The 72089-nt window shown below is 39.0% G+C and overlaps 2 protein-coding genes and 1 pseudogene across 5 annotated transcripts; all 3 read right to left on the reverse strand.

The window, feature by feature from the left end:
• Window positions 1–16052: 16052 nt before the first annotated feature.
• Window positions 16053–17796, reverse strand: LOC145795553 (uncharacterized). Its single transcript, XM_082880330.1, has 2 exons — window positions 16623–17796; window positions 16053–16302 (listed from the first exon to the last, which is right to left on the reverse strand). Exons 1-2 carry the CDS (start codon window positions 17686–17688, stop codon window positions 16268–16270), a joined length of 1101 nt encoding a protein of 366 aa, XP_082736456.1. The 5' UTR covers window positions 17689–17796; the 3' UTR covers window positions 16053–16267.
• Window positions 17797–35798: 18002 nt separating this feature from the next.
• Window positions 35799–44530, reverse strand: LOC145795557 (uncharacterized). Of its 4 annotated transcripts, XM_082880353.1 has the most exons (8): window positions 43861–44524; window positions 41029–41468; window positions 40827–40916; window positions 40497–40736; window positions 37259–37420; window positions 36611–37159; window positions 36431–36529; window positions 35799–36221 (listed from the first exon to the last, which is right to left on the reverse strand). In XM_082880353.1, exons 1-6 carry the CDS (start codon window positions 44267–44269, stop codon window positions 37055–37057), a joined length of 1446 nt encoding a protein of 481 aa, XP_082736479.1. In that variant the 5' UTR covers window positions 44270–44524; the 3' UTR covers window positions 35799–36221; window positions 36431–36529; window positions 36611–37054. The 4 variants fall into 4 exon arrangements, with proteins under 4 accessions (XP_082736479.1, XP_082736469.1, XP_082736475.1 ...); XM_082880343.1 differs by lacking the exons at window positions 35799–36221; window positions 36431–36529; window positions 36611–37159 and adding exons at window positions 37736–38382; window positions 38546–38797 and having other exon boundaries at window positions 37286–37420; window positions 41029–41462; window positions 43861–44530; XM_082880349.1 differs by lacking the exons at window positions 35799–36221; window positions 36431–36529; window positions 36611–37159 and adding exons at window positions 37736–38363; window positions 38546–38797 and having other exon boundaries at window positions 37286–37420; window positions 43861–44525.
• A 2864-nt stretch (window positions 44531–47394) lies between these two features.
• LOC114276224 (uncharacterized) lies at window positions 47395–48318 on the reverse strand (annotated as a pseudogene).
• Window positions 48319–72089: the final 23771 nt, after the last annotated feature.

Genomic DNA, 72089 nt, shown 5'->3' on the forward strand with positions numbered 1-72089 from the left:
GTTGCCTAGTATGCCACAAAGAAGTCTTGTTTTACAAACAATTAATAGGAGAGGAAAATACTATTTATAGATGATTTTTATAAACAATTTGTTAGGTGGCATTTGAGGAAAAATTAACCATTAAGGCTTAGGGTGAGATACTTGGGGTGTGCCCTAAGGGGTACCCAAGTGTTTTAGAGGGAGAGGTTATGGGCAAAATGGGCTAGACCCATTGGACCCAAAAATCACCACATACGCGCGCGCGCCGCCGCCGCCGTCCGTCCGGTCGGGCGGGCTGGGCCTGGGCGCGGGTGTGTGGTGTGTGGTTGGGTTGGGCTTCTAATCTTTTTGGGCCAAAAACATTTGAATTTTATTTTATTTTTTATTAAAATAAAATTCAGAATTCAATAAACTGGTTTGGATTTATTGTTTATCCAAACAGGGTCTTTCCCGTTTTCAAACAGAATTAAACTGTTTTGGATTTAGTGCTCATCCAAACAGAGCCCTTCCCGTTTTCAAACAGAATTAAACAGTTTTTGGATTTATTGTTCATCCAAACAGGGCCCTTCCCGTTTCTATCTGTTTGAATAAACAGATTCAAATCTGTTTAAATTTGAATCTAACAGGTTTCATACCTGTTCAATTCAAAACGAAAAGCCACCTTAACATCTATAAATAGACTAGCCTCCCATTTGGATTTTTACTCAGATTTTTCGTACTCCATCCTCTGCTAATTATATTCTTCATCTTGCTGCATTTTGTTTCCAAAAGAAAGAGTGTAAACACTTAGTGTGTTCGTAAGGCAAACAATTTGTAGTGCTGCTATTGTTTGTGGTAAGATCATTTCATCCTGGGAGATAGACGTCCAAATTCTGAAAGCACCGTGGAGAGGACGAATCTGTCTTAAGGACACAGTGTTAAACACTGGACTTGATCAGAAAAGTTATTCAAAGAAATTAAATCAAGTAAGTTATTTAATTTATTTTCAGTGTTGTTTTTATTTATTTAAATCAGATTTTAATTTTGTTTTTGTTACAAAATAAAATCTGTTTTTATTTATTTATTTTTATTTCGAGTTTGATTTTTGTAATCAAACAAATTCTCTCCTTTTCTTTATTTCTTTAAATTCTATTTGTTGTTGTGTACACAATAGAATTAAATCTTTTAAATACAGTGAAGATTATCCAACAGCATTTCTGTTGGGATTTCTAAAATTAATTGGTTAGTTTTTTGTGTTTGGAATTCAAGATGAAAACAGGAATAAAAAAAATGAAAAATTAAACACATACGAAGAATAAAGATTTACGCTATTCATTTAAAAAAATAGGAGTACGTCTATTACACTGATGTCTACGATTATTATATATTTTTCACTATTATCAAATAATTATAGATACAAAGATATTTTTCTCCCCCTCAACTATAAATAAATGGAAATTAAGACAATAGGATACGAGTGCAAAAATACGAAAATATCTTTACTCAAAACCTTAACATTTGGGCACTTTCAAAACCTTTCTAGTTTGCCATGGAAAGCTTGAAACAAAGTTTTCGGAACATGTCTCACACTGAAAATAGAGGAGAAAGGAAAAAAACGAAAGTAAAACTCTTAATAAACAGCAATATGATATAATTGTGAAGAAGGAAGCTAGGTTGCATACACATGCATCATCAAGATTATACTACTCACCACACACCCATTGGTTGTATGGTGCTTTGATGTCCGCATTTTGCACTTAACATGGGTGCATCAACATTTTTGGTGACCCAATAAATATATATATATATATATTTTTTTTGATCAGCAAAGAAAAATTTCATTTAACAGCATGAAATTAAAGGTACAGGAAGAAGACATGCATCGAGAGAGATTCGGCAGTACAAAAATACCCCTACTACTGCTACTCGCATTCATACAACCAACCCCTAAGCCTCTCGAATTTTTTAAAAAAAAGTTAAAAAGAAGTTAACTAGAAAATTAAAATACATCAACATTTTTGTTGACCCAATAAATATAGCTACATCTTATCTGAGAATTCTCTATGATTTTATTAAATAGTCACTACCCTTGTAAATGACACTTTCCTAATAAAACTATAGGAGAGCGCCACTTCTCCTAAAGTTACAGTGTCATGCTTCCAATTCCTTCGACTTGGTTCATTCAAACAACCTAGTGTACTCTCACATCATTTGTGGGAATAAAAAGAGACTTTTGGAATTTCAGACACTATTTGGTGGGGGTAAAAGGGTAAATATCATACAATTTTTAGGAGAACAACGTCGTAGTGTAACTTGAAATATTTAATACAATTCTTTCAGTGGAAGTTTTGGATAACATCAAAGTTGAAGATCAGAGTTGAAATGTATATACTTATGGATGCATGCATTCAAGATTATGTAAAAATGTCTTTGTTCATGCATGTGTGCTAGTAAGAGTGACTTTGTGCATGAATCCCATTACACATTGAACCTATTACGTATGTTTAGACTTCAATTATCTAGGGAAATCCTACACCCTATCACAATTGACGTAATTTTATCATAAAAATTTGTAATATTAATTACAAAATGAGTAATTTTGCCACAATTGGCATAACAAAAAATATCGTAATTAAACCACAAACTTTTGTTACACGAATCACCAAATTTTGAACATTTTGTTACACTAATTTGTGATGGGATTACTGTTTTTGTAATTGATATTATAAAATTTTATGATAAAGTTATGTCAATTGTGATAGGGTGCATATGGTATACACCCTTAAAAGAGTATGTACAATAGCATTTCCTAATTTTCTATAATCAGGGTTCAATTCCCCTAATTGTGTGAGGTTGGACAAATCTTTTTTTAGTTTTTTCAAAAATCACAAAAAAAAAAAAAAAAAAGAAAGGAAAAATTAGGGATACTTACATCCCTCTCTACATGTTTGTATTAAAGTTTGATAATACTAACAATTTGTTTGCTAGTTAAAATTTGTAATTTTTCAAATTATAAAAGTAATAAATGAACCAAACTATCCCTATAGACATTAAAAAAAAAATTAAAAATTAAAAAATCATAAAGCACTTATTTTTTTTACAGATTTTTCTCTTTCTACTATTTTCTTCTTTGCTCTCTTCTCTTTGTAGCGTTTTCCACCGGTGGCGCCTCAAACGCTATCCACCAATGTTTGATTGTTTCTATCTTTGCTTTTCTCTATGTACCTTTTGTGCTACATCTATGACGTTTACCAACATCGCCTCAGCATCTACTACCACCACAATCAATCACATCCAGCGCCATTATCGTCTATTTCTTTTCACTCAAAATCACCACCGCTCCGCGACCAATCTTTTAGCATTCACCATCATACATCACCAGATATATTCTCTTGAAATAATCATTGTCGTCACTGAGCTATTATATACCAATTCTATTTCTTTCTGTGACACATGTTACAAATCCAAATTTGGACATTGTTTGCCTTCAACGTCATTTCTCACTTCTTTTTTTTCCTCTTTATTTCTCTATTTATTATTTTATATATTCCTTGTTGATAGAGATTTTTTTGTTATTTGTTTTGTCTCACTCTACTCTATATTCTCTCTCTACCCTATCTCATAGTCAATCAAATTTATCTAAGTTTAATCAATTAAGGCCATGTTTGTTTAGGCGAACTGGATTAACATTCTCATGACTAATAGTTCTAAGACTATGAATCCGTTGGATTATGTATCCTATCTTAACTAATAGTCAAGTTTAAAATAATTAATCCGTATTTCAATTGTTTAACCAAGCATCGGATTAATAATTTTATTGGACTATTAGTCCAATCCCAAGCTCATGTCCACCCAAACAAACATGGCCTAAATTTCTATAGTTAGTAATTTAAAATAAAGGTTAGTGAAATTTTACAGACCTTGTGCAATTTCACTAGTTTTGATTAGTAAAATTTTACAGACTTTGTATTGTTGACTGACTATATTTAATTTGACTGCATTTTGGTTAGTGAAATTTTACTAACTTTACTTTGTGAAATTTCATTTGGCTTTGGTTAGTGAAATTTCACTAACCACTTCCTAAGATAGTGAAAATTCAATTGACTTTCAATTTTGCAATTTTTAACCACTTAGTGAAATTTGATTATCTTCATCTAAAAGTAAAATTTCAATGTCCTAACATAGTAAAATTCAATTGAATTTCAATTTTTGAAAATTTAAGCAGTTAATTGAAAAATTTTCTGTTTTGGAAAATGAAATTTCTTTAGGTTAGCGTAATGAAATTTCACTTCTCTAGAGAGTTTCCAAAAACGATTTCCGAGAAATGTCATTGTGTTAAGTTAGTGAAAAATTTCTTTTTGCTAGAGAGTCGCTAGAAAATGGTTATCGCAACCAATAGTGGTCACTGAAAAGTTGTTGCCAACGACTAAAGGTGGCAGTGGTAGATAGGAGTACTGAAATAATGAAACTAAGGGTAGTTTTATCTAGAAAAAAAAAGTTATTAAGCCTTAAACTAATGTATTTTAGTTGTTTTTGAACTAACATACAATATTTTTGGACAAATTACACCGGTAGTCCTTACATTTTGCTCTGTGTCATTTTGGTCTCTCAACTTTCAATTGACTCAATTTTCACCATTAATTTTAAATTTTGTGTCATTTTGATCCAATTGATAATGCCTTTAGTGTTTTTGGCGAAAAATAAGCACTGCTTTAGTTGATTTTTACTCTTTGAATTTAATAAATTTATAATTCTACACTAAAAAATATATTTTTCACAAAAAATGTCAAGAATTGTAATAAATTGGATCAAATTGAAACAAAATCATAAACTCAAAGTCAAAATTGAACCAATTGAAATTATAGGGATCAAAATGACACAAAGACTAAAATATAGGGATTACTGTTGCAATTTACACTATTTTTTAGAGAGTTCAATAAAAAAAAATTAAATAAATAACCATTTGAAAAAATGCCATGTCAAGCTCTCAAGCTTTAATTGTTTAAAAAAAAAATATCGTCCAGAACTATCTGACATACCTCATGCCTCTGTTTTGCAAGGTAATGAATAAGATCAACGCAGGTTAGGACCTTCCAGAAAGTAGACTTGCATTGGACTTCTATTCCCATGACACTAATCTTTTCACAGGAAATTTTCTTGAAATTTACTTGCATGTCTTATTAGTTCTGGATTCTATAGTTTGCATATCAGTGAATAATATTTTATTTTTAATTATGTTATTATCACAGCTCAAAGACCAACTTGCTAGTGTAAACAAAAAGGGCAGGCAGAGAGAGAGAGAGAGAGAGCCATTCATAGGTTTGGTATATAAGTCCATGGAACCACAGATTGTCAAACACAAACAAAAGACGGGATTTAGAAAGTTGGTTTTGAAGGTAATAGCAACTATAAAGAGAGAGAGAAATTCTTGAAATATCATCTCTCTCTATCTTTTAGTAGTATGCCCGTTGGGCCGTTGAGGTAATTGTGCTCCACTGCAACCATCCTGCATGCATTAACAAGCAGATGATTAATGTTCAACACGTAAAGAGACAAGTGTTGGTCTCAAAAAAGTAGCCCTCTGGGGCATGTTCAGTGTGCGACATTCCAGATTTTCAAGGAAGACAGTCTATGAAGCACGGTACTTTAAAAATGGTGCCGTCCAAGTATCGAATATTTACCGAGTGTAGATACGCATACCAGGTACGCCAACTTCATGCCAAGTATAGCAAATACATTTGGGTACGTTGTGAGTACGACATGGGTATGGCAGGGTACGACAAGGTGATTTTTTTTTTTTTGGCAATTGCTAAAATTTATTATAGCCTTTATTATTATTCTTTCAATTTTGAAAATATTAAGTAATTTATTTCCAACACCCTTTACTCATGAGTTATGATTTTACTCTCTTTTGCATCCTGTTTTAGACAATCAAAAAAGAAAAAGAATGAATTATATAACTTTTTAAACAAGCTTTTCTCTTTTTAGTTTTGATATTAAAATTTTGATTTGTATGTTAGATGTTTAGCTATAAATTTAAAAAATAAAAAATAAAATTGACGTACCCCAGCCATACCTGTACCCTATTTTTTTAAGAATTTACTGTATCAGCGTACCCCTTGTTGTATCCATACCAGTATCCGTATCCGCATCCGCACCCGTGCTTTATGGAAGACATCAATGTTAGATCAAGTATCAACCAAGACGGGGATCCCGCATCTGCACCCGTACTTCATAGAAGACAACAATGTTAGATCAAGTATCAACCAAAGACGGGGATCAAAGATCTAATAATTTAACCGGTCCATCACCCTTGCTACACTAAACAATTGTTTCGTCAAACCACAACTTCCAACTCGTAAATACTTATCAAGATCGGCCCAAATCACAAAGAGCCCACAATCAAGGACGTGAGCTCTTTTGCCTCGACAGATTAGTCATACATGTCCGCAGATGTGGATGTGTGTGTGTGTGCGCGTGTGTGTGTGTGTGTGAGAGAGAGAGAGAGACCTCATATACAGTATAGCTTGTGTAATTCAAAACATAGGAAGGTGGATGGGAACAATGGCGACTCTAGGAATTTAAGTCGGTGGTGTCAATTGAAAGGCAAAAATATCTAACGAAAACAAAAAATATATATTGTATTTTATATTATAAAATATTTTAAAGAAAAAAATAAGCCAAGATTAATTTTTATGTAGGTTCAATGTCCCATTTGAAAAAAACATAAAAGTTAGCTTTTAAAATTATGGAGTTTTATATTAATGCTTAAAATGCTTTGAATAAGTTGTAATGCTTTATTTGATTTATTGGAATGAGATAAAATGGAATGTAATGATCATTCATTTAGCTTCCTTATGGAATGATCATCCCCTTACAATAGTGAATAATTATTCCATTTGTAATGTAATTTTCATTAATTATTTAGTCAACCAAACATAGTAATGAATATTTTGATAGAATAATCATTTCATTTCCTCTATTCTAATAGTGTTTGGTACAATGTGATAAGTTGAAATTGATTTGTAAATAATTAATAAGCCTAAAAATTTGTGGGTTCAAAGTCACTTTTTTAGTGGGGTCAGTTATGATAACACATTTCTAAAACAACAATTATATGCAAAGTAAAATAAATTTTTTCTTCTATTGAGGGGGTTCAAGTGACACCACAAGCTATGCTGTGGCGTCGCCCATGGGAAGATCCCACAGTAAAAAGATAAACTACCAGTAAAAATTAGAATTATCAGCATACAATACTAGCATTAGCATATATCCACTACTAAAAAAAATACTTTTTGCGACCGCCACAAGCCGTCGCAAATAATAAAAATACTGTCGCAAAAGACTTTTTGCGACGGCCTATGCGATCGCAAATGGGGGACGCAAATGTGGGGGTGGCAAATACTTTTTGCGACGGCAAAGCAACGGTCGCAAATTATTTGCGACCACCTAAACTACTTTTTGCGACAGCTATTTTGCCGTCGCAAAAAAAAATTAAAAAATAAAAAACACTTTTAGCGACCATTGTTTTACTGTCGCAAATAATTACTTCTTAAAAAAAAATCATATACGGATTTGCTACAACAAAAAAATCAATTACAAGCACCAAACAATTTTTTGTTAATGAAAAATAACAAAATTAACAAATTAATTAAATTTATAATAGACATTATCCATTAACCATCCTTAAATACACTGTACTAAAAAATTCAAGTCTTCAAAAAAAAAAAAAAGAGCAACTTAATCTTTGGCTCCCAACATCACCCGCTCGATCATATCAACTATTCCCTCAACAAAATTTGCAAAAACATATATCAAATTCAACCAGGTGCCTTCATAGTATAAAATGCTATGTAGTTAAACACAATATAAATTCAGAGAGACAGAGCCGTTCTTCAAAGTGTGAAATCCCAACTATTAAAATTCTAAAAATAAAATAAAGGGTGATCCACAATCTATAAGATGCTAGTCTGCAGGAGTAAATCTAGTAGAAAACCAGAACAGAGACAATATGATACCCAAATCAAAAATTCAAAATTTCCACAACCCGTCGTCAAAAACCTATAAATTACAGTAGATTCTTCAATCTCAGTTCCAATTGGACATCTAGGATTTTTTTATACAACAACAACACAGAAACTCACAGTATCCAAAACAACAGCACAAAAACTATCAAATACCCATTAAAGAGAAGTGAAGAAAGAAGAGAAAAGAGTGCACCTTTGAGATCATGGGAGTTCCAATAAAGAGAGACTCAGATTTGAAATGAATTATTTGAAAATCACTTTGCCCTGCAAATCTGAAAAAGTTCTGTAGACAGCTCCTGCAAAAGGCTTCACTAGTTGGCGATGCTCACAGAATCACTAATATGACTCAAAACAGGTACATGAGAATCTACTAAAAGCGAAACACATAGCTCAAAAACCATGTCAATATATTAGTATTAGATTTTGAAAAATGATTGGTCATAATATAAATAGTATAAGGTAACCCTGTGCAAAGATATGATCAACCAAATTCAAAACTATTCAAACTGAAAGAAAGAAAGAAAGAAAGAAAGAATAAAATAAGATTAAGAAGAAGAAGAAAAAAAAAGGTCAAAGTCGTGAATTGTATAAATGTTACCTAACGGACCAAATTTCAGGCTCCCAAAACTCACTGGAGTAGATGGCCTTATTGTTAGAAATTTATTACATGGATCAATTTTATTATCCTTTTCTAGGTTATCATTTTTTTCTTACTTGTCCATGATGGCTTCACAGTCCATATTTAAATCAGGAATAGTTGCCATTTTCAATGCATATTTTGTACTAATTGTTTTGACCTCTGTATCAGAGTAGATTCTGCAGAGTTATGCATATCAATTAACAAATTCATTCATTGTTCTTAGATGTAAGTAATATATACAAAATGTCTTTGATATAAGTTAGACATCAATTGAACAATAAAAATCAAAAGGATGAAAAGACAATTGGTGTTCTTTGTAAACATACCTCAACAGAATAAGCTTGAAATATGGATAGAAAACGTTTCCGGCAATAGTCATTGAATATAAGAGTGAGAACTGGTAGAGAAACACAAAAGCTGGACTATGTACTATTGGCCAAAATGTTCCACCAGTCTCAAACTTGGGTGCATAAACATTCAATAGCTGCACAAGAAATATGTCAAAAAAATTCAAATTGCCAACCACGCAAGCCAGCACATGGACAATACTTGAAAATTCAGAATGGCTATCCACTAGGTAGAGAAATTGAATATTCTTTTGTTTACTGAAGAATTCCTAATATTCTTTTGATTACAAGCGAGTTTTCTCAATTGAATAGAGAAATTGTAGCAAATACAAAGAGAAACTGATAAAACTTAAAAAATTGGTAACTGCTAGTTACTCACAGTTGGGCATGCTTGAGCTCAATCTTGAGTTTTTGTTGAACTCTCTCCATTAGACTCAATTTAAGATTCAACTGTATGAATCAAATCATTTTGCTTGAAGCTCGATTCGTAAGATTCTATCAACCATGTTAGAAACAACAGAAATTGCACAGCACAAAACTTCAAAGAAGCTCAGAGCCAGACAAGTAAATACCTTGAGAGAAAGGAAGAACTTGCAGACAGATCTTTTTGCTTGGTTGCCCCTGTTGCACAGCCCTTTGACAAAAAATTTACATAGAGAAGGTTCCCAAGGGGCAGGAGGACCATCACCATTAACGTATTTATATTCGTTGCCAGATATGTGTTCTGTACATTGAACTCTTACCTATCGAACATGATGAGCAAGTAGAAAGATCAATACCATATCTTTTTTGGGTGAATAATATCAATTCAATATCAAGAATGATTTTTACATGGCAAAAAAATTGCAATACCTCTTTGATTATAGTTGCCAAATTTTCAGCCACCTCATGTGACAGAAAGTAACTCGAAGGAACGAATGGCACAGAATTACATTTCCTTTTTTCATTCGGAAGCTCAGAGTGCTCATCATCTGCAGCCATAGTGTCCGTATTTCCATTTTTCTGACATGTGAGAAGACATGTATGTTGAAACTCGTAAGGCTCATAATACAATGGTAGACCATCAGCTGTAGCCAGAAATTTGGGTCGAAAGCGGTGAACTGAATTTAGTATATCTTCATCTGCAGAAAAACACACTCACCGTGAGATAAAACTCAAATCATGGTTGCATATACATGAGATTGTTAAACCCATACATATTTCTGCGACATGGTTTAGTGATGGCTGAACGAGATTGTGGAAAGAACACCATTCTTCTTCAGGGGCCAACAATAGTGCAGCTTTCATCTCATCAAAGTGTAAAAGTTGTTTCAGCTGATCAAGACGGAGCTTATCCTTTAAGAAGTAGACAAACGAATAAATTTTCGAATTCCATTGAGAAAGACAATCTTCCAGAAATTCAAGTGTAACAAACTACTTTACCTTGTAAACACGTTGCCAAAACTGAAATGCACAGAGGTTTGCCATAAATACCATTTCCTTTCTACCAGTTAGGGCAGTACTCTTATCATCTCCAGAATAATAGCAGTCAGTGTACTCTGCATACTGAAGAATATATGCAATTAATCAGAAAGAGGAATTGTTTGAGTAATCAAATGAAATAATGAAATTCTGAAGCTTAACAATTTAATAAATATACCAAAATTTCCTGCGCAAAAGGACGTAGAATAGTTAAAGGCTGTGTATCCATCAATACACCAAGTAGAATGCGATTCTATGCTAGAAATTGAAACTAAATGACATGAAATCGTGAAAAACAGAAATTGCAAGGAACAGAATTCCAAATAATATTGAAGGCGTCGATCATAAGAAGAAATCGCAAAGAACATAAATTGAAGAACAGAAATCGCGAAGGGCAGATGAATGCATCGATCCAAACCCTAGCAAATGTATATACAGAAAGTATGCGAGAGAGATCAAGAGATATTGACAGATCGAGAGAGAGAGAGAGAGAGAGAGAGAGAGAGAGAGAGATTCATACCGTTGTTCTTCAGATGACGATGGGCGAGCGAGAGAAAGAGAACGATGTCAAGAGAAGAGTTTGAGCGAGCCAGTGCCAGACTAGGGCAAATATAAATAAAAGAAAATAGGGAAAATAAAAACCTTGAAAAATGTTATCATATTTTTTGCTACGGTTAAATAGACGGTCGCAAAAAAGTAGACGCAAAAAGTCAATTTTCTAGTAGTGATCATATGCCACTCAAATGAGAAAACACTAAAAATGCTGGAGAAACAGATCCACTCAGGCAGTCTAAACAGTAACACACCAGAAAGGGAAAAACCCATGCAAAACCCGAATAGAATGCCATGTAGAGACATTTGTTGTTTAAAGTCATCCAAAAGGAAAGATCACGAATAATAACTGTGCTCCAATTAGAATACCTGATTGCATCAAACAAGTTCTAATCCAAATAAAAATCGATCTTTCAATTGTGAATTCAAACTTGAAATTCAAATCCTGGTGACCAAAATTTCTTGTGAAAACTCGGGTCCATGTGCTTTGGATGTCATCTTATAATGAATACAAAGTGATTGGTTTTGTCTATTTTCTTACATTATTATATATCCACTTCCCAATTAGGCATCATTTTAAACAGAATTATAAAGAATTATAACAGTAGAAGATAAATTTCTGGTTCTTCCACAGTAACCCCTAATTTTTAGTATACCCTCCAATTTTTAAAAAGTTCCAACAGGCAAGCTTATGCTTTAGGCAAAAGTAATAATTTCAGGTAATTCAAATCTTACCACATCATTCACACTCCCCACAAAAATCGCTGCAAGCAAACTACTTACTGTTTGACGACTATAATAAAGAAAAAAAACCATTATGGTACTTCCAACTGCATTAAAATTTGACATCCATCAAGAAACTTGGGATCAGATTCTTTTTTCCTTTGTTTTATTTTCTTTTGGTTTTTATTTATATATGTACTTCTTTTGGCAGCTTTTGAGGCCTGAACAAATAAGTCAAGTGACAAATGGATTACCTGCCCCATAAGCAGAGTAACCACTGCCACGGAGATCATGTCCGCCAGCTCTGTCTACAAGACAAGTGACAAGTATATTGATCAAATTAATAAAATTGCAACTCAAAGCGGAACATGAAAACGGAAAAAAACCTTCTCAGTGCAACGTCATATGGATTGTGACTGTGTTTCCCAACAGACCATTCAAAATATGCTGCATGAGATTGACTTTGTCTTCCAATAGCAGGCTCAAGGTGTCCAGCATGAGGTTGGCCACGTGTCCCAAGAGTAGGTTCAAGGTATCCTGCACTAGATATGCTGTGATTTCCTACAGCAGGTACATGGTATCCTGTGTGAGGTTGGCTTTGTGTCCCAACAACACTTTCAAGGTGTCCTGCATGAGGTTGATACTGCATTCCAACAGTAGGTTCCAGGTACCCTGAAAAACTTGGGCTTTGCTTACGAGCAACAGGATCAATATACCCAGCATGCGGCTCCTGGAAAGCAACCATTTCACATGATCAAAACAGCAAATGGATAATTACAAACTAGTGAATGAAAAAGAATGCTACCATATCTGCATGGGACCTTTTAGATCCAGATACAGTGTTGTATGCATGGCTCTGGCAACTAACAGCAGGTGCAGCATATCCTGGTGCATATGGATTTCTGTATTTGATGAAATCTGCACCATAGTTTGGTCCTTTTCTAATATGAGGATCTCTCTGTCTTCTTGAAATTATTGTTTTGCCTTCGCCGCATTTTGCCTGCATATTCATGAAAGAAAAATCTTTCTCCAGAACCTTGTATAAAAGTAGTCAAAAGGGTAACCAATTTAAGCCACTACAGGGTACTTTACTGTGTCTTTTCTTCGTTGGCATTTCATTATGACCATGCTCAGCTCCTATATTTCCATGACCTTTAGCCTTTAAATGTTGATTCTTTCCCTTGCAATTTGTCCTTTCCAACTTGGATGATGTTTGAAAATATTAATATTGAGAGAGAGAGAGAGTGATTGAAAGACTAAACATAGACTCTTTTATTTCAATCACTTAAGCCTTACAATGCTACTCCATTATATAGGAGGTTTATACAATATGATCAGATGGAGGCCATGAGGCCACGAGGCCAAAAACACAAACAAGCAGGCCACGAGGCCACTACATATTTAACTATACATTAATATATATTACATATATATCAGCATACACTCTGTTTATTATTATAATAACTAGCTTGATTAACCACCGAAAGCATATGAAATAAATTAATCACCGAAAGCATATGAAATAAAGAAAAGGGCTTGATGCATATGGCATCTGATGAAAACGTGGCTTGATTTTCAACACTCCCCCTCAAGCGACGTTGTAGATGTTAATCATGCCCAATTTGTCCGTCAGATCTTCGAAGTTAACTCGAGCAAGAGCTTTGGTGAGAATGTCAGCTTTTTGACAGTTTGTTGGAGTGTAGCTGACTTGAAAAACTCCCTCTTCAATCTTTTCCTTGATAAAGTGTCGATCTATCTCCACGTGCTTAGTGCGATCATGATGAACCGGATTCTTAGCGATACTGATGGCGGCTTGGTTGTCGCAGTATAAAACCATGGGATGCTCAGATGGAACTCGTAATTCTTCTAACAGTCTGTTCAACCAGATTCCCTCACAGATACCTAGGGCCATAGCACGAAATTCTGCCTCAGCACTACTACGGGCGACCACTGACTGTTTCTTGCTTCGCCATGTAACAGCGTTCCCCCAAACAAATGAACAATGGCCAGAGGTTGATCTTCGATCAGTTACTGAACCTGCCCAATCTGCGTCTGAAAAAATCTCAATTTTTCTATTTGTTGTTCTTTGGAAGAAGAGACCCTTTCCCGGTGTCTTTTTTAGGTACCTCAATATTCTGGTCACAGCAGTCATGTGTTTGTCGGTAGGATTGTTCATGAATTGACTGACCACACTAACAGAGAAGCCGATGTCTGGCCTTGTATGAGAAAGATAAATGAGTTTTCCCACAAGACGTTGATATCTCCCTTTATCACTTGGTGCACTACCGTCACTTTCTTCCAATTTGATAGTTGTGTCCATAGGAGTTTCTGCCGGCTTGCATCCTAGCATCCCTGTTTCATTCAGTAAGTCTAGAACGTATTTACGTTGTGAGACGACTATACCTTTCTTTGACCTAGCAATTTCCATTCCAAGAAAGTACTTAAGATTTCCAAGATCTTTAATCTCAAATTCCTTTGTTAGGAATGTTTTAAGTAAGCCAATTTCCTCTTCATGATCACCTGTTAGAATTATGTCATCCACATAAACAATGATAATTGCCAATTTCCCTCCTAGGGAGTGCTTCACAAATAATGTATGATCGGATTGACATTGAACAAAACCGTACCCTTTTACTGCCTTAGTGAACCGTTCAAACCAGGCCCTGGGAGATTGTTTGAGACCATACAAGGATTTTCGGAGTCTGCAAACTTTGTTGAAATTTGATGTCGTCTCAAGTCCAGCCGGAATGTCCATGTAAACTTCTTCCGCTAAGTCACCATTGAGGAAGGCATTTTTTACATCAAGTTGGTGAAGTGACCAATCGAGATTAGCTGCCAAGGATAAAAGTACACGAACAGTGTTGAGCTTGGCAACCGGAGCAAAGGTTTCTTGATAGTCAATGCCATAGGATTGGGAGAATCCTTTGGCAACCAACCGAGCTTTATAACGTTCCACATTACCATCTGCCTTGTGCTTTACTGTGAAAATCCATTTACATCCAACGGGTTTCTTACCTCTTGGAAGATCAGTAATTTCCCAAGTACCATTCGTTTCCAGAGCCAGAACTTCCTCATTGACTGCTGCCTTCCACTGAGGAGACTTGAAGGCTTCCTGAATATTCCGAGGAATGTGTATCTCCGTGATGCTAGAAGTGAAGGCACGGAACGAAGGTGATAGATTATCATAAGAAATAAAGTTCCCAATGGGATGCTGAGTACATGATCTAACTCCTTTTCTCCAAGCTATGGGCATATTAAGAATACTGTTTTCGAACTCAGAATCAACAGTACTATCTGTGGTAAGAAGATTGTTACCTGGAATGTTGCTTGGATTAGAACCCGGTTCAGCCTCATGGGATTGTTGAGAAAGTGCTCCTTCCTCCATTTCCTCTTGGATGTGTTCATTATCCCGCAAGGCAACAATGAACTCGGAATTTTCGGCAGGTACAGATGGATTCAATGACTCAGGAGGTGTGGGATTTTTGGTGGTGATGGATGGCTCACTAAATGACTCAGGGGTCCAAAATTGATATTCCTGGGTTGGAGTCTCCCCCTGAATATCAATTTTAGGGTAGTAAGACTGGGTTTCAAAAAATGTGACATCCATGGAAGTGTAGAATTTCCTAGTGACCGGAGAGTAACACTTATACCCTTTCTGATGTGACGAATACCCAATGAAGACACACTTGAGCGACCGGGGATCAAGTTTACCTCGATACTGTTGATGGACATGAACAAAGACAGAACACCCGAAAATTTTTGGTGGGATGGTGGAGATGAGGCGAGTAGTGGGAAAGGATTTTAGGAGAAGTTGACAAGGAGTTTGGAATTGTAGTACCTTAGATGGCATCCTATTGATAAGATAGGCAGCTGTAAGAACAGCTTCCCCCCAGAAGAATTGTGGAACATTTGTGGAAAACATGAGTGATCTAGCAACATCTAACAAATGCCGATTTTTCCGTTCAGCGATGCCGTTTTGTTGTGGGGTGTCAACACATGAACTTAAGTGAACTATCCCTTTGTCTGCTAAAAAATCTCCTAGAATTGAGTTGAAATAGTCCCGAGCGTTATCAGACTTTAGAATTTGGATTTTTGACTAGAATTGTGTCTGAATCATAATTTGAAAATTTTTGAAGATTTGGCTCGTTTCAGATTTGTCTTTCATGAGGAAGACCCAGGTTAATCTAGTGTGATCATCTATGAATGAGACAAACCACCTAGTACCAGTTACATTTTTTATTCTGGATGGACCCCAGATATCACTATGAATTAGTGAGAATGGACGAGACGCTTTATAGGATTGAATGGGAAAATGGGACCGTACATGCTTAGAAAATTGACAGATTTCACAATCAAAAGGTTTTGGATTTTTATTAAATAATGAAGGAAATAAATGCTTGAGATACATAACATTAGGATGACCTAAGCGATAGTGCCACAACATAATTGCTCTATCATTATTTTGACACGAAACCGAAAAAGAACTACCACAAATTGCCGTTTGAGGTTGTTCTTGTGGATAGTGGCGTTCCTTAAGGATGTAGAGTCCAGAGCATTCCTCAGCATTGCCAATCATCTTCCCCGAATCCAAATCCTGAAATTCACAATGAGTGGAGAAAAAATTAGTAACACACCTCTTTTCCTTAGTGAGTTTACTAATTGACAATAAATTACAGTCCAAGTCAGGAACAAGGAGAACAGAGTTGAGAATAAGATTCCTAGACAGCACAACTGAACCTGTACCGGCAACCTTTGATAGTGAACCATCTGCTATTCGGACCGTTAAATTATTTTGACATGAGTTATATGTATCAAAAATTGTTGCATCTCCCGTCATATGATCAGATGCTCCTGAGTCCACAATCCAAGGTTTTTTACGTTTCTTACTAACAGTAAAGGCGTTCAAAGAATTACCTTTGTGAGCCAAGGTTCCGGATCCTATGATGTGGTTGGAAGACGAACCAGATTGTGACTGTAGTAGTTTCTGGAGCATCTCCATTTGCTCCTTGGTGAAAGGGCTTGCTTCAGGTTGTGGTGATGGTTCATTTGTACCTACATGATTACCTCGTCCTTCTTTCTCAAGAGGCTGACGTGGTTTCCAATCTACTGGCTTTCCATGAATCTTCCAGCAAGTTTCTCTCGAGTGACCCGGCTTTCTGCAATGATCACACCAAGGCCTACCTCCTTTATTTTTCTGACGGTTGTCGATAGGAGCGAATTGAGTCTTAAGAGCCGAGCTTTCTGCCATATTCAGTTGTTGATGAGATCCCATCATGAGTTTTTTCCGACTTTCTTCGCGACGGACTTCAGAGAATGCCTCTCTAAGGTTAGGGAGCGGTTTTACTCCCATAATTCTTCCTCTGATTTCATCAAGATTTGTGTTCAATCCTAACAAGAATTTAAACACACGCTTCCCTTCGACAATCTTTTTATATAACAGACCATCAGTAACACACTGCCAGTTATGAACCTCAAACGTATCAAGTTGACGCCAGAGACGAGTAAGGGTATTGAAATATTCAGTTACCGTAAGATTGTCTTGACGTAAATTGTGGAGGGAGCTTTCAAGCTGGATGATTTCAGATGTGTTTTCCTTGTCTGAAAACGTTTCTTTTGCCATGTCCCAGATCTCTTTGGCAGTATCAAATGACAGAAAATTTTCGCCAATGTCAGTGGTCATAGAGTTGACGAGCCACGACATGACCATATTATTTTCAGCTATCCACCTTTTGTAGGTTGATGCTGTGGTTTCTGGTAGCGCCGAGGCTCCGGTGATGTAGTCATCTTTCTCCTTTCCCCGTATAAACATTAACATGGATTGAGACCATTGCAAATAATTTTGCCCATTCAGTTTATGGGCAGTGATCGGAAGATGAGAGGTTTCCATTTGATGAGAGGATGAAGATGATGAGATGATAATATCAGAAGAAGAGGAGGATGAGTTGATAGTCATTCCGAAAGCTGGACCGTATTTAGTCATGCAATAGAAGGATATATTTGAGTAGAAGAGAAAAATTCGAATATTGACTGAAGAGGCGAAAATGACGAGACAGGATTACACCTGCTCTGATACCATGAAAATATTAATATTGAGAGAGAGAGAGAGAGTGATTGAAAGACTAAACATAGACTCTTTTATTTCAATCACTTAAGCCTTACAATGCTACTCCATTATACAGGAGGTTTATACAATATGATCAGATGGAGGCCATGAGGCCACGAGGCCAAAAACACAAACAAGCAGGCCACGAGGCCACTACATATTTAACTATACATTAATATATATTACATATATATCAGCATACACTCTGTTTATTATTATAATAACTAGCTTGATTAACCACCGAAAGCATATGAAATAAATTAATCACCGAAAGCATATGAAATAAAGAAAAGGGCTTGATGCATATGGCATCTGATGAAAACGTGGCTTGATTTTCAACAATGTTCGAACAGGTTGACCTTCAGTGACAGTTTTGGGTTTATTTGGTTTACCTCCACCAATTTCTGTCTCAGAAATAGCATTCCCCTTTTCTTCTGTCACCCGCCCGTTTGGAGTTTGCGTGACCTTTCATCTTTGAAGGTGCAGCTATGTTTTCCGTTTCAGTCTCTTCTTTCATTGAAGGGACTTCACTCTTTTTCTTAACCTTAAATCCCCCACGAGTACCTTGCTTTTGAAGCCAACCCTTAAAATGAGGCTTTGCAATGTTAGCCTTAACCTGACAGGTAAGAATATTGTTTCCCTAAGCAAAGAAAAGAAAGAGAAGGAAAAAAAATATCACTTTACTACCTTGACTTCTTGTCCAATATGAGCATTATTAATCCCCTCCACACAAGCTAGGGCACTTTCTTGAGAAGTAAAAGTAATAAAGCCAAAATATTTGCGTTTGCTGCCTAGACTCTGAGGTAACTGAACTTCCACAACCTCACCATACTGTGTGCAGATTTCTTTTACTTTCTCTTTATTCCCAGCATCAGTTAAGCCTTCCACATAGACAGTCTTAACCTAACAACAGGAAAATTTAAATTTGTCATTTATACACCTTCAATGATGAAATCAAGTAACTTCAAGCACTATACAGTAGATTCAATGATCTGTTCAGCAAATACAGAAGGCATCTCTTATGCTGGAAAAAACTGACAAATTTAAAAATATATCACAGTTTCCCATACTTCAGTAAGACGCTTAAGAGGCATGAAAGAATTGGACCTAAAAGCTTAATTATCTTATGGAAGTATGCTATCATAATGACTTCTAGCAACCTCTCTAATATCACGAGTGTCACTACTATACACATAAATTCCGGGTCCTGCAACAAAGGCACAAAAAAGTAGCGCACATATTTGATTTTATTAATTAAAAGGTATAGATACAATCCTATATGATCTATCCTATTACAAAAGAACAAATCCTCTGATTTGATCTCGGAAAAGGGCTGCAACCCAACCACTACAGAAAGCTTGTTGAATCGAACCAATTGATGGATTTCTTTAAGTCTTCAAACTGAGAAGCTTGAGGGAAAAGAGACTTTATTGAGGGCTTGAATAGCTTGATCTCAGTCCAAACTTCAAAATAATCTCTAAAATAAGAACTTGAAGTTGTATCTTTGAGAGCCTTGATGCGTAGGGCGTACTTGATATTAGAGAACGTGGAAGGATCAACATGCAGTTGAAATGCTTGATGATTCTTCAAGAAAGTATTGAGAGTTTTTGGAGATAACTTTAAGAAAAAATATTGACAGAAAGAGTACTTGAGAACTCTTGGCCAAAAGGTACTTGAGAGCCTTGGCAGATAATTGGCCAAAAGGTCCCCTTCTCAATAATAAGAGCCTCTATTTATGGGCTCAAGGGAGGGATGTTAATTTTAGTAACCCCATTAAATTAGCATTTAATTAATTTAAATTTCTAGAAAATGATGAATCTGTACAATTTTGTATTTTGAATTCAAATTTCAACCCAATTTCCAACTTCGTAAAAAATTTTCACAAGTGTCCTTAAGGGACCAGCTTCTCTGGGTTGATTCAATTGTCCGACTCAACTGTCAAAACAGTTGACAATTGTATCTTGGTGTAGACCATATTTTGAAATGGGTTAAGTGCCACAATTTCGAAGGGACCCACATTTCTTAGAAGGCTTTGACCATCTTGACTTTAGTTAATCAAGTAAATTTTACTTATAGTGATTTCGGTTTTGACCTGATCCTTATTGTATTCTGGACTCGGGATTTCATGGTTTCGTATTGTTAGTCATATCTTGCTTCCTTTGTATTTCTTTAAATTTGGCTATTAGGTTGTTGTGGTTGCATTTGGAACAGGTTGGTTGCTTAGTTTTCAAACTTTTGTTGTCTAGGATTTTGCTCCTCCGCTTAAGCGTCACTTTTTGCTCTCGAGCGGGCTTTGCAAACTCTCGGTACTTTTTCAGGTCTAAAAAACTACTGAGAGAGTGTATTCTACACTCGAGCGGTGCTTTCTGCGCTCGAACGGTCTTAGCTTGAGCGGCTTTTCTTGCGCTCGAGCGTTGGTTTGTTATCTACAAAACTACTGGAAGTGTGCATTCTGCGCTCAAGCGACACTTCTTGCGCTCAAGAGGACTGTGCATATATCAGTTCGAGAAAGTGACATTTTACATCACTTTTTCATATTTTTTCACTTAAAACCCTAAAGTTGAGGCCCTCTCTCTCTAAAATCTACCTTCTCTCTACATTTTCATTTAGATCTAGTGGTTTCTCTACCCTACGCCCTTTGTTAAAAAGGTAGAGCACGCCGTGAGCTCTTTTTTCATTCAAACAAAAGTGGTTTCGGTTCATTTAAGGTTTCTCCACTCTCTCCTTGATCTCTCGCTTCGAGGTAGGGATTTTCTACATTCTTTTATGAATTTTAACATAGTTATTTGTTGATGTGTAAGAAATATTAGAACTTGAGGTGATTTTGAACAAACCTAGGGTTTTGGTTTAAAATCAAAAGATGAGTTTCCAAATGTATGTGTTGAAATTGGTTATGGGATTAGATGTGAGGTTGTGTTGTGATAAATATGTTGATTTGATACTCGGGATGGGTTTTGGAAGAAAATAGAGTTTTTCCCTAAAATGTTTCAAATAGTTATTTTGTATAAATAAATAAAACTGGTATTAAAAATATGAAATTGGAGGAACGTTTATATCAATGGTGGAGTTGAATATGTATTACCTCTCACCTATGGAAATTGGATAATTTATCTGTTTAGAAATAACTGTTTTGGGCTGTCGGTTGAGGATATCTATGATTGTTGTAGAAATTGCATGAGGATTAGGTGAGTTGAAATTAATCTCTTATTGGTTGTTATTGAATATGACTGTGTTTTAATACATTGTATATGTATGATGTGTGGGAGGAGAAAAGGGGATGTACTCTATGTTTGAGAGGAGAAAGGGAATGGACTCCAGTAAATTAAGTTGGCCTGTGTGTCCAGGTGAAAGTCTCAAAAACCACGCGTATGCATGGCTGCCGATTCCGGCAGACTAAATTTCCGTAAAATGGCAAATAGATGTGTTTGTATGATAACTATATGGATTTGAGACCCAATGAGTTGTATCCTTAGTTTGGTTGATTGAATGAAATAGACATGATTAATGAATTGAGACATGAAGCTTGGGATAGCGTAGTTTTGGAAAAGAGTTGTAAATGAGTTTAAATCACGGACATTGTATATGCATATTTGTAGACACCTCATTTTTTACTGTCCTCAAGACTTGGACGTCATCGCTTGTGCACTCGATGATTATGATTGAATGTGTTCGTTTTAAGTGCTCGAAGTCCTCGGTGGAGCGCCTTGCCTTTGAACCTTGAAACCTTATCTGTTTTATGCCTTGTTTTGGACCAAAACCTTGGTTTTTGTTGCCTGGAACCTTTTGGTGACCTGTCAGCCACCACCATAGGCTATTGGCCATGGATAATGATTGTCGGCCAGAGGTGTGGTCGGTGTGGCCGACGGCCACTAACGCCTTTTTCCAGATATTTGTTGACAGTTGTGCCAGCTGTTGGCACAATGAGCTGCATCTCCCTACACTTATGTATGGTGGGATGTTTCTAAGCTCAAAGGGTGTTTTTTTCTATATATAGGGGGGTTCCTCCCCCATTCTGGAAGGTTAGCAATTTTGGAACAAAATTCTCTCTCTCTCTTTAGATTTCTCTCTCTCTCTCTTACAATTTTGTGCTTTGTAGCTAGTTTTCTCTACACTTTTGCATACACTACCTTGATCAAAGTTACTTCTCTTTGAGCTGAGGTTTCTTGAGACTTATTTTGAGCTCTAGCAAGTGGTTTTAGCTTGGGTTTGTGCCTAGAGTTGCTCTTTGCTTCAAGAGGTAGTTTACGTGCTTTGTTCACTTGTTTAGTATACTTGTTTTCTCATCTTTTTAAATTGTTTTGAGGCTGGTTTTGAACTATAAAAACCTCTATTTTTATGACCTAAATATGTTAGTTTGAGGCCATTTTCAAGTGGGGGGTAGTTCACCCTTCTTGCTTACTAGTTTGCTAAGCTTTTGTGCCTTTATTCATCACTTTCAAATCAACTTTTTTGGGCCTTTTAAACACTGAATTTCAGAGATTTTTCAGTGATAAAAAACTTATTTTGAAGTCCAAAATTGGAGGGGTTAGCCTCCCCTCCTTGTGTCTTGCTTGCATGCCTAGTTAACTTTACATGTTATAGCATGTTTTTTTAGCCTAACTTAGCTTAAGTTCAGCATGTTTTAATCTCTGAAATAACCTGTTTTAGCTTTGTTTTAGGCTGGTTAGTTTGTTTGAGTCTTATTTTTCATAGTTGCAGTGCAACCCCATGCATTAGCTTAATGTTTTGGAATTTCGTGCCTTGAGTCCAGCATGATTTTGGCTATAATTAGGGCTGTTTTGCCTCTGTTTTTGGTTATTTGTTTCATTTGAGCCTTGCATGGCACGGTTGTAGTGTCAATTCCTTCACTAGCTTAGCGTTTTAAGGCTTTAATTCTCATTGGTTTGAGTTGGTTGCATGTTTTAGTACTTTTTATCATTCATTTCCAGCACTTGATCACCTCTGCAATCCCCCTCAATTCTTTACCTTTGATTTGCTTTGAAAGTGGTTTCAAACCACTTATTTGCCTAAATATGAAATAGAGATGCTACACCTAATAGTTTAATCCCTTAGGGGGTTCATTACCAACAGTGTAATGCCTCTTTCATACCCAAAGCAACTTGGGGTTTGAGCCCTCTCTCCATTAGAGGACACTCACCAATGAACAATTGGATTAAGGAACGGTTTGGTAATTAAAATGAGTAAACAAAAATTGACAAGTAAAAGAGGCAAGATAAGCACATTTCGTGTTGCATTGCATGTGCTCGAATCGGACGTTAATTCGAACACAAGGAAAATGGGATATTTCATACTCAAAAGTGATGAAATGTGCCACTTTCCTTGGTCTCCATTGCCCTTGATCATGCATGATAGGGTGATGGACATTTGAGTCTTGTTTTGCATTAATTAAACTGGTATAAACTTGGTTCCTTAGCCATCATGCATGGAAATTGCTTGATTGATGGTTTGAGGGTCAAGAGTTTCTCTCCTTTGAGCTTGTGTGATGATAAGGAGGGTAAACAGTACAAAAAACCTGTGAGAATACACTGTTTTGCTCTCTGTTGCAGCATGGAAATGTGAGCCAACAGTGGCCGACAGCCACCATTGGCAGCCGACCGGCCACCATTGGTAGCCGACAGGCCCCTTGTCGGCCATCGGTGATTTTTGCACACTATGATGATAAGATAAAGCAGAGGTGTTCTGGAAGTTGGCAGGATTTTCAGTGATCAAATGTGCAACAGAGGCTTACAGCAGCGAGGCAATGGCTTTTCGGGTGTAGAATCGAGCATGAGCATACATATCCATCACTTCCTAGGGGTAAGTAATTGATCACTTAGTTTACTTGCAATTGACTTGTAATCCATTAATTAGCTAAGCAGTTAATTAGATGTGATGTAATTATTTAATTAGTTAACTAGAATAGTTAATTAGTTTTGGTTTGTAATAATTAGTTAGCTTAAATTAACGCAGCTAGTTAGTTAGCTCTTATTCATTCGGACCCTCCTTCGCGAGGGCGTAATGTTGTAATAAGTGTGCGTGCGTGTATGTCTTCCAGCCCCCCGTCTTTCTCCCTTTTATTTAATTGCTTTTGATGGTTAGATTAGAGACATCATATTTTAATTAGCATATCGCATGCTTGCATCCATTCATTTGTATTGCATGCACCGAGGCTCGGCGCATCATTCAAACTGCACTGTCATTTCAATAAATCTTTAAATACGTGTTTAATCGCATATTATTTAAATCGATCCATATGTCATATTAGTAGCTGAGCCTATTAATTGCATATTGCATGCGTTGCATTAGACATCTTGTATAGTTAGGATCATGCATCTTTCTAACTAGTTTCTGTTTTGGCTTAGAGTAATCTGTAAGTCTTTACACTTTAACATACTTCCATGAATATGAATGATGCCATGATTAGCATACTTTCCATGAGGCTATGTGCTTAAATGCTAAACTTCTTGAATGCCTGTAGATGAAGGCTTGTTGTTTGAATTGGAACGATTCAACGAATGTAAGTTTTAAAGCCCACTTTATTGAATAGCAAATCATGTTTTAAGCCCACTATGTTTGGTGGAAAATCTGCAATCTTTAAGCCCACTTGATGCGGCAATTTCAAACCATTTTCGCAAAAACAAACATGAGTTGAATTGTTCCAAATTGAGCAAACTAGTTTATACTTGCTTGTGCGCATCACATAGTAAAGCTAGTTTAATAATCGGAACAAGAGCACATAATGTTTATAAAAAAATCATATCATGATTAGTAGAGGCCGATCTTCGATCGGGCGAGCGGGGGTGCCCAATTCATGACCTTCCCCTCTCGTACCTAAGTTCTCGAGCCGAGGCAACTTTGGTGAAGACGGACATGTGGCCTTTGGCACGAGTCAGGGTTTCCTAAATTTTTCCAAAAATGTAATAGTTAGGTGGCGACTCTGTATCTGGCAAAGCAGTCCAATTTTGGCATTATTTGATTTAAAATCGATTTTCCAAAAAGATTTGCTGGATTTGGACTCTTTAGTGTTTATCAATTTCACATTGCACTTATGAGACTAGATTCAGAACTACGGGAGTCCGAACTGTGAGGCCTTTCTTTCAAACCTTTTCGAAAGGGGGGGCATGGAAAAAGGCGAGCCCACAGTTTTTGGCGACTCCATTAGGGACTTAGAGAACTTGACTCGAACTCATGATATGACATTTTATCTACACTTACGTGTTTCTTTGCATTTGCATTTGTATCGGTGCGCCTGAGTCAAAGTGTTTGCTATTTGCTATTCCTGAACGGTTTGCTGGAAGCTCGCTTGGAAAAGCTTGCCAAAAGGCTGATCGGTTGCGGCTCTGCCACGATGGGAATCAACCCTTGGATCTGGACTACCGCTATACCGTTTGATCCTCCTTTCACTTCTTGGTGTTAGGTGTGAGAGGTATATTAAGTAGCCTTGTTGAGGTACCCTTTTTGACCAATCGACCTAGTTGCATATCGAAAACCATAGAGATTGTTCCAAACTAGGACAAGTTGCTCACCCGAATGCAAGAATTGTGTGAAACCACTTGTTTTGTGTAGAGAACCCGTAGCTCTTGACGAAATTAGGACAGGATAATCCTACCCCATCATAGGGGTGTTTTGGTTTTCACTTGCTTGATATGTGCTTTTAGAGTGAAACTCTGGAGGAATGTATGTATCAGTTGCAAGTCTGAGTATCATTTTTGAGGCAGAAATCAGTGTTGAGTACAGTTCTGCAGCTTATGATTGCAACTGCATATTGTTTGTGTCTGAGCCGAGGTGCTATACGGTTTCTGATTTTTGTTTCGTTTTGCTTTATTTTCTTTCTACAATGTAGTTTTTCACCATTACTTTAGACAATTCTGTTACCCCCTAAGCACTTTGGACCCGAGTAAGGCGACTTTACCAATCTAGAGATCTTGTAAGAGGACAGCCAGTGTTTGTTTCACTCCTACCAGTTACCAGACGGAGGAGGATTAGGCAGAATTCACCAATTCAGCAGTCACCTTTTACCTCGCTTGTGCCTAGTCAAGCCCAATCATCTACTTTTACTCCGGAAAGAGAGTATTCATCAGTTCTGATAACTCAACACCCCTCAGATAGCATGGAAAATATGCTTCGTCAGCTCCAACAGACTATTGAGAATATACAGCTAGATGTTGCCCGCTAAGCTAAGGTTGTAGCTCGCCAAGTAGAAGTGATAGATAGGCTTCAGCAACAGCAACCACAACCGGCAGTAGCCTTTGCATCCCGTGCACCCCTAGCAGGAATTCCAGCACCAGGGGTCACAATTAATGTCCAGGAAAATGCGGGCATCAGGCAGATCCGATTCGACCTCAGACCTCCAAGGCCCCAGCTTACCAAATGGAGGCGCCGCTTGAATTCAAGGTTGACCCCACTGCACTGAAGGTCAACAAGCTAGAAAAGCTCTTCAAACGGGCCCAGGGCGTGAATTCAATCCCTGACACTAAGGATGGCTATACAAATTCCGCAGTAACTCTGCCGGATAGATTCAAGATGCCACACATAGACCGATTTGATAGTTTCGGGGATCCTATAGTCCATCTACAACTGTTCTCTGACATCTTATGATCAATGGGTCTCTCTAGACTACAGAAGTTATCACTTTTTGGCCGGACCTTGTCGGGTACAGCGGCCATCTGGTATGCCAAACTTGAAGACTCTGTGAAAAGAAACTGGGAGGAAATGGGCGAGGCCTTCATAGCACAGTACTCCTATAATACGCAAATCGAGGTCACTACTCATGATATCGAAGCAACTCGCCAGGAGCCAAAGGAGGGCTTCTCGGATTTTGTGACCCGGTGGAAGGCCAAGGCCTCTATGATGGCTACCCGGCCGTCTGAAAAGGACCAGATCAGAATGGTGGTCCGTAACTTGCAAGGAAGATTATTACAGAAGTTAATAGTCTTGCCTTTGTCTACTTTTGCTGAGTTCCACGAAATAGGGGTGCAAATAGAGGACGCGATGAAGTAGGGTTTGATAGACCACGAGAAGGAACAACCCAAAAGGCCTTTTACACACAGCTCTAATGCAGCCACGACTGGTGGCACTTCTACGCGGCATTCGGATGTGAGCATGGTCACCACCACACCCAAGACTACCAATCCCTTTGCCGGCACATCCAATACAACTTCCCAAACCTCCAGCCATCAGGCCCGAGGGTCTTCACACCGCTCTATATGTCCTTATCTGCGGCCCTGAGGGTCCTAATCAAGAAGGGGCATCTTAAGCCATTAGAACAACGCCCGCTACCTGATCCTCTCCCTCCGAAACACAACCCGGCCAAATACTGTGCTTTCTACCAACAGCATGGTCATGATACTGATCAGTGCTTCAGATTGCGTCATGAGCTTCAAGATCTCATTAATAATAAGGTGATAGCACCTCCGGAAAAACCCAATGTCACTACAAATCCTCTCCCATCACATAACCAAGCCCCTCCACCCCGGCAAATAAATCTCACCCACACGCTAGCCGTCCCTTATGACCCCGGTATATACATCATCCCCTTTCACTCACCTAAGTCGGCGTTGTTCATCCCTAAGAGCACAGACTTGTGCATGATGAACGTGTCCTCACTCTAACCCGAACCTGTGGTGGTGACAATAGAAGATGAAGGGAGGTCAGCCTTGGTGGAGAATACCAGTCCATTGCCCGAGGGCTTTGAGGATTTATCTGGAGGGACATACGACCTGAGCTGCTATGTTGTGTCAATCAATCAAGCAAAGCCGGAAGTGGTACTGTCGACTGGGATGGAGGTTAGTGTAGTCCGAGAAGATGGACCAAGCTAGGGATTAAATGATCTAGCTGACTTGGAGGAGGATATGGACAATTTGCAGTTCTTTGATGAACATGATCAAGGGAACGTGCATATTAATTGGTTCGATCTGAACGAATCAACCGATAATTCAGGGTGGCTAAGTGATGAGCCCGATATAGATGAGGGAGCTGAACCAAAGTTGGAAGAACAGAAGGTGAAAACCACAGCAATGGCCGAAACAGTCGATAGAAAGGGTAAACTGATGGAGAACACCAGTGCAAAACAAGTGGCTCAGGAACTGGGCATAGTTAGTACTGTACGTACAGAACAAGAAATCGCGTTGGAGCGGTTTGGGTAGGAAATGAGTGAAAGTGATCAGAAAGCTAGAATAGTTCAACACTCGGTGGGGAATGTTTCTGCTGAGGGAACACTTAGACCGGAACTGGACAATTGCTTGTCGGTTGCCAGAGGTATGTGGTGGAAAGATGATGATCTGCATCTTGCCCACACCGATGAGGATTGGGGTGAGAGCTTTCCTGACAATACCTGGTATGCGGAGGAAGTCGAACACATGACAAGAAGTGGCCGATATTTCAAACCACCACATTTAGACCAACCTGAGGCATCTAGGAAGGATAAGGAATCAGAAAAACAGAAGGAAAGGCAGTTAGAGGAAGAGGCTGTGCTGAAACAGTTGAAGAAGATTCAAGCTGACATATCTATCTGGGAGTTGCTTATGGCTTTGCGCGTGCACAGGCAAGCTGTACTATCGGCGATGGATAAAGCAAAGTTATCTGTCGACGCCACCCCAGAACAACTAGTGAGATTAGTCTTCCCGGGAGGCGCTGCGCCAACTTTGACCTTTTTCCGACAAAGAACTGCCGCTGGAAGGCTTTGCACACAATAAGCCTCTATACATATCCGTAGAGTGCCGGGAAAAGTGGGTGCCAGTCGTATTGGTTGACACTGGGTCAGCAATTAATGTCTGTCCTTGTCGCACGGCCTATGCTATTGGTTTGAAACCGGCAGAGTTTGTGCCTACGGCCCAGGTGATCCGGGCGTACGACAACACAAGTAGAGAGGTGATGGGAACAGTGCAAATTAGAGTATAGGTTGGATCGGCCCAACAGGATATCGAGTTTCACGTCCTGGATGTTCCGGCCACTTTCAATCTATTACTTGGGCGACCCTGGCTACATCAAGTAAGAGCTGTCTCTTCCACTCTCCACCAAATGCTGAAGTACCTCCATGAAAAAGGGGTGGCCATAGTCTTTGGCAATTCATCTATACACCCTCCGCCAAAGGTCACTACACCTATACTGGAAATTGTGCATGGTGAAGAGGATGTCTTCATTTCGGGGTTTACCTTGGCTGAGGCCCGAGTGGTGCAGAATATCTTGGCTGTTGACGAGAGCTTATATGTCAGTGCCTAGTTTGTATACCTCATGAACAAACTACAGCACATACCCGAAATGGGATTAGGAAGAAGTGGCCGGAAAGGTGTTACTGCATTGGCCAACGTGCCATATAACCCTCATGCCTTTGGTCTTGGCTATGCGCCCACCAAAGAGGACTGGGTGAGAAAAGGTAAAGAAATGGCCGGAAAGGCCAGAGCAAAGCAAAGCGGGAAGCGTTATAAACTTGTGCACCGACCAATTCGAAGAACCCTGAATGGCTATTTTGTTCGGGAGAGAGAAGATTTCCCATTTTGTGGTTTCGCCGAACCTTGGTTCAACTCTGAGAAGCAGCGGGTTCCCGACTTTGAGATTTTCTTCGACTTGCAGCTGCAAGAGAGCGACACAGAGGAACAGATTGAACTAACTGCTGAGGCTGCAAAGAGCACAGAAAGTGATTCCGACAGTAGTGAACTTGAGATAGGAGCAGCACTGGCATGTCTCCTTTCGAATCCTCAGATCAACCCGGAGAGCTTGGGGGATGACCTAACCATTTCCATGATCGGAGACCAATCAAGTGTGGACCCTTCCGGTGGTATCTTGGATGCATCTGACGCACCGTCCCCCATTTGCCAACTCGAGGAAGGCTTCCTGTCCAGTAGCTCTGAGTCAAGTAGTGAACCAGAATCTGATTCCACAGAGTCTGTGGAGTTGGAATCAGACTCCGGTTCGTTTGAGTCTGAGTCTGAGTCCGGTATTCCTGGGGTTGATAACTCGAATGCCGAGGTTTTGTCCAGGTCATCTTTTTCCTTTTCTTTTAAGTCGGTTGTAACCAAGGAACTGGACGAATTGGACTTTGTGAATGAGAATGCCACTGCAGGTTTTGAGTACTTCTCTGTGCCACTTGTATATTGCATTGATCATGACTTTCAAAATTTTAGTGAAAATGACGAGAAAGGAATTCCTCTAGTTTTGAAACATTTGATTGATCGAGAGGAGAAGAGGTTTGTAAAACCCCTTGTTGATGAAATCATTCCAATTAATGTGGGTACTGAAGAGGATCCGCGTTTGGTCCAGATCGGGTTCACGTTATTTTCGAAGGAACGCGAGCACTTAGTCGCTTTATTAAAATATTTCAAAGATGTTTTCGTGTGGTCCTACAAAGACATGCCTGGAATCGATCCTGAGATTGTACAGCATCAGATCCCTCTTGACCCCGAGGCTCGACCCGTCAAACAGAAGCTGTAGAGAATACGCCTAGATTGGGCTTTGAAGATTAAGGAAGAGGTCACCAAGCAGATAGACGCAGGGTTTTTGCTAGTATCTGAGTATCCGACTTGGTTGGCCAACATTGTTCCGATGCCGAAGAAAGCTGGTAGAATTTGGGTGTGTGTGGATTTCAGAAATCTGAATAAGGCCAGTCCGAAGGACAACTTTCCTCTACCGCACATCGACGAATTAGTGGACTTCACCGCAGGCCATGCATTGCTCTCATTTATGGATGGATTTTCCGGATATAACCAGATCTTGATAGCACCGAGGATAGAGAGAAGACTGCCTTCACCACGCCATGGGGAACCTACTGTTACAAGGTGATGCCGTTCGGTCTGAAAAATGCTGGGGCTACTTATCAACGGGCTGCAACCACAATCTTACATGAAATGATCCATAAAGAGGTTGAGATATACGTGGACGACATGATTGTCAAGTCCAAGGAAAAAGAGGGCCACTACACCGCCTTAAAGAAATTCTTTCAACGGATTAGAGAATATCGGTTGAGGCTGAATCCACAGAAGTGCACTTTTGGCATAACAGCAGAGAAAATGTTGGGTTTCTTGATCACACAGAGGGGCATCGAGGTAGATCCTTCCAAAATCAAGGTCATCCTAGAAATGCCAGCACCAAGGACTAAAAAGGAAGTGCGATGCTTTTCTAGGTAAAGTGCAATTCATAAGACAGTTTATTTCAAAATTAATCTTGACTTGTGAACCACTATTTGGTCTCCTGAAGAAAGGAAAAATATTCCAATGAGATGACCAATGTCAGTTTGCTTTTGAGTAGATCAAGCAGTACCTCCAGAACCCGCCCGTGTTGTCGCCGCCAGAGCCAGGGAAGCCGTTGATTTTGTATCTGTCAGTAACGGACACAACGATGGGATGCATGCTTGCTTAGGAATTTGAGGATAGAGTAGAGAAGGCCATCAATTACCTGAGTAAGAAGATGCGGGATTATGAGACCCGTTACACCCCGCTGGAGAACGTTTGCTTAGCCTTGGTATTGGTTACTAGGAAGTTGAGACACTACCTGTTAGCTCACTTCGTAATTCTGGTTTCGAGATTAGATCCTATCAAATATCTCTTTGAGAAACCAGCACTTACGAGTAGGTTAGCCCATTGGTTGCTTCTTCTCTTCGAATTTGATTTGAAGTATGTTATTCGCAAGTCTGTTAAGGGGAAAGTGGTAGCAGAGTTCTTGGCAGATCACCCAGTGGAAGGGGATGAAGTAGTAGAATACCTATTCCCAGATGAAGCTATTTTGCAGGTTGAGGAATAGATTTGGACAATGTACTTTGATGAAGCGTCTAACCAATACGGTTATGGGATAGAGGTGTTGTTGATAGCACCCGACAATTCCCACATACCTTTAGCTTTCAAACTCCAGTTCAAATTATCCAACAACGAAGCAGAATACAAGGCGTGTATCGTTGGTTTGGAAGCCGCCTTAGAACTAGGGGCAAAAAGATTGGATGTCATCGGGGACTCGAACCTAGTTGTGTCTCAATCAGAAGGAGACTGGAAGGTCAAAGAAGAAAAGATGAAGATCTATCATCAGACTTTGGATGTTCTGATTCCTAGGTTTGAGAAGCTAACCTTCACTCATCTACTAAGAGAGAACAACAAGTTCGCTGACGCCTTATCAACTCTATCTTCTATGATAGATATCTCGTTTGGAGTCCGGATGCGTTTGATTATTATTGAGCAAAGATATACACCAGCCTACGGGATTATCGCCGAAATAGATGAAGTGCAAAATCAAAACCCCTGGTATTATGATATCTAAAACTTCTTGGAAAATGAGGTTTATCCACCAGAAGCAAATGCCAAAGACAAAAAGGCAATACGACAGATGGCCGTTTAATTTATCATCTGCAGGGGTAAGTTGTATAAGAGGGGTTATATGGGAATGCACAAGCTGTGTATTGACGTAGAAGAGTCTAAGTGCCTAATGAAGGCCATCTATGGGGGAGAGTGTGGAGCGCACATTAGCGGAGTAATGCTAGCCCGGAAGATTCTCAGGCAAGGTTACTATTGGTCTATCATGGAGAAGGATTGTATTGGTTTTGTTCGGCGATGCCACAAATGCCAAATTCATGCAAATCGCATGAATATCCCGACGTCAAAGCTGTACAACATGATTTCACTCTGACCTTTCTCAGTCTGGAGAATTGACGTCATTGGGGCAGTTACACCGAAAGGGTCAAATGAACACGAGTACATTCTGGTGGCAATTGATTATTTTACGAACTGGGTGGAAGCTCAGTCTTATGCAGTGTTGAAAGCGGCGCAAGTGGCTACGTTCATCCGAAACATCATTTGCTGTTATGGAGTCCCGAATGAGATCATTTCAGACAATGGCTCCCATGTCAAGAAAGAAATGATCGACTTGTTGGAGAAATACGTGGCTTTTCACAAGTCATCTACATATCGGCCGCAAATCAACGGAGCTGTTGAGGCCGCCAACAAGAACATCAAGCACATTTTGCAGAAAATGGTTGAGACTTGCAGGATTGGCTAGAAAAATTGCCATTTGCTCTTTGGGGCTACAGAACTTCGATTCAGACATCTACTGGGGCAACTCCGTACTCTCTTGTTTATGGGATGGAAGCTGTTCTGCCAATTGAAATAGAGGTTTCGTCGCTACAGGTTATGGCTGAGTGTTAGATAGCAGAGGCAGATTGGCAGCAGAGCAGGTTCGAGGAACTAATGCTATTCAATGAGAGAAGGCTGAAAGAATTGTACCATGTTCAAGGATATCAACGCAAGATTGCCAAGGCTTTTAATAAGAAATTTAAGTCTCAGAATCTTAAAGAAGGGAATTTGGTGCTGAAAAACAACCGAGCTTCCATCCATGACCCTAGGGGCAAATTCAGACCTAATTGGGCTGGTCCTATTATTATCAAAACCATTTGGTCGGGTGGAGCTGTTATTCTTATAGAGCTGGATGGCCTAGAATTTTCCCAACCAATCAACATGGACAAGTTAGAGAAACATTGTCCCTGAGAGGCTTGCTAGGCTGAAAACCTGGAAGGACGACCTAGGCAAAAGTTAGAGCACAAAAAATTGAAAATAAAAAAAAACTGAGGTCGCAAGGTTGAAAACCCAGAACAGGCGACCTTGGCAAAAGTTAGAGCGCAAAAGGAGAGCGTTAATACCTAAGTGAACCCAAATCGAACTACGTAAGATCTGATTCTCATCTTCGGGATACGTACGCAACTTCATTATGAAGTCTGGCCGTAAACACCTCCAAATCAACTGTGTCTATGTGTTTGATCAAGACATCTTTGTCTGTTCGTTATTTGGAAATTCGGTTGTGATCCTTACCCTGAAAGAAGAGCTGACTACAGTGCTGAACAGTGCTTTTCAGTCTAGGGGCAATTTTCCATTTCTGGATTCGGGGTTTGTACGTCTTGAGGATAGATTCTATGTGTCAGGTGGTGATTCTTATCGAAAATGGTTTTGAAAAGTTTTGATAAAAGTTGATATTGTTCAAATTAATCTTTTTACAACTTAGACCATTTTTGGACCAAAAGAAAAATTTTCAGTGCTCACAACTTCAATTTCATTGATTTCAATACAAAGTTCTCCAACTCTCGATACAAATCAAAGTTATTTTTTTTATTACATTCAAAAAGAAAACTTGAAAAGTTAGATCAAAGCAATAAACTTGGAGCATAGATGAGTCAGGCGTTCCTGCGTCCCCTCCCTGCGCTTATGGAAGCTTCCGATGCTAAAGTAGGCCCGGTCTGTGCTTCTTCTTCAAGCCAAGCCAGACATTCGCCAAAAAGGGTGCAACTGAAATTGGGAGTAGGAGCCGAAAATTCTCTTGTCCTCCAAGCATTGAGGTATCGAGCCAAAAGTGAACCTCGGATTGGGTATGAAGCCGGGTACTCTACCCCCTCTTCTGGGTAAGTCTGGTCATGTCCGAACTGACGCTTGAATTGGAAAGGAAATTAGAATACACAGTGTGTCAGGCCAATCAGTTGAATGCCGGGTTGCCGAGCTATGCTGTAGCCCATCTCGAGCAGATCAAACCAGGGATAATGCCAAGCAATGTCAACAACAGACTTGTTGCACATCTAATGGCACCACCACCCTTCGTTTGGAAAGTCAACTAGCTGTTGGCAAAAGAAATAGCCCCGGGCTGAGTATGCAGGGCAAAAGTCCCTTACCTTCAGCTTGTCCATGAGCCATATCTGGGGAGGGATGAAAGAAAAAAGAGATTAAAGAATAGAGAGGTGTTTGTTGAGAGAAAAAGTAAAAAAATGGCTTCAAGAGAAAAACAGAGCATGAGTGTCGAGTGATGTGAGAAACACATATGAGAAAGGTTGGGAAACATTACTTAAAGAAGTAGTGGACTTCCCGCGAATTTGTTTCTCTCTCGCCGATGAAAGGCATCCAAGCCCATCAAAGTCTCAGCCAGTACCAAGCCAATGCAACTCTTGCCCTCTTTCAAACCTTGGGCTACTTCAACTAGCCGAATGCTAGACCCGCCAAAATTAGGGGCAAGAAGGAAATGTGCTAACATGCACAAACAAAGGGCATGTTGTCAAAAGCTCGCCAAAGAAGATTACCCCAGTCACCGGTGTCAGAAAACCAATGAATTAAACTGGGATATCCAGCTCTCCATTGTGAACCAAGGATTAGGCATCGTGTGAAGTGAGCCCACACATCCTTCCCAAAGCTTGGATGTGAGTAAAACGGGGCTGAGGCAAGATTTCCTCATCACGTCGGGATTCCATTAGCACTTGAAATTCTTCGATTGTCGGACATATCTCTTATCCCCCGAAGCTAAAGGCGTGCGTAATCGGGTTCCAACATCTAGCCACGGCATGTAGGAACGGAAAACAAAGCGAAGAACGACTCAGCGAGAATAGTGCATTTATGCTGAAACCCCGGAAATTCAACTTTTCTGAGCCATCTAAAGTTGCAATCCAATTCGAGAGTTTTTCAGCAAAGAATAGCTCTATTTGTGAAGAGTTTGCAACTGAAATGAAGAAAACACGAAGTCTGAATCTTTTGTAGAAGATAAGGCAGTAAGTGAAAGCCAGGTGTCAACATTCTGGAAGTTCCTCACATTGGTGGCTGACCGGCCACTGGTGATGGCTGACAGACCACCTTGGTAGCCGACCGGCCACCTCTAGTGGCCGACAGAATCAATTCATGGCCGACAGTCCTTTTTGCAGACCTGCTATCCACTTTTGTGTTGAGAGTGCTAAGAACCTTTGTTTTGTTCTGCTCTTCGTATATGTTAAGGTCCTATTTTGAGTCTTTTTAGTTTTAGCAAGTTTGTTGTGTTGTATTTAAGTTGTTTAACGAGCTGTTTTGTTCATTGAGTTGTTTATCGAACCGTTTTGTTGTATATCGGATTGTTCTGTTATTTATCGAGTTGTTATTTTGATTATCGAGTTGTATTACTTTGTTTATTTCAGTTGTTGGTCAGTTCGTTACCTGATTCAGACTGTTGTGACATTACAAGTATTTGATTTTCAATGTCAAATTCAATCTCATTTTCATGCAATGAGGTGCTTATGATGCAAAATACAACACTTTTTCAAAAAGCTTGGTTTTCATTCCGATCATGGTTGTTTTTACAAAAAGTGCAGTACAAGTTTTTAAAGCAAAATAATAAAAAAACTCGTCTGAAGCTATACAAAGTGCTAACACTACTAATAAGAGAAACTAAACAAAAATACAAATAGATCAACGCCAGCTATCTCAAGCTCGAGAGGCCATTTTGGTCCTCTTCCTGGGCGGGGACTCAGAGTTGTCTCTATCTGTGCCGCTGTCTGAACCGGATGCTGAACCGGAACCGGAGCCACTGCTGCTCTGTGCCTCAGAACCTGGCTCAATAGCATCGCTCCTAGCTCGGTCTCGACTGCGTGCTGGAGCCTGTCTCTCTCTCCCTGCTGTCGGAGGAGGTACTGATGGTCCTGGTGCTGCTGCCGCTGATGCTGTCGATAAGAGTGGAACCTGAAAAGGCAGTTGTCATATGTCAGCCACAGTATGTGTATCAGATGCAAGTATGGTGTGTAGAATGAATATATGCAGAAGTCAGGTACAGTGTATGAATTCAGATGCAGTATATCAGTGCAGTGTGGAGAAATTTTCAATTGAAATGTCAGTTTCAATGTGTGAATGGAAATGTGATGGCTGGAATGTAAGAAAACTGAAGAAATAACCTGAATGCCGTGGAAGCTGAGCAATGCCTCCCTCCTCAATATCATGCCCTCGAATGAGGCTAACAGCTCTAGCAGATCCTCGATGTATCTAGGAGGAGCCTACAAATGCATTGGGAATGATCAATGTCCAGAGCGAACAAATATCAGAAAGAGATGGGAAAACTAAAATGTGGTACATACCGGAGGTGCGTCCTGGGCTCTAGTGTATCTGTGTCCCGCTGCAGCAGGCTCAATCGGGATCTGATATGCCTCCCCAGTATACCGCCAACATGTGAGTGCAGTAGGCAGCTCTGGCCAGCCGGTCCTCTGCCTCATCTGGGTAGCCCCTCTACCACGCGCCCTGGTCGCCTTGGGGACTCCGACTCTCTCTCTCATAGCTGGAACTTTTATCCCCTCACCTCCGTGAATATCGGTCAAGGGAGGCATGAGGTGTGTCTCAATGAATGTCGCATAATCACCCTCCCCCAAGTAGTAATTGGCGTCCAAGCCTCTGGTAAACTGGATCATCTCCTGGGAAGTGAGCTGCTCTGTAGCTCTCATAGATGGTGGGGGCCCCATGGGAACTATCGGCTACGACAAACCCAGGGTCTGGCGTACGAAACGCTCTCCTAAAAACCAGGCCCGTCAAATCGGACCCTCGAATAGAAGCCAAAAACGGGTGGCCCCCCGAGCTCCAGCAAACTGATCCCCGACTCCCTCAGGCATCGTCGCCCAAGGCTGCCACGTGATCTGTAAACAGAGAATGCACAGCTTGTTAGTTGCCATTAGAATCTTACAATATAAATAAGAACTGAAGCAGAATAACATTAACTGTGAATTTTGAGTTACCTCTGCTGCAGTCACAGTGTCAAAGTACCGGCGGAAGAATGAAAAAGTCTTTCGGGTCCTCCGTAGACATCTCCCGTTATACCGATGAGAGTACGGCATGACAGGAGGCATCTCCACCTCTGGCTCTGGGGCGAGGGCCGGGAAATAGGCATATACCCAAAGCTGCAAAAAGAAAAGGGCCATATTGAGTATACAGCAAAACACAGGGAATACAGAAAGCAGAATGTGTATGCAATGTCTAGAGAATGCAGAACACAGGGAATGCAGAAAGCAGAAAATGTAGAATACATAATGCAGAAAGTAGAATGTGTGTGCAGTGTACAGAAAGTACAGGTGTGAGTATAGAAAGCAGAATATGTGTGCAGTGTACAGAAAGTACAAGTGCGAGTGCAGAAAGTAGAATGTGCAGTATATAGAAAGTACAAGGGCAAAGCAGAAAGCATGACATGAAATGCAAAGCAAAAAGGTAAAGCATACCTCCCAGGCTCTCCAATAGCCGCCGACCCTGTTCCCGCTCCTGCAGGATGTCGAGCTCATATATCCATATAATGTCGCAAGGCCAGCACCGGCCCAATCATAAATATGGACCTGAGACAAATCCACCAATGCACTCAGGAGATATAACCCAACAGTGTTCGCTCTATCGGCGAACAAAGTGGTGTCGAAGAGGAACATCAAGAAGCCTCGGGCATAGTGCTCGACCTCCTCTAGAGTCTCTAGCTCTCTCCCTCGAAACTGCTCTGCAAACCAGCTATATTGTACCATCCCCGATCGGAAGAGAGGTGGGTGTGCTCCTAGCAAGTAGATCCATGCAGCCTCCCATTCACCCATATCTGTATCATAAGGGATCGGACGACCCCCTACCTTTATGCCAGTAAGCATAGAGAAATCATATGGAGTCATCGTCATCTCTCCCGCGGTAGAGAAGTGGAAAGAGTTGGTGGTATCCCACCACCTCTCTACCAATGCTCCAAGTAGAGGTCGACTCGCTATGAGGTGTGATAGCCCCATGCAGAACAAGCCGAAGCCAGCCTCGTCAACAATGTGGCGGACACCATCGGGGAGCTCCATATACCACTCCCTCGCGGATGTGGCTCCATAGCCTCTGATAGAACGCGAATCCTCTTGTGATCAGAACGAGCAGGTGAAAGGCAGTGTAAGAAATACAATGCAAGAATATGTTTGAAACCAACAAGTGAAAAGTAGTGTAAAAAATATAGTGCAAGAGTGTGGTTTAAGCAAGAAATGCAAGGTGCAGTGAAGAAAACATGAGAATACTGTGTATACCTCAGTGGCGCCGTAAGATAAATGGGAGGTCGACTCTCGTAACAAAAGATCATCTTGTGCATCTCGCTCAAACCCTTTGAAATGTCGGACACTCTCAGGTGGTAGCACATACGTCTGAGGATCATATGTCGTCGGGTCGAAGCGTCGAACCTTGGGTGGAAGTTGCACAGGCCCGGGCTCTGCCTCCATCTCTGGGAAAAATTGGGGTGGAATCTCTGGGGAAGCTCCGTCATGAGGAACATCGTCCGCCATCTGGAAAGAAGATGAGAAAGTGGTAGAAAATGAGCAAGATTGGTGGAAAATGCCAAAAGTCAACTCAAGTCAACCCTACGAGAGAGAAAAGGGAAGAAAAAGTCAAAGCCTGGGAAAAGGCACAGAACCCAAAGAGGATTTAGCAAATCAAACATCTGTGGGATGTTGGAAAACGCGTATAAAGCACAGATCTAGAGGGGAAAACTATCTAGAGAGAGAAAGAGAGGGTTTTCGAGTTTGGAGAAGTGTAGAAATGAAGTTTGGGTGTGTTTACTTAATGACCCGTGGTGAAAAGACCCATTTGGCCCCGATCTGTCATCGGTGGCCGACAGTGCTTAGGGGTGGCCGACACCCTCCTCTGGTGGCCGTCCAATGCCCAATGCTCCTAAATTAAATTTTGATGCTGTTTTGTGTCCTTGTTTCTGAAGAAGTGTAAGGAAAGTTCACTTTTAATATATCTTTGTTAAGATTTATAGATTGTGTTAGATTGTTTCTACTGGGCTTTGGCTCACCCTATGTGGGCAAAACATTTCAGGTACTGGTAATATGTTTCTGCCAAGGCAATGACTTGGAAGGATTGGGAGCAAGAGCTTCTCTTTTGTTGTAATTATTTTGTATAGTCAAGGGCTTTAAATGTATTGGACTTAAAGTCTATTTTTATTGTAACTAAGAACCTACTTTGGAAAGTTGTAAGCCTTTAGGGCATTTATTATTTGTTTTTCTTCTAGTTTCTATCTCATACTGTGTTATATGCTGTAGATCAGGGATAGGCTCATGAATGTATAATTGCATATGCCACTCTCTTGTATAACTAGATCTCATGTAATAGAAGGACTTTATACTCTGATTCTAATTGTCATTTACTTATCGTCTTGGTTGGTTTATTGTTTTATTTCGAGGCCTTACATTACTAGTACCAATGAAGCATGGGCACTTCCGGGTATTGATACTTTGGATGGTTACTTTTGTATACGTATCGAGTACATGAAACATGTCAAATTTTGTCTTCTTAAATTCTAGATATACCTATTATACACACAAGCCGTATCTTAACCTACATAATACTTTCTTCTATACAAAGGTGAAGTTAGTTTCATTGAATTTTTTTTTTTCTGTATTGCATGATTTTAAATTAAAACTTTGGTTTGTAAGTTATTTAATATAATGATATTTAATTTTGATTTATACCTAACTTTTGGCATTAAATGTTAATTGTAGGTTGAATCTTAACAAACTAAACCACTTAACTAATTTTTGCATTACTCCAAATAAAAAAAATATACATATATATTTTACGAACGCACCCCGCCATACCCGTATTTTTTTTTAAAATTTACCATACCAACATACTCGTATTGTACCAATACCAGTACATGTACACGTGCTTCATAGGTTTTAACCAATTGGACGATGATTAAGCCATGTCAAAATTTAGGTGTCTACTGTCACAACACAGAACACTAATTAAAACACATGACTAAGATGTCACAATTTTTGACCTAATATTAAAAATCCTAGTAGATGGAGCACCTTTCACGACGACACACCTTTGGGCTAAGTACCTCCCAAAAATGACTTTCAGGTCCAAATGCACAAGTTTTATATAATTCAGCATCAAGAATTAAAGTATTTTTGTTACCAACATATTTTTCTCAATTTATGACTTTCCACAAACACTAGCAGGACTCAGATTTCTAACCTGAGACCGAATTTCTTGATTTGGGTGCATTGGGGTTTGTGCAAAAGCAACCTTAGCACTTCTATCACGACCAAAGACAGCATCCGGCTTTCTTAGTCTTTGAAATGTTGCCATTGCATCCGAGTGGGTGCTGAACTCCAAAAGAGCAAAACCTTTGATCTTCCCTTCTTTTTGAGGATCAGCTGGCAAATATATCTCTTCAATATTTTCAATTCCATAGCTTTTCAATGTTCCCAGCACCTTCAGAGGGAAAGAAACAAACGATGTCAGATCATCAATGCAAGGGTGACCTTCAGTAACAATGCAAGGATGTGTGTATTAAAAGCTTACACGCTCTTTTGTCCATAATTTGCAGATGTTGCCCATATAAAGAGTATCATTATCCTGGCTTGCTGATATTATAATGTGTTTGCCTCTCACCTTGCCAGAAGAAAAGACCACATTATTGCCATCTTAAATTAACATTTTGAAAATTATGCTTTTATTTTTCCTTTGCAAAGAAAATTTCATATTAAAAGTCAATATATAAAACCTGGATCCCTTCGTTCAATGCAGAAAGAGCATTCTTTGCTTGCTCAACAGTCATGTATTGAATAAAGGCAAATCCTCTACTCTTATTTGTAGTTGGATTCCTTACTATCCTAGCGGCTTTTATTTCCCCAAACTTTCCAAACACTTCAATCAGATCGTCCTCAACGGCCCCTTTATCCAGTCTTCCAATAAAAATTTCGAAATCCTTTTTTTTCTTCCTGTCAGTGATGTGATTATTGACAAATTCAGCAGGCTGTTCCTCATCTTCATTTTCTTCTTCATTGTCCCCGACATCTTCCTTATCCTTTGCACCCACCTCACCCCCTTCTTGCCCATCACTACCGTCATTGAGAACAGGAAAATTGTCATTGTCTACAAATGCCTCAGCATCATCAATTTGAGCAGCAGCAGTTCCTTCTTCAGATGAGTTCTGTTCTGCAACTATAACAATTACTTATTGTCAACTGATGACCCTGATCATAGTAACACCAAGGAATTGCATACAGATACACAAGTAGTTCAAAATAGAAATGAGAAAAACAGTGCCAATAGGGAAAACAAGGACAAACGTGGATACACATCAGAGAAACCACATGAAGTTAAACAGATAGGATTAGAATGGGCACCTAATGAGTCTGAGAAACATAGTCAGGTGCTCAAACTTCGGATAAACAATATAATAATAGCTGAGTGCAGAGGGTAAGTTATCACAACACCTTTATTGAATTCACCATAATTATGTCATTTGTTGTAAACACTGTAAAAAATATATTTTTATCTTTCTCATCTCTCTTCTACTGATAACACAATTTAAGAGAAGTGGCGCGAAGGCAAAAAACAAAAGGACTCAACTCAAAAAGCCATGGACTGAGTTCCCCCCAGTGGTGCCTCAATTGCCAATGCATGCTCTTATTTGTATCGAAACTGTAACGGTTCATCGTTATTTTTCTTTAGTTCCAGACAGTGGCAAATTCAATAACAACAAAGCACATGTTGTTTCCATTCATTCATTAGAAGAGGCCATTGTGCAGAATAGTTCAATCAATCTAGGGTGTTGGAAGTGGTGGACTAGTTACGAAACTGACGACTGGCTTTAATTGCACAAAATAACATCCATAGCCTCAAATTCACATTTTCACACTCAACAGCCCAAGTCTCATACCACCACCAAGAAATAACCCCAATTTATACATTCATATAGTGTTCTTCAGCAAAGGGAGGGAAAAGAGTAGATTGGGAATTCAGAAGATGTGGAGAAATTATGGATAGTGCTTTCATCCATTCTTATTCTTGTTATAGAGCCTCACTCAACCAAGAATTCAAATAATTGCTGGGTGAAATTGCAGCCCAAGGTACAAATCATTGAGCAAGGAGAAGGAAACACAATGAAGTTAAGATAGCAGCAATTGAGTGACTCAAGCCTTCATGTGGTTCACTTCTTCTTTAGTGTAGTCAAAATTTATTCTCCCCCAAGGATAAAAGACATCTTATCTACATATATATATATATATATATAATCATATTTATAAGTATCTGAGCAAAGACTGCCCACTCTTAATCGCAAATCAATGATCTGGACCCAAAAGAAAAATCTTTGAACACTTCAAACCATTTGTTTTGTTACATATTTGTTTTCTTAATTTAAAAGCTACCTCTTGACACCCTTTTGCTTGACTAGTATAGTGCCTCCAAATTGAGATTTTAAGGTATTAGTGCTACCTGAAATCTCAGCCAGAGACTAACAGAGTTTTCAGGCAAAATTAACAGCCTCAGGCCTTGAAAACATTATTATCATGATAAATTAGGCGAATGACCTTGTCAAATTATCCATGAATCGTCTTTTATTTGCTTTTAAAGTTGATTGTGTATCAATAACATTTCCTAGGCCCACTAAAATCTTTAAATTGACGGGGATCTTCAAAATTAATCCTCAGTGGAAAGAAGATGACAATCATCTGATAATAATATATTTATCTTTACTCAAAAATGAAATTTAAGTATCGAAAAACATCAAAATAAATGATAATTTATATACGAACACCATCATCCCTTAATCTCTCTTTTCATTTGACTTAATTCTTTGTAGTATGTGGAGCATTTCCAATCCTTACTCTCTTCTTTTATCAAACTTGAGTGAAAATTTGGTTAAAAGTTTGATCCGGTAAGGAACACTCCAATCTTTACTATAAAAAAAATTCGTCCATTATTTGCGAAAGAAAATAATTTAAAATCTTTATCATTTTTAAAATTTCATCAAATTTGAGTAGCCTTGCGCTTTGAACAAGTCGAGACAAGGCACAGCTTAGGCACTGAGGGCGAGGGTTTTTTTTCAAGGCGCGAAGCGTGGGCTTCATGGGCTTTACCTATTTGTCTACTCCTGTTGATTAAGTGCCTTTTGTGGGCATCCACAGGAATTCAAAACTCCTTAATATAAAATGACTAAACATGGTCAAAAGAGAGCAAAAAGTGATAAAAGATTGAGTATTATGCTTTATATCTTTTGTTGGATATTTCTAATTTTTAAAAGATTAAATGTTATGTTTAAATATTATCAGAAATAGTTATAATTTTTGAAATTTTATATATATTTGTAATGTTGAAAAGTTTGCCTATTTTATAATTTTGCTTTTCTTCTATTACTTGTTCTGCGCGCACCTCGCCTCGCACTTAGGCTATAGGATAATTTATCGCCTCGGTGCACCTAGAGCCTTTTAAAACACTGGAATTGGTGAAGGATTGGAGATGCTTTTATACAATATAACGCAATTGAATTCAGCTCAACTCTAATTTAAGAACAATCAATCAGACGCTAAGAAAAAGTTATAACCATTACCAACATGTATTCCTTCATTCTGTTCACCCTCTACTTCTTTTTCCTCAGCTGCATTGTCAAACTTGTCATGATCACCCTCCATTCTTTCTCCATCCTCCATAAAGCTCACAGTATTGACATTGACGTTCCTCTCCTCCTCCTTAACCTTCGTTTCCACAGCTGTACTCATTACAGCCTTGTCTGCATAATTTGAGTCTAAAACCCTAAGTTCTTGCTTGATTTCCACTCCGGCGATCACAAGCGGCGCCACCTGTTCGCCACCTTCGTCCTTCACCGCAGCAGATAGAGCTTCTTGGCCTTTGTGTTCCGACTCCAGCACTGTGTTGCTCTGGTCGGCCAGACTCAATTCGAGCTCCGATTGTTTCGATTTCCATGTCGATTTCTTACCAGTGGCCGATCGAGGGGGCATGGTCTGCTCTCTCTGTCTCTCTCTCTCTCTCTCTAAATTCTCTCTCTTTCTATATATATAGAGAATGTACAAAATGTAACTATTGGCTATTGAAATTGAAGAACAAACAATGTAGGTACGGTTTTACAGAGAAATTGAGAGAGTGTAGAGCTTGACGAACAAAAAAAAAATAAAAAAATAGGGAGAGATTTGATTGATTTCTCCTATTCTGGTGGAACTACGGATGGCAGAGAAAATGAAAGAAACGGAGAGGAGACAAAGGTACAGAAATTTGATGTGAACGGATAGTTGTTTTAAAAAAAAAAATATTAATTTAAATTTATAGTAAATAAAATAAAAATGACAAATTTTTTTTTAGGAAAAATGAGAAATGTTTAAGGGTTCGAAATCAGTGGCTCGAATTTGGTTCGAAATCTAAAATGATGTTGTTTTGGGTTTTAATTTTTTTTTTCTTTTTTCTTTTTCTTCCTTCTTCTGTTACAGAGGCAAGACGAGAAAGAGCAAGGAGAGATAGAGAAACCTTCGATCGGTGGAGGGAAGCCATGGAACTAATGGTGGTGATCGTCGCCGATCAATCGCTGGTGGGTATCGTTCTGTTTCCTGTATTTTTTTTTCTAGTGGATCTGGATGTGTTGATAATCTAGATTTGGGTTTGATTTTGGTTTAATTTTTTATTTTGGATTTTGGTTTGATCTCTCTCTCTCTGCTCCACTCTTTTTTGTGTGATAATGTTGATAAAGGTGGTGTTGTTGATCATCTGGATTTGGGTTTGATTTTGGATTTTGGATTTTGGTTTGATCTCTCTCTCTGGTTTTGCTGGGCTTGTTGATTTTTTTTTTTTTTTTTTGAGTTTTTGTTTTTGATATTGATTTAATAACTCTCTCAATTGAAAGTTCAAAACGAAAGGAAGAAGGGAAGGGAAGGAAGAAAGCAGAAGAGAAAGGAAGGAAGAACGCAGGGGGATGAAGAAGAAAAGAAAAAAAAAATTTCAAATTCTTCTTCTTCCTCTTCTCTTTTCTTCTTCTTCTTCTGGTTCTGCTTCCTCTTCTTCTTCTTCTCTTGTTCTTCTTCTTCTTCCAGCAAGAAAGAAAAAAAAAATTGAAATCCAAAACAACGTCGTTTTGGGTTTCAAGCCAAATTCGAGCATGATTAAATCGGGCTCTGTAACGGGACTGTAGGAAAAAATTGGTCTAAGATCTTTGTCTAGGAGTTATTTGGGATGTTCTAAATAAGTACACTTTTTTACTTTTTTTGAAATATGAGTTGGGTTTAAAGTGATGCAAAGAGATGATGTGACTTAAATAAGATGATGTGATTTAAATAGGATAATAACTTTTTGACTTTTTGACTTTTTTAGAAGATACCAAACCTAGCCTAATTTTTTGTGGGAATGAAGGTCCATAATAATATTTTTTAACGCCTAAGGTCTTTCAACCTTATTTTAGGTTGTAAAATACATAATTTACCCTTCTTTATAACCTACGTTGTTTTGGATTTTGGCAAACTGAAGATTTTATTGCTGTTTTGTAAGAGATTTCGTGGAGATGGGCTTGACAATGGAGGTTTTGTAGGAGATTTCATAGAGATTTTGAAGGTGTTACAGTGGATTTGACGATGTAGATTTTGTAGAAGATTGCTGCGATTGTGTAGGTGTTGTAATGGAGTTGATTGTTTTTGTTGTGATTTCTAGTGGGGTTGAATCAGGTATGTTTCGATGGAGATTTCATATGGATTTCGATTTTTGATTTGATTTGTATGTAAGGGCTCTGATTTCATAATAGTTTTTCAAATATATTTTGAATTAAGTTTTTGTTTTCAATTTTGATGAATTTGAGGGAGAGATCATCTAAGTGAATTTGTTTTTGATTTTTGGAGTTGATTTTCATTCTCTGTTATTGATCAATTTTAGAGAGAGGATAGCTCGATGGAGTTGATTTTGATTTTTGGAATTCATTTTTCGTTCTCTGTATTTTGATCAATTTCAAAGAGAGTCTAGCTTAGTGAAGTTGATTTTGATTTTCGGAATTTATTTTTCGTTCTCTATTTTTCATCAACATGCTTATCAATGATAAGTTTTGTTCTATGTTTTTTTCATCAACATGCTTATCATTTTTTGTTCTCTAAGTTTTGTTCTCTGTTTTTTCTACACTTTTTTTTTTTTTTTGTAGTCCAGAGAAAATTGTAAGTTTGTTTTTATAATCCAAGGCAAATCACAGAGAAAATTATAATTTCATATGGATATATTATAAGTTTATAATCTAGATAAAATCACAAAGAAAATTGTAAGTTTATAGTCCAGTGAAAATCACAGAGAAAATTATAATTTCTTATGAACATGTTATTTTAAGTTTTTTTTTTTTTTTTTTTCTTAATTGAATGTTTTGTGAGCATATCAAATATTTTCTATGATTTTCTCTATATTTGTGTGGAATAGTTAGTATTTTTGTCTTTTGATGTTAATGCATTTTTGTTCTTGTGATCTTAAAAGTGAATATAAGTTCATAAATTTCTCTGGACTTTCACTTATAGTCCAGAGAAAATTATAAGCTTGTTATTGTAATTTAGAGAAAACCATAATTTTATTTGGACATATTATTTTAAATTTGTTATTTTTGATTTTAATGTCCTCTCGATTAGAAATATGAATTGGGAAATTAATTGAAATTTGTGGAAGTTGATCTGTTGGTTCCAAATTTAAATGGAGGTCCAAAATGTCATTATTTAGGTCCTTATACAGAAGTTTGTTCTGTTCATTAATTAATTCTCATGGTGTTCAGATCATTCCCTATGCAATTCCAACCAAAAAAGGGGTAAAAATGCAACTTGCGAAATCAAATATTCATCACTTTCATTAATTGAACATGTACATAAAACAATAAGAAGGATTGCTACATACGATTTAGCTAGTTGAGAGTTTAGTTCCCTGTTCTTGAAGAAACTAACTCTTATTAATCATAATTAAGACCTACTGCTCGTTTGGCTTCTAAGAAAAATGGAAAGGAAATTTTGGTACTTTCACAAGGCAACCAATGGAACATTTGAAAGAAATTTTACAAAAAAAATTCTGAAAAAGTTTTTAGAATACAGTGCTGCCAATAATACATTCATCTTGGGGCCTACGCTATACCTAAATGTAGTTTGAAAACTTTTCTGATTAAAAGATTATGAGTTTATAACGTTATGGAAACTTAAGCCACATATCCTCGTGGCAATTTGACCCTAAAAGCATGCTCTTCACTTGTGCATTTATCTACTTTCACAACCCAATGACTCCTTCCCGAGCCACAACTAGCACCACATGGCTTATCAATTCTAGTCACCAACAATCCTTGTCCTATAGGCAATAGCTGAGCTTTCAATCAGCTCAATGGCCATGACTTATTGCAAAACAATGCCTCCATTAGGCTTCTTGGTCGTGTGTAGGGCTCAAAGAACATCATCATGGTTTCTCAGATTACAATCAATAAGCACAAAATCCGCTTCCAGATAGTTATTCAACAACAAATTTTGGGCTTCCCCAATAACAAACTCAACATGGCTTGCATTGTGACCCAAAGCATCTTTTGATAAACGCAGCTGTTCAAGCCCGTGTAGAATGCAAATGACTCGGCCACTTGTTTGATGGGCTGCAGCCACCAAGGCTAGGGTGGTGGAGTCTGCAGCACCGGCGCATGTGACAACCATGAGCTGATCGTTGTTGCCGGCAGCCAGTGCTAAAATGAATTCTGCTATGTCTACATCCGGCTCATTTGCTTTCTTTCCCTGCATCGATATCGTTATAAACCCAAATGAGAAACGGTTGAAAAAGATCATTGAATGTGGTGTAAGTCTTTAAGTACTAGCATATGAATTTAGTGGCACGGAATTCTTTGTACCCAAAATTTTATTCATTGATTTTGAAACATAGGAATGCACGATAAATAAGAATTTTGATAATAGAGAATCGATGACCATATATATATATATGAATATAAAAGGCTGTTGACACTCACCAATTTCAAGGTTCTGAGATAGGCTTTGGTGGCATTTTCAACAGACCAGCAAGCCATTTCTCTCTCTCTCTCTCTCTATATATATATATATATTTTGTGTGTGTGTCTATGTTTTGATTCAAATGTTGAGAGGTAGGGAAGTCCTTCAACCTTATATATAAGGGTACATGCTATGGCCTCACCTGTTGGAATCATATATAAGCAAACAAACACAAGTGAGTTTATGGTGTAAATTTCAATTTCAATTTATGAGTGCATACTAAGAAAAGTGCACAAAATTTATGGTTTAATTTGTTAAATTTGGTGTGATATGAATTACATCTAAAATAAATTTAATCCTTATCAAATTCTTGATAATTTTATAGATATATATATTTTTAGTACGTAGCATTGTAAAATAAGAAATGCATAAAGCAATGAAACAAGAAATCAACTATAGGTTGACAATTATTGTTGAATTTGCTCCACATCAGCTAAAGGATCAGTACACCATTTTTAATTATTGGTAGATACTTAAATTATAATTTAACACAACATATATTATATAGTAATATATCCAACATCTCTTGAATATTCATCTAAATCAAATAGCTGTAATGTTGTGTATCAGAGGGACATGTCAACTAAAAAATTTGACAAGACAGACAAAAGAAATCTGCAGCAATTTTTTGTATGGGCAGTGGTTCATCCCCCAAAAGGGGGAGCCCGAATCCCCCGAAAATGTCATTTCAAGTAAAAAAAAAAAAAAAAAAAAAAAAAAAAAGAAAAAAAGAAAAGAAAAAGAAAACAGTTTCCAAAAAAGGAAATTAGGGGGATTAGGGGGAGGGATTTTAGAGCTACCAACCTTTACCCTTTTTGTATTTTGGTTGGGATTTCTTGGAGAGAAAACAAATGAAGCCCATGTTAGATCTACCAGCACTCAACAAACTTGTCTAAGTTATGGATTTAGAACATAAAAGAATATGTGTTGGCTTTTTAACTTTCGAAGGTTATTATTGTAATTGTAAGCGTGCCAGCAAGGATCAATCAGTCCTTACAGAAATTTAATTGCCAACCAATTATTAAACGATTGTGTTTTAGTTCTCTCAGTCTCAATGAAGAGGACTTTTACCGGTGGCTTGATTTAGGAGAATTAAACAAAATACCAATCAAATAAAGAACAACTGAAGCATTTCATTAGAATGAAAAACTTACAATGATTCAAACTCAGCCTCGTAGAGGTTTATAGCGACAATCTGCTTGAAACTACTCCTATGAATGAAGTGCAGTGCAGAATTTAAAGTGCTGGAATGTAAAGAACAAGATATGTAAAACTAAGTAAAGTAGAATAAGACTGGTTTTTTGGATCTGAGTCAGGGGGCTTTCCTAGGGCCTTCTCTGCTATTTATACTGCTTAAGAATGACCATCGAACTGTATTTCCAACCGTCGAACTGCTCCTCCATGATCGCTGATCATGTTGCCTCAAGATTAGCTCCATTACGCCATCACTTACAGTTAGGCTTCCTTACTGAATTTGAATTCAAATGTGAGTAACCGATGATGCCACATCACTTTGTATCTCTCTACTGATCTATTGCTACTCAGATCTCGTAACAACCAATATTAACTGGCACGTGCACGATCAAGATCGAAGATTTGAATAGTCTTCCCGTACTACCCTTACTTTGCCACGCGTCGAATTGTAATTGGCTTGTACAAAACATGTAGTCAACATTACCCCCCGCACTAATATACCCAATACTTGGTGATATTAGTGGATCAAGGTCTTTTTCCCATGTCTTAGAACGTGCATGGGTTTTGCATTTTCCTAGGAATGCAACTGTCATTTACTATCTGCATTAAACTCTCCTTCAATCTTTTGAACCCCCCACCACCTTAGCATTCGAACAGACTGATACATTTTATGACCGAATCAATTTTCTCCTCCAATGATCGAACACATGAAGAGTCATATGACGATGCTGTTCCTCCTCGAAAGAACCTCCATGCATTAATTAGCCACCTTTACCTACCTTTCTATATTCAGGTCATAGATGCCTTTGCAAATTATCAACCCTTGGACTTCGAACATATTGCCCTTAATCCTTCGATTCAGAAACTCACAAATATGGACATGGGAAGTTCTTCTTCTGACTCTTCCTTGGACTACGAACAAATTGCTCTCAATCCTTTGATTTAGAAAGTTGCAAATATGGACATGGGAAATTCTTCTTCACAACCCTCTGCATGGGACAAGGCTGCGACTTCTTCCTCTTCTGGTGCTTTCGACTGGACAAGCTGGTCAAAACCTGAGGCCTGTGATTTGAGGGAACGAATCAACCATCACTTTTTCAAATTTACTGACCCTTTAGAGTTCCCTTCTTATGCACGAAGCTCGGTGGTCTATCCCTACGTGCCCATTGACCATCGACGCAGTTTGGAGGAGAATCTGCTTGTGGCATGGTATACATCCTCCATATCTACAAAGATAGTGCACGCTGCCCGACGCTTAGAAGAGGCACAAGGGTACAATCCATCATTCTTAGCCCAGAAGGCAAAGATTTGTTCTTCTGACTGGCTCGATTATATTAATGCCCTTGTTCCTTCTGCCCTTGTTCCATCTCCTGAAATAGAAGCATCCATACCTTCTCCTCCGTTAAATCCTTGCTGGACAGAGAGATTGAGGCTTGCCCTTTCCGCAGATAAGATCTTTCCACCCTACAAGCCTCCACCTTCGCCTACTCTAACTGAGCGGAAGCAAGCTCAACTTCTGTTCGCGGCTTTTTCTCACTTGCCATTCAATGTTCTTAAGGACAAAGTCCTTTTCAAGAACTTTCGATGGGCTTGTGATATTCTGACTCGGGGTCATGTTCTCAATCCCCTCGCCCAAGCAGAGCTTCACATGTTTTTGGACCAACTTCTATTGCTTCTCCACTGGCATCGGACCTCTATGGCCACCACACAATCTTTAGACCAACTTTCGTCCCTTCGAATTCATACGAAGCAGAGAACTTCATTGAAGAATTCGATGATTTCAAGAACAAAGATTCTGCGTACTATGGTGACTTAGAGATAGACGAATTGGAACAAGGATTGAGAGAAACAACATTCGAAATAAAGGCTGAAGAGCTCTTTTACGAAGTGAGAGCACATCAACTCATGCAGCCAATGTTAGAAGAAATAGAGGATAGAATAAGAAAGAACAGAAATTCATTGATCATTGTTGGACTAAATTTTATGATCTTGTCATTTATTCCATTCCTTATTTTTATGAGCTTGAGTTTGTACCCAAATAGGGCCATTTGATATAATTGCTTTGGTTTTTAATACCACTAGGACTTTTTCTTTGTTTGGTATGGTTTGATCTTATCTCCGTTTGTCTTTTAAAAGAAAATTCAGAGCTTCGAACTGAACAAGCTTATCCTTCGAACTTGGACTCGATTGTTTTAAATGAAATACTAAAAGAACCAACAATGAACCTGTCCAATTTATAGAATATAGTTAACAATTTTTGTTGACTTTTATTTAAAATTGGTGCTTCGAATTTAACAATCTTACTCCTTAAAACTTGTTTCGATCATAACCAACATATGGTCATGGTCAGTATGATCAATCAGTTTTAAATTGACCATTTTTCCTTAGAATAACAGTTTCAAAAAAAAATATGAAAGCTCCTTTTTAGGGCTACACTGTTTTAGTCTAGAAAGAGAATCTTTCTTAAATACAAACCAATTATTGGTTCTGATATTTCGAATAGCAATTCCCACCCTTAAGGGATCTCAAGTCTTGCTTCGAAGGACATTACTTTCCTTGAGAAACCTAAAACAGGTCTTCAATTTCTTTGAAGTAAACTAATACTTGAGTACTCTTTCATCCATAAGTATGAAATGTACTTCGAAGTCGGCTTTTTAGCTTCGAAGTCATTTGTTATTTGACTTTTGGCGCCAAAATTTGGTTTCAAAGCCAAATACTTATTTCGAAGCTGGCTTCAACATCTGGGATGTGTTTTTCCCTCCAAAAGTATAAATATTGAAGGAATCTCAGTACTTAACGAATTACGCGACATGTTTTCCAGACACAAAAGTTTTTTTTTTCTTTTAAAACCCTTTTTATTTCGTGCTCTAAAATCATTCGCTCGCTCAATACACAAACCCTTTACCTCTACCGATCTTCCACTTCTCTCTGCTTCCCTTCTCAGCTTCATCCTCCGAAAAAGTGTTCTATCAATGGCTTCTTCTTCATTGAAAGTTCCAGTCATAGAGCGTGCGAGCCCATCTGTAACCCTGAAGAGGATCATCGATGTAGAATGTGAGAAGTACAAGGCTGGGAAGAAAAGTGTCATCGATGGACGCATCTTCATCCCTCGTCGTCATGAGCAACAAGACTATGTGCTTGGGCCAATATTCAAAGAGATTCTTACTGAGCTTTCAGCTCTATATCCTCGTCTAGAAGACCATTGTCTTCTTTACGAAGGTGGCCTTGACTGGAGGAACTGGAAGACGAATTGCCCCCATCGATGTTGGCCCACAGTGAGACCAGAGTGGCAAGAATGGTATGATCGAGTTGTCTCTAATAGGACTCTGGACCTTCAAGAACTCTGCCTTCTAGATGCCCTCCGATTATCCAGGTTAACTATTCCTGAAGACCCTTTCTTGATTCCTGCTGCTCTGTGCTTTTGGAACTCTGTTTTTAATTTCTTCCAATTTAGATGTGGGATGATGGCCCCTACTGTCCTTGACGTTTGCCATCTTTTAGGATTATCTCCCATTGTATCCCCCATTGGACCGGATTATCCTGACCTAGTAGTCCCCTTTTTCCTTCATTCTCTTAACTCATCCTATAGTGACTTTATCAAGGCTGAGAATAGAAGAGAGGGTCCTGTGACCGATAGAGAATTCTTTTCTTTCTTATTATATTGGCTTTGCAAATTCCTTTTCTGCACTTCCTCTCAAAAAATCATGCTCGAATTTGCTCCTCTTGCCAAAGCCCTTGTTTTACAAAAGAGGGTGGCTTTAGCTCCATACGTTCTAGGTAACGTATATACAGTTTGTTCTCTTTTCTGTGAGAAACCCTTAGATGCCAATCAAGGGGGGCCATTCTGACTTCTTCAGCTTTGGCTTTTTGCTTATTTCACTGAGTTACAATCCAAATGCCTTAAATTTTTTGAACCCAACCCTCCTACTCATGGCATGAGGCTAGCCAATGCTTTACTTTATCCTTCTACTTTTGCTTTTTACTTCTCCTTCTTCCACCAACTTCCAGTTTCTCCTCCTTCCTACTGCTTCCGTCCTTTCGAACCCATCACCATTGGCCCACTTTGGTTGAAGAATTTCTTAAGTGATAGGCTCTGTGCTTTATTTACTCATAAAGACATATGTGCTTCTATGTTAACCCCTAGAGAATTATTCATTGGGACCTTGAACTCCAGAGCTTATAAATGCATTGCTGAGCCCTACTGTCCTGCTCAATTTGCTAGACAATTTGGCTTCTCACAAGGGGTCCCAATACCCCTCTACAGTAACACCAATTTAAGCCTTACCACTAGGGATTTGAAAGTTAGACGGTTTAGACTGGAAGAGGCAACTTCTAAGTTTATACAAGACCTGATCGATTTTGAGTATATCCCTTTTTCTTCCTCAAGGTAACATGTTGAAGAGGTACCACAACTGGTGGGCGACCAATATGGAAGTATACCTGGCCATTCCTCCTCAAGACCTACTAATGGTGTTGGATGTGCCCAAGCCCAAAGGGGCTGGAATTGTTACTTCTTCCACTGCCCTTACCACTCAGATTCATGTGCTTGCTACTACACAGTCTGCCCCTGCTACCTCAACTCCTCCTAGAATCACTCGAGCCACTTCGAAGAAAGGTATACACCCTTGTTTCTTCTCCTTTTTCCTTCTTTATAATGCTCTTAGCCTTATCTTTAGTTCTTCTTTTGCGAAAGTGATGCGGATGCCTCACAGGGAGAGTCTCCTTAGAAGACTCAGGCTCTAAATCTCCTCAAAAGCAAACGACAACAAAAGAAAAGGAAGCTTTTACTTGAGGCTGAAAGGAGGTACCTGAGGTTCAAGCAAAAGAAGAAGAAGAAGAAAATCAAGAGCAAGAATCACCCCTGAAAAGAAAGAAAAGAGTGACTGTCCTTTCTTCTAACTTGATTAAAGATGAGACAACAATACAGAGAAAAAAGAAAAGAAAGATCACTATCTCTCCTTCTGATTTTGCCGAAAATCCTATATATGAGGCAGCTGCCAAAGCAGTGGAGTAGGAACACTCTAAGGCCATAATCGTTTTCGAGAGAGCTGAGAAGAGACGACAACAACAATTTCTGAGAGATGAAGCTGCTGCTGCTGATGCATTACAAAAGGAAACTGCAAGGAGGCAACAAATTGCTGAACATTACTCCCTTCGTAGCTCTCCTATTATTGCCAACACTTCTGAAACAAGTAATTTCTTTTATACTTCTGTTGTTTTTCCTTGTCAAATTTTGGTATTGAAATTTGACATTACTTTACATTTCTTCTTCCTTTCGCAGCAACAACTACTGATTCTATTCTTCCAATGGGGACTCCCTCAGTTTCAGTTGAGGTTGATTATCTGCAGAATGTGAGGACTATTCAAATCATCCTTCCACTTCCTAAGCCTGCATTTGATGTACCCTCCTTGAGACCAATCATTCCTAAATTTCTTTCTTTTGGGTTGGCTCCATATCTTCTCCATCTGACCTTTGACCCTCCTTAATTAGGTTCTCTTTCAAACCTCGCTCTTCTTACTTCTCCCAAGGAAATTCCAACTACTACTCCATCTCTGATGGCAGTTGATTCTCCTATAAAGGGTACTGGCAGATCTCCAACTCATGGTTTATTACCTCTGCCTACTTTCAGCCCTTCTTCTCTTGATCTATTGGTGGCTAGGACCATAGAGACTGCTGAAGATGCACCACCTATTTCTCTTATCCCCATGCAATCCTCTGTGCCTTCAACCACTACCCTCTCTGCACCCCTCATGTCCATGGTTAAGGTAGATATCTTTGAAGCGAGACTAGCCAGTTTCTTTGACACGCCCTCTACCTCTCCAATAACCAATGATGAAGCTGAGCCATTAGTTATGGCTGACTCTTTACTAGAAATTTTTCAGAGTCCTTCTTCCAGTAGTAAGCCTTCTACACCTCCGATAGATTTGGACAATTGCCTGGAACTATTGACATCTTTCTCAAGGATTCCTTTCGAGGTCCTAGAGAGACCTATAATAAGGAATGGCTTCCTTCAGTGCTGCAAAATTGTTAAGCAATCCGGTATGTCTGTCTCAAGTCATCTATCTCAAGCAGCAGCTACTATTGACTTCTATATCAATATTTGTTGTGCTGCCAAGGCTGCAGAGGAGAAATTGGTCAGAGATCAGGACTTTGTTTCAACAGTACATGTTGAGATATCAGAGCTGAAGGGACAACATTCCTTTGTCTCCCAATTTCGCACTCAATTACTGGAGAGGAAGGCTCAACTTGAGGAGGAGTTATCTGTAGTCAACCAGGCTTTAGCCCGAACTGATACCAAGTTGCTGATCACCAACCAAGGACTGGCCGATCGAAAGCAAGAAATGACTACAGCCATTCAGTTGTTTTCATCTTTTAAAACTAGAACATCTATTGTAAAAGAACAACTGAGGCATTGTAATGATTTTTGGGCCAATTTATGGCAGAATGTATTCAACTCTTTATGAAAAATAAATTCTTATTTATTATTTGAGTATTTTTGTGTTCTTGTACTTGGCATTTATTTATCTCCTTGTGTTTCCCATATAGTTGAAAAATAAGGTTTCAAATACTTGCTATTAATCTTTTTGGGATGTACATATCCATTCAAATTTCTCAAATGATATGCTCCAAAAGGAAGGACTCTATGGATTTGGTATGGCCCCTCCCAGTTATGTGACCATTTGCCAAACTTATGGCTTTTAATCCCTATTGGGAGTATGGTTTTCCACACCAAATCACCTTCATCGAAGCCAATGTGCTTGACTTTCTTATTGTAAATTTTGGCTGCTTTCTTCTTTTGAAAGAGAATGCTATTTAATGCCAGAATTCTGGCTTCATCTATTCCTTCTAATTCCAAGCACATACTCTGATGGTATTGCTCAGGATCTAGCTGGTCTTGGCATCTTACCCTCAAAGACTTAACATTAATTTCCACAGGCAATACAACATCATGCCCATACACCAAGGCATAAGGAGTAACTCCTATGCTTGACCTTGGGGAAGTTCTATAAGCCTGCAACACATTCAATAATAAGTTATGCCAATCCCTAGGATTGTCTTCCACAACCTTTTGTATTCCTTTCTTCAAAGACTTATTGGATGATTCAGCCTGGCCGTTGGCTTGTGCATAATAGGGGGTGGAATTAACAAGGCTAATTCCAAACTCAGCCACAAAAGACCTCACCATTTTTCCATCAAACATAGTCCCATTATCAACAGTTATAGTTTGTGGGATGCCAAACCTATGGATTAAATCCTTGAGGAACCCAATGACCTCAGTTTGGTCTACAGCCTTGTATGGTTTAGCTTCGACCCACTTGGTGAAGTAATTAGTAGCCATTAAAATGAAACAATGATGCTTCGAAGAGGGTGAGTGTATTTTTTCCATCATAGCTATGGCCCATCCTCTGAATGGCCAACGCTTTACTACTGCATACAGGTCAGTAATGGGCACATGCCTTATTGTGCCATGCTTTTGACATGTCTGGCAACCCTTTGCATATTCTATGTAATCTTTAAGGATAGTTGGCCAATAGTAGGAATGCCTTCGAAGCAGCCATCTCATTTTTACACCAGGCTGATGAGCATCACAGATGCCTTCATGAACCTCAACTATAGCTGTTAATGCTTCTTTTGGGCCTAAACATTCCAACAATAGACCATCCCCCCCCCCTTTTGTAGAGATCATTGTTATATATGATGTATTACATAGATTGCAATTTAATTTTTTGCTGGCCTTTGAGGATGGGCCAGCCAAGTACTGTATTATTGGATGCCTCCAATCTTGTTCCTACAAGTCATTATGATTGACTTCCAGGATCACATTCCTTTTATTTAAGGGTGGTATAGATTTCTGGTATGTTGTTTGGCTTATGTCCCTTTGAGTATTATCCCTCCTCTTGAAATTCGAAGCTTTCTGAGCCACATCATTAGCTCTATTATTCAAGAATCTTGGGATATGAGCTACATTTGCTATTTGAAATTGAGAGAGAAAATGTAATGCAACAACATAGTATGGCGACATGCTTATACTTTGACATTTGAAAATCCCTTTCACTTGGTTAACCACCAATTGAGAATCTCCAAATATGTCAACTGCATGTACTTGTAATCCAATAAGAATTTCCAATCTCACTATCAAGGCTTCATATTCAGCTTGATTATTAGAACAAGTAGTTTCATTCACTCTGAAACCATGTGTGGTTTCTATTCCTTGTGGTGACTTAATCACTATACCAATTCCAGTTAGGCCATTGGCTTTCGATCCATTGAACCACATTTGTCACGGCTCAACACTAGCCATACCAAGTTCCATTATCTCTTGGCTCTCTGTTTGAGATGGATGGTCTGCCAAAAAATTGGCTAAAACTTGTCCTTTCACTAAACATATTCTAAATGAAATTCTGACAAGGCTAACACCCATTTGCCAATTCTTCCCCTCAACATAGGTCTAGATAACATATACTTAACCAAATCTGTGGTTGCAATTACGGAGATAGTTGTAGGTAAAAGATAATATCTTAATTTCATTGTAGCAAAACACAATGCAAGGCAAAGCTTTTCTACAGCTGAATATTTACATTCACAAGAATTTAAAAACCTACTAAGGTAATAAACAGCTTGCTCCTTGCCTTCTTCATTGTCTTGGGCTAAGAAAGCTCCCAATGAATCTTCTGCTGCAGCTATATACAACTTCAAAGGCTTATCGCCCTTTGGTGGCATCAGCACTGGAGGGTTGGCCAAGTAGGCTTTGATTCATTCGAAAGTAATTTGATACTCTGCTGTCCATACAAATTCTTCTTCATCTCTTAACCTTAACAAGGAATAAAATACTTTAATTTCTCCTGCAGTGTTAGAAATGAATCTTTGAAGAAAATTAACATGTCCAAGGAACTTTTGTAATTCCTTCTTACTTGATGGGGGTCTGGCTTCAATGATGGCTTTGGCTTTATTATGGTCAATCTGTATTCCTTTCTTGTGTACTACATAGCCCAAGAAATTTTCAGATGATACGCCAAAAGCACACTTAAGAGGATTAAGTTTCAACTTAAACTTTCTCATTCTTTCGAAAGCTGCTTCTAAGTGAAACAGATGCTCTTCCATGGATTGGGACTTAACTACAATATCATCAATATAACACTCCAAATATCCTCCAATGAGGTCGTGAAAGATAGTGTTTATGGCCCTCTGATATGTAGCCCCAGCATTCTTCAGATCGAATGGCATCTTAACCCATTCGAAGGCGCCAATATTTCCAGGACATCTGAATGCTGTTTTGTGAACATCCTCCTCCGCAATGCAGATTTGGTTATAACTAGAGTGCCCATCCATCATTGATAAAATTTGATGCCTTGCTGAACTGTCTACCAGCAAATCTACTATAGGCATAGGATACTCATCTTTTGGAGTTGCTAGATTTAAGTTTCTAAAATCAATGCATACCCTCATTTTACCATTCTTCTTAACTACAGATACAATATTAGAGAGCCATTCAACATACCTGGCTGTCCTAATAAAGCCTGCCTTGAGTAGTCTAAGAATTTCTTCCTTAACTTTCTGAATCACTTCTGGACCCATTCTTCTTGGTTTTTGCTTGCATGGCTTGAAATTAGGCTTCATAGGGAGCCTATGTTCCACTAATGACCTATCTAATCTTGGTAGTTCATTATAAGACCATGCAAAATAATCTTTATATCTCCTCAGAATAACCAACAACTGGTTCCTGTCAAGAGTATTCAACCAAGCACTTATATAAATAGGTTGTTATACAGAGCCTTCCCCTAAATTTATTTCTTCTAAAGGGTCTTGTATCTGAGAACTTACTGGAGCTCCTTCTTTGATTCCTTCTGGCTTCGAAGCAATCTCCTTGCTGTGTTCTATTCCCAGGTTCTTTGATTCAACCTCTTTACCCTCCTCCTCATAGACGAAGTCTGTCCACAAGGCTTCTTCTTCCTGTATTTCTTGGACTTTTGTTTCTATGTCCAATGCACAGTATTTATCAAGGGCCAAAACTCTGGCTTGTTGCTGCTCCTGCTTGTAGCCAATTATCATGGCTTCTTTCTCTTGCTCCTGCACTTTCTAGACTATTGACTTTACAGCCAATATTGAAAACTTAATTAAAGCAAAGACTTGGCTTCTGGTGCTTCATCTTGCTGCCTACAACCAAGCATCATTGTCATCTTTAACGACCACCTCTTCATCAGAACTCTCCTGGACTATGTGCTTCAGGTGTGTCACTCCTCATCAGCCGTTACTTCGGCTGAGCCATCAGATTTCCTCAGTATACTGAGTGGTGTCACTCCCTCAATATACAACTTGGCTTCTGCGAAGTCTGCGCAGGCTATGAAAGGTTGAGGATCTACATCAATTTCCTCTGTCTCTCTATTGCCTAGGGCCATCATTATTTTCTGATGCAAAGAGGAAGGCACACATTTGTTAGTGTGGATCCAATCTCTACCAAGTAAAGCATTGTACTTAGCATTACTGCCGATGACGAAGAATGTCGTCATGCAGTCCCTGGTTCTCATACTCAGGTTGATGGGTAGAATTCCCTGGGCCATCTGTTTCTCCCCAGCAAAACCAGCAATGGTTGTACTGGTTGGGATTAACCTGAGATTCCTTTTCCCTAATTTCTTCAAGGAAGATTTCGGCAGTAAGTTCACCGCTACCCCATTATCCACTAAGACTCGGTTCAACTGTATCCCATCGAAGAAAGCCTTAATATACAAAGGCTTAACATGTTGTGTCATAGAATTCGAGGGATATTCAAAAGGATACGAGAGGTTAATACTTACCACTTCTTCACTCTCATATTCAGTTTCCATTGGGGTAACCATTCTGGAATTATCTTATACCATACTCACTTGTGAGTCTTCACTAGAGATTGAAATTGGGTCAATTTCTTGCCCCTCTTGATTCTCATCTCCAGCTTGGAATTCATGCGGTAGTATGTGTACCATGTTCACTGACACTGAGCCAAATTGGATGGCTGGCTGTGTCTGCTTCTCCTTTTGGCCACCTTGTTCAGTCACTCCAGAAGCATCCTCCATGCTGCACTCTGGTACTTCATCCTTTGAATGGTCTGTCACGACTGGTTTTTCAACCAGAAATGTTTGTTCAGCCATGAAGGCTTCGAACATTTCTTCCTCAACCATTTCTTTTTTTTAGCCTAAGCCAACTTCCGTCTCTACCTCGCTGTCACTCTCCATCAATGCCTTCTCCAATCCTGCTAAACTGGACTTCTCTCTGACTTTTAGTTCAGAGTGAACTTTGGCCAACTGTTCTCTGCTGCAACCCATTTTGCCTTGTAGAGTTGGTTTTGGAGTATGGTCTGACTTTGGATTCTTCTTTCCTTCCGTCTGTACCAATGAAGAACTCTCTTCATTCTCTTTCAGGTCTCGCTGGTACTGAGTGTACCTACGCTGAATTTTTCTCCTTTGTGATCTAGAAATCACGGGGACCATATCTAGTTCCTTTGTTTTTGGGTAGGAATGGCAACGGGGCGGGGCGGGGCTAGGGATCACCCTCCCCGTCCTCGATCCCCAAAACTACAAACTTCCCGATCCCCGACAGGGAACCCCTCACCCTCCCCGATCTCGCCCCCAACGGGGATCGGGTTTCCCCGACCACGGAAAATCCCCGTCTCTGTTTAGCTTATCATTATCAACAACATCATCGATTATCAACACCAACATCATTGATCATCAACAACATCATTTTCATCAACGGTAACATCATCAAAAAAAAAGGACAGATCTGGTAGGAGGGAGGAGCCGAGCCGACGGATCTTCTCAGATCTTCTCAGATCTGACGGTGGCCTGGCGGAGAAAGATGGCTGCGAGAGGTGACGGGAGAAGGCTGCAAGAGGTGACAAAGGAAGAGGAGGAGGAGGAGGAGGAGGAGATGCGGCAGTGGCCTAGAGGAGGAGGAGGCGACGAGAGGAGCCAACTGCGTTGCGTAGCGTCTGTGAGAAAAGAAAGAGAGTGAGACAGTGAGAGAAGAGAGACAGATTAGAGAGAAGAGAGATCAGAGATATGTAATAGATATATAATAGATTAGATCAGGGATTTGATATATAATATAATAATAGATATATAATAGATTAGATCGGGGAGAAACGGGGCGGCGAACGGGGCTGGGAAAGTGATCCCCGTCCCCGGCCCAAATTTGATCGGGGATTCAATTTTAAATACCATCGCCGGCCTGTTGGGGGTATTTTTCGGGAAAAAATCACTTTTCTCGGGGATGGGGGGTCGGGTCCCCATCAGGCCGATTTCAAATTGCCATCCCTATTTTTGGGTGCTTAAGCAAGACCTAATTGTTTGGAGCCACCAAAGGAGGTTTGACCATCCTACCTTGGTTTCCAGCAACCTCTCTCTAGGTAGACACCTCCCTAGGTTTTTTCTGCATTACAAACCAGTCTGGGACCCCAGGTACCCACGAACCTACTGACCCTGCCGTTGAACTACTTCATTCTTCCTTCGAAGCCTTCCTCGAAGCTAGCTGCGAAGGCCACTGCTTGTGCTTTGGGCCTAACTCCGGCCTTCGATGAAGGTGTTCATTTTCTGTCTTACGTGAGGCTGGTCTAGGGGACCAATATCTAACTTTGATCCCATAAACTGAACTTCTCTCTAATTTCCTTTCAGAATGACTACTCTCCATTCTGTAATAATTAGCTGGCCTGGATTCATGTAAAGGCCTCTTGCCTTTGGAATGCATCCTATCAGCTGTTGGTTCAACCCTCAATGGATGCTGCCTGACACCAGATGGATTTGGCCTTTTATTGTAAGCATTGGTTGGTTTAGGACATCTCTGCACATCCTTGTAGTATTGTTTCCCATCAATCGGAAGTCTTTTCAACCATTTGTAGCTTAGTCTGCACCTAGGACACATCCTCTGCATTACAGCTGCTTCTAAGGAATCGTCATCCAGTGCTTCTTCCTCAGAGTCTTCCCTCTGGTGTGAGAAACCTTGTCCAATAGCTGGTAGATTTCCAGTGTCTTTCTTGATAGCTGTTTGGTTGGCCACATGCATTTGCACATTGACTTCTTCCAATTCTTTCAAAGACAGGTTCTAAAAATCCGGCATAATGACATTGGCTGCCATCTCTCCAATTTCTAGAAATGGATTACTGTCAATCCCCATGGCCTTTTCAGCTTTGGCTGGGAATTTCAAACTTCCTTTCCGAATTTGTTCTTGGATCCTGTCTCAAAAAACAACACAGTTTTTAGTCGAGTGAGACCAAGAATTATGCCATTTACAATATACTTTCCCTTTAAGTTCATCAAGAGATGGAATTTTAACCCCTTTTGGTAACTTAAGGAAGTTGGCCGTAAGCAAATGATCAAAGATGTCATCTGCCTTAGTTAAATCGAAAGAGTATTTCCTGCGAAGGTCTTTCTTTTTAAACTGCTGGTCAATTGTTGTATCCTTATGAATTAATGCTTCACATATCACAGGTTCTTTCCCTAAAATCTCTGCTGCATCAATCTCATAGTTAGGATCTTTGTAGTATGTCTTGTATGATGCATTATTTCGATCTTGCTCCTCTTCTAGTAATGCTTCATACCTAGATACTTTGTAAGTCAATTCCACTAAGTCTCTGAACTCTGTTGAGTCAAACTTCTTTCGAAGCCTAAACTCTAAGCCATTTTGAGTCAATCTTACAAATTATGGCTCTGGCAAGATGACTCTACATTTATTTCGAGCCCTTTTAAATCTGGCAACAAACTGAGCAGCCTTCTCTTCAGGCCTTTGACTCAACCTTGCCAGGTCTGCCATGGAAACCTCTGGCTCCGATTGGAAGAATTGGGCATGAAATGCCTCTTCCATTTGTTGCCAAGTTTGGATTGAGCCAGGTGTAAGGTTAATGTACCATACAAATGCTCCCCCACTTAGAGAGTTTGGGAACAGTCTCAGCTTCATATAGTCATTATTAGTGAATTCACCGCATTGAGCAGCAAACCTAGCGATATGCTTTACTGTTGCCTGGTTTCCATTCCCATAAAAAAGGGCGAAATCTGGTATCCTGAAACCTCTTGGGTATTCATGTACCCTATCTACCCATTCTGGGTATGGTTTTCTGTAAACAGGAGTCTGGACCCCCCGAGCCATTGGTCCACACATCTCCCTAATGATGTCAGCAATTTGGTCCCTAGGGACCATATTTTGTGCCTGCTAAACCACCGCTGGAGGAACAAACACAGGATTTGGTAGACAAACTTGTGCTTATGGTCCTCTCGGTCCATAAGGTGGCATGTTTGGGACTGGTTGTCCCTGTGATGCAGGTTGCTGTTGGGGGTGTGGGTAACCCCTTTGAATTTGTCCTACAAAAGGACCTGCGAAAGGTGCTGAAACTGGTGTTGTGTCTCTTCTATTTGTAGGAAAACCTTCCAACCTCCCGGGTATAAATTCGAATAAGGGATTAGTGAACCCCCTTGTGCCAGGTATGGCTTCAAACATGGGATTTGGAACCATTCATATGCCATTTTCTTGTACTGGGCCAGTTCCACCAAATTGCATGGCTTCACTGTTAAGTACTGAGACATTTTGACCTACTACAAGCCTTGGAACAGGTTCGTACCAAGATTGAGGTGATGGTCTTTCATAGTTTTGATTACTAGTTTGACCATTAGAATGTCCATTAACTTGCATGGGCTGTTTATCTCTAGCCAATCTTTGCTGAGGTGGGACATTCAAAATTTCCTCCATGTGTCTTACGTTTGTTAGTTGGTGGTTATTCATTCGATCCAAAAAGGATGTTGCCCACCTTTCCATTGTGTTCATTAATTGCTGTCCCATTACATCTATTAAGCAACCCCATGGATTCATTGGCTGAGTAGATGGGACAGTGGATGGTCCAATTCCTTGGTCTCGTCGAATACTACGAACATAAGGTATTTGTTCTGAAGTACTGGTCTGTTCGACCATAGGTTCTGATAAAATGGGAGTTTCCACAAGATGTGTTATCACATTATCCTCTGGATTAGGTATCTCTACCTCTCCTTCCACGCCTTCTTCCAAGCGTTCATTTTCTCCTTGTCTCCTACATTTAGCCATTTCAATTTTGTCCCACTGGGCCTGCCAAAAATATATGTTGGCTTTTTTACTTTTGAAGGTTATTATGGTAATTACAAGCGTGCCAGCAAGGATCAATCAGTCCTTATAGAAATTTAATTGCCAACCAATTATCAGACGATTGTGTTTTAGTTCTCTCAGCCTCAATGAAGAGGACTTTTACCGGTGGCTTGATTTAGGAGAATTAAACAAAATACCAATCAAATAAAGAACAACTGAAGCATTTCATTAGAATGAAAAACTTACAATGATTCAAACTCAGCCTCATAGAGGTTTACAGCGACAATCTACTTGAAACTACTCTTATGAATGAAGTGCAGTGCAGAATTTAAAGTACTGGAATGTGAAGGACACGACATGTAAAACTAAGTAAAGCAGAATAAGACTGGTTTTTTGGATCTGAGTTTGGGGGCTTTCCTAGGGCCTTCTCTGCTATTTATACTGCTTAAGGATGACCATCGAACTGTATTTCCAACCGTCGAACTGCTCCTCCATGATCGTTGATCATGTTACCTCAAGATTAGCTCCATTACGCCATCACTTGCAGTTAGGCTTCCCTCCTGAATTTGAATTCAAATGTGAGTAACCGATGATGCCACATCAGTTTGTATCTCTCTGCTGATCCACTGCTACTCAGATCTCGTAACAACCAATATTAACTGACACGTGTACGATCAAGATCGAAGATTTGAATAGTCTTTCCGTACTACCCTTACTTTGCCACGCGTCGAATTGTAATTGACTTATACAAAATATATAGCCAATAATATGCTAATACGTATTCATCGGTAATGTGTACGGTCTGTTTGAATAAAAGTTATTCTTTACACTACTAATTAGGCAAATAATCTTGGCATAATGTAAGTATTTGGATGAATAAATTGTCATTTGTAAGAATCAATAACATTACAATTAGAGGAATTAATTAATTGTTATTCCTACGAATCAATCATAGCTATGCACAAAAATAAGCTAAAATGGATACTAGTAAATCTATTTGCACAGAAATCATTCATGCAAAAGAAAAAGAATTTAGACCCACGACCTTTTGTCTTGTCAGCGATTTTGTGAATAGTTTCGGTGAATATTTGTGTCCAGTCATTTTGTGTGCTATTTGTTTGAAATCTATTTAACATGTTGTTCATAAAGTAGTTAGGGCAAAAATATTTCGACAAGTGCTTATTTAATTTGTCTCTGGTATGTTATACAGTATAGAAAAAAACAAAAAAACTCATCAATATCCTAACGCTCTGTTTCGGCAAAAAATAATTTTTACCAAAATAATTTTTTCAATTTTTTTTTTTTATATTTGTGTTGATGGTGGTAGTACTAAGATGGAGGTGGAGGTGGAGGTGGAGATGGTAGCATGGTGGTGAGGTAATGGCAATGGTCGTAATGGTGGTAGTAACTATAGTAGTATGGTGACATTGATAATATTTTAGTTCGGAAAATATTTTTTTACCTTTTAAAAATGAAAAAGTATTTTCTACCCAAACTGATTTTTTTTTGGGACAATTAAAAAAAAAAAAAACAAACTAGGGTTTGATCCTTGTAACAAATTAAATCTTGAATTTTCAATTTTATCAATTTAAATCTCAATATTTTAAATTTTTTTAAATTTAAACTATTTGCCTATTTTCTTTAACTAAAACCAACAAAAAAATAGTATTTTGATCATTAAACTCAACGTTTTTTTTTTGTTTTTTTTTTTTGATCAACAAAAGGAAATTTTATTGATGAAGAAAGCAAGAAACATGCGAAACTTACATCAACAAAGAAGAGAAGTGCAAAAAGCATCAAATGCCTAAAATTTCTATTTTTATTGAGTTTAATGACTAAAATACCAATTATTTCAGTCGATTTTACTTAACGAAAATTGAGAAATTGTTCAAATTGAAAACAAATCAAAAGTTTAGAGTTTCAATTGAAAAAATTAAAAACTCACGGTTTATTTTATTGCAAGAGTCAAATCCTTGGATTTTTTTTTTTTTTTTTTTGGGTTGTGATTTTCCCTTTATTTATTTATTTATTTATTTTGTTAACTTTCATTTTCTATTGTATCAATCGTCAAAAAATATATAAAATATTTTTTATCCAAACAAATAGAGCGTAAGACTATCATAGCTAATTAACATAAAATTAAGCATAATAAACCTTTTTAGACCAGCCTTGTCTTAATCATAGAAAATCATTTGATTATCTTGGAGTAAATTCATATGACATCCCAATTTAATTTTTATCGGTCAATATGGTGAGACTGTCAGTACTTTTTGTTTGGTTTATGAGAAATAAATATGACGAGTGTCATATATTAAAGAGAAATGTTAGAGATCATGAAAATTTTGTCATGAAAATGATCATGAAAAATTTGTGATCCTTAGATTATCTTGATTAGTGTGTGATGCTTTATTGTAAGTGTAATCCAAAGGTCACAAATCTTTCATGACTATTTTCATGAAAGACTTTTCATGATATCTAACATTGCCGTATATTAAATGATGCGGAGTATTGCTAAAAAAACACCATGTTGAAGGATACAAGGGTTGACTAGTATGCCACAAGAGGCCTTGTTTTACAGACAATTAATAGCAGAGGAAAATACTATTTGTAGATGATTTTTATACACAATTTGATAGGTGGCATTTCTGCTAGGATTTCTAAAATTAAACTGGTTAGTTTTTGGTGTTTGGAATTCAAGATAAAAACAAGAATAAAAAAATGAAAAAATAAACACAAACGAAGAATAAAGATTTACGCGATTCACCTAAAAAATAGGCGTATGTTTATTACATTGATGTCTACGATTATTATATATTTTTTACTATGATCAAATAAAAAAGTATTGACCTTCTTCAATTTCCCCCTGAGCTAGATTGATTTAATTCTCTCATGTATCTCCACATCCTCCCTTGCTGTCATTGTGAATGGAGGGATAATCGATTATTTCTTACCCTCGCGGGGTATCCGACAAGGCGACCCCCCTTTCACCCTATTTGTTTATTCTCTGTTTAGAGTATCTCTCTCTTCAAATCTCTGAGGCATGCTCCAACAAGACCTGGAAACCGCTGAAACTGTCTAGAAATGGCCCTACTTTATCCCATTTGTTTTTTGCTGATGACATCATCCTTTTTGGGGAAGCCTCCAATCGGAATGGTGAAACCATCTCTTCCATCCTTAGAGATTTTTGTGCAATGTTGGGCCAGAAAGTCAGTCTCTCTAAATCCAAAGTGTTTTTCTCTGCTAATACCCCAGATTCAGATAAGACTACCCTTACTTCCATCCTCTAGATCTTCAAAACCAGATCACTAGGCAAGTACCTGGGCTATCCTCTCCATTACCACAGACCTAAGGCAGCAGATTTTCAATTTGTTATCGATAAACTTCAGTCAAAGCTTGCTGGTTGGAAATCCAGACTACTCTTCTTTGCAAGTAGATGTACCCTCGTCAAAGTTGTAAACCTAGCCATCCCCTCCTACATCATGCAATGCAACTTCCTCCATTCCTTCATCTCTAGAACCATAGACAAAATCAACCGTGATTTTCTTTTGGGTTGTACTTCTGATCATAGAAAAATGCCCTCGGTTGGTTGGGATACAATCACAAAACCAAAATGTATGGGGGGTTTGGGGATCCGTCAAACTATGTTGGCTAGTAAAGTGGCTATGGCTAAATTGGGGCAGCGACTTCAAAACAATTCGGAGGAGCTTTGGGCCCGTGTCTTAAAGCCAAGTACCTATCCTCCAGTCTTAGTACCACTAGAACCTCAACTACTTGGAGAGATTTAAAAAGGGGCAACGACATCCTTTCCAAAGGATCAAAGGTGGTCTTACGAAATGGAGAAAGCACATCATTTTGGTTGGATGATTGGTTAGGCACGGGCCCTCTAAGAAACCAGCTGGAGGGCCCCCTTCAAAATGGTGAAGACAAACTCAAAGTTTCTGACTATTGGAACAATAAAGAATGGGATCTTTCTACTCTCTCCTACCAAATTCCCACTGCCATTCTCTACACTATTTTTAGCACTCCCATTCCTTGGTTCAGTTCTAGCCCTGATCACAAAATCTAGAAAGCTACGTCTAATGGCATCTTCTCAAGCAAAACAGCCCTTACTCTTGCACATGCTTGCTCTCCCTTCCCTCTTTTTACCAACTGGTCTTGGATCTGGCACATACCAGCCTTCCCCAAAATTGTTCATTTTATCTGGTTGGCTGCACACCAGAACCTCAACACCAAACTCATACTTTTTCGCCGAAATATTACCGCCGATAACCTTTACCCGGGTTGCAAAATGCTTCTTGAAACTACCTGCTATGTTCTTCGGGATTGCACAATCGCTAAAAATAGCTGGGCCGAAATGGGCATCCCTTCGGATTGTCTTACTTCCTTTGATCTTGATCTACCTACTTGGATTGAGAAAAACTGTCGCTCTTCTACTATCCATGCTTCAGCCATTAACTAGAACACACACTTTCCTCTTGTTTGTTGGAACATTTGGAAAACTAGAAATTCACTTTGTTTTACGCCTAATAACCCTATTCCTTTTAAGCCTAATCTGATCCTTGCGACTGCGTTCGAATGGCAACACCTAAATGACCAAAAGCAACTTCCCAAAAGGAGAAACACCATTCAGATTGGGTGGCAAGCTCCCAGCATAGGTTTCATCAAACTCAATATTGATTGTGTAACTCAAGGCTCTAACGGTAAAGCTAGTGGATGGGGTGTTTTCAGAGATGCTACTGGTAATTGGATATTGGGCTATTGCAGATTTATTGGAATCACTTCTGCAATTGAAGCTGAGCTTTGGGCGCTTAGAGATGGTCTTAAACTTGCATGGGAAAAAAATTTCACCAATCTAGAAATCGAAACCGACTCCATGATGATGCAAACACTGCTCCAAAGAACTCCAAACATGCAGCACCACCTTAATAATCTTATTTTTTATTACAGATTTCTCATGGAGCTACTGGGGATCCAGGCAATTAATCATATCTATCACGAAGCTAATCAGTGTGCGTATATTATAGCTAAGTTGGGTTTTGATACAATGTTGGGTTCACAATGTTTCCATTTTGCTCCCTCGATTATTGTAAACCAATTGTATGATGATGCTAACAGGGTGTTGTACCCCAGACTTGTGTACTCGTAATTTCTTTATATATGTTCCTTTTAACTAAAAAAAAAAAGAAGAAGATATTTTTTCCCCCTCAATTATAAATGGATAGAAATTAAGACAATAGGATACTGGTGCAAAAATATGAAAATATCTTTACTCTAAATTTAGGTGTCGTTGATTAATATTTATGAGGATACACACTACCTCAACATTTGGGCACTTTGAAAACCTTTCTAGTTTGCCATGGAAAACTTGAAACAAAGTTTTGCACTTAGCATGGGTGCATCAACATTTTTGGTGACCCAATAAATATCTCTACATCTTATGTGAGAATTCTCTAACAGTTATTTTTCTTTACTCTTGTTTTTGTCTATATATATTGTCATGGTGGCGACTACTAGGGCTAGGGAGGTGGGGGGATGGCGTCCGATGCTGTATGGGTGGGGGAGACGGGAACAGGGGTCTGTACCTGCCAAACCAGGTATCTACACAATTTTTGTGGACAACATTCCCTTGTCGATGAATCCAAATAGGCTGTATGAGTTGTTTAAGAAGTTTGGAGTGGTCAGGGATGTGTTTATCCCTAATAAAACTAGGAAAACTACAAGGTCAAGGTTTGGCTTTGTCAAATATGACTGCTCTGTTGCGGCGAAGATGGCAATCCAAAAGGCTAATGGAGTGTGGTGTGACGACAAAGCTTTAAGGGTCAAGTTCGCAGAGTTTGCAAAATATACTTATGCTGGTAGGGGCATGGGTCAGTTTGTTGAAGGAAGGAAGGGCAATAGGAGAGCAGAATAGGTTGGGAAGAGTTATCTAGCGAAAGCAGAGCCCTCGTTTAAGGGCAGGAAGTCATATGCAGAAGTGGCTCAAGTGGGAAATGTTGATGAGATTATGGGCCCTACGGTAGATGTGGATGAAGTGGGGAATGGTTGGTTGTACGATAGTCTTATTGTTAAGCTGAAAAGCTTCTATGTGTTTTCTGAATTCAAAAAAGCTATCTGTGACCTAGGACCAGAGGGAGTTGAAGTTAGAAAATGAGATGGAAGGACTGCTGTGGTATCCTTTAGGTCAGCAACTGAGTTGAAGACTAATAAGTCATTACTTGAAAGTTGCTAGAAGGACTGGTGTGTTTCTGTGGAAGAGTGGTCGAGGGGTGGGCACATCCAGCAAGAGAGAGGAGTATGGTTGTGTTGTTATGGAATTCCTTTCAATTTGTGGAGTGTTGATACCTTTAGTAAGATTGGACGGTTTTGGGGGGAGATAATTAAAGTGGATGAAGCTACATCTAAGCAGGTATCATTCAGATGTGGAAGAGTGAAGGTAGCCACATTGTTCGTGGGTGTTATTAATACAATGGTGCAGGTAAGATGCAAAGGTAAAAGCTATCCAGTAAGAGTCTGTGAGGAACATGTTCTGGTGCCAAGGATGGTGGTCGTATGTGCTTTGCTATGGATTGCTGTAGTTCCAATAATTCAGAGGTCAAGCATGGCAGCAATGGGAGACCAGAACTGGAAGAAGCGGCTGATGTGGATGCCACAATGCAGAATGAGGTGGCAATTCATGTTGAGGTGGCCTCTTTCTGTAGGAAGGATGTGGCAATTGGGGATGGTAGTAAAGGTGTAGAGAAGTTGGACAATCTTTCTCCTTCTGTAGTGAGAGACGCATTTAATACACGCATGGGGAGTCAGACGGAATTAGCAGTATGTAATAGAGGTATTTCCAATGATAATATAACTGTCTGTCAAAGGAATATTATTGAAAGGAGCGGTGAGAAGGAAGGGTTGGCGACAGCTGGTTATCTAAGAAGTCTTAGTGGCAATGGACTTGATAGGCCAGGCATTAAGATTCAAATTGTACTAGATGAGGCTATTAGAGCAAAGGGTCTGATTAAGCCTAGTGAAGTTAATATGGGTATGGGCCTATTCTCTAATGGCAAGGATGTGATTCAGGCCCATGCTAGTGAAAATTTTCCTTTACCTTCAACACAGCCCATATTTGTGGTGGGTAGGTCTGTGGGAGGATCTAGGGTGCCTCACAAACGGATTTGCAAATTAATTGGGAAAAAGAAAGATTTAGCTTATGGAAAGGCATCAAGCTAGGGTAGAGGAAATCTAAAATGGGGAAAGGGTGTTGTTCGTGGTTGTGGTTCATCTTCAAGAGGGAGTTGGCACAAAGGACCTATTTTTCGAGTGGCAACGGATGTGCTGTCAAGATCAAGTTCGAGTGGTCAGTCTAATCAGGGAAGGGCTCGGGCTACGGAGGAGCAAATGAGACTTTGAAGGTGGGTAAATCCTTAGCGATTGATTTCGGCAGCAATGAACAGGAGGTATTGTAGAGAATCGTGGAGTTAGAAAAGGATGATGAGAGGAGGGTGGGGCAGAAAGATGGTGTTATTCACCACTGAA

The sequence above is a fragment of the Camellia sinensis genome, chromosome 1 (assembly GCF_055761805.1).
Source record: "Camellia sinensis isolate YWXY chromosome 1, ASM5576180v1, whole genome shotgun sequence".
Lineage (NCBI taxonomy): Eukaryota > Viridiplantae > Streptophyta > Magnoliopsida > Ericales > Theaceae > Camellia > Camellia sinensis.

What these genes read in the sequence shown, in the direction of transcription:
- LOC145795553 (XM_082880330.1), bottom strand. Translation starts at nt 17,688, where the DNA reads ATGACTAAATACGGTCCAGCTTTCGGAATGACTATCAACTCATCCTCC. An exon ending in CGGAACCTTGGCTCACAAAG is followed by an intron (nt 16,303 to 16,622) that starts GTAATTCTTTGA and finishes TGTGAATTTCAG; the next exon opens with GATTTGGATTCGGGGAAGAT.
- LOC145795557 (XM_082880337.1), bottom strand. Translation starts at nt 44,269, where the DNA reads ATGCCCCCTCGATCGGCCACTGGTAAGAAATCGACATGGAAATCGAAA. An exon ending in GAATGAAGGAATACATGTTG is followed by an intron (nt 41,469 to 43,860) that starts GTAATGGTTATA and finishes TAATTGTTATAG; the next exon opens with TTGCAGAACAGAACTCATCT. An exon ending in TATCTTACGGCGCCACTGAG is followed by an intron (nt 38,383 to 38,545) that starts GTATACACAGTA and finishes TCTGATCACAAG; the next exon opens with AGGATTCGCGTTCTATCAGA.